This window comes from Cryptomeria japonica, chromosome 7 (assembly GCF_030272615.1).
Source record: "Cryptomeria japonica chromosome 7, Sugi_1.0, whole genome shotgun sequence".
Classification (NCBI taxonomy): domain Eukaryota; kingdom Viridiplantae; phylum Streptophyta; class Pinopsida; order Cupressales; family Cupressaceae; genus Cryptomeria; species Cryptomeria japonica.
Window position 1 is genome coordinate 58778512 of NC_081411.1, and position 72089 is coordinate 58850600.

Below are 72089 nucleotides of genomic sequence, written 5' to 3' on the forward strand. Positions count from 1 at the left end.
ATACTAAATGTGAGAAAACAATTTAGTAAAGGTTACCAAAGTTTGTAAGTGATATGAAATAACAAACTTGAACATGAGAACACTTTCAAACCTAAATAGACTCTTAGTTCTAAAAGGATTACAAGTGCAAACTTTTGGATTCCTTATACATTACAAAGTGAGAAAACAATGGTTGGGTGGTTCCTTCAAGGTTGCTAACCACTCAAACCTTATGATCTTTAAAGAAGCTTAGATATGGATATAAAATCAAAGTGAATTCTAAAAGTAATTTGGGTTTGAAGAGTGTGAGATTGAGACTAAGATGCATTTGGCAAATACATGCATATCTCCAACCTTAAACTATCTAAGGTATGTCCACAAACAAGAAATGCACGTCTCTTTTAGAAAGAAGGAGAAGGATTATCTAACTGTGACTGCAACGTTTTATTGCTCAACATTTCAAACAAAGATGTGCTCCAACTCATTACTAACTAAACTTTGTTAAATTTTAACATATTTGTATTTGTCTAAAATTCCTTGTTGATTTACATATGCACTCATTACAACTACTAATGAATTCCTATCAAATAATGAGAATGATCAATAATTATATATTCAAATTCACCATAAATATAAAAAATATGTATTTAAAACGAAGAAGGAAATATGACAACATCTATGAATTCCCATTGAATAGTGAGTGTGATTGGTAACTATATATTCAAGTTCACCATAAATATAAAATCATGTAGTCAAAGCTAAGAAGAAAATATGACATAACATGTAGCCTTTTTAACATAACTTGCACTCCAAATCTCTACCTTAATTCCACAATGATACCTTAATTCCACAATGATTTCATTTTCTTCAAAAATGGTAACTTTAACGATTGCATTTTCTTAAAAATAAAATAAAAATGTTTGTTCAAGATGTGACAATCCAACTTGTGTGCGGCGTATTCAAACGTTTTTAGTTGAGATGTTACGATACAATCGTGGGCGTTGAATTCAAACCTACTTATTTATTATAACTAAATATAACATATGCCCAGTGTATCAATCACAGGAGTGTCCTCTCCTCCTCTATTTATACTTGGCCTTCATTAACTACAAGATAATTCTGATCGGTTTCCTTTGGTAAGAGGCAAATTAGCATACATAAATGGCTTCTTCTGCAAACCATGCTGCTGAATCTTTCGCTAATCCAAACTGGGACAGTTTTGTTCATGTGGAGAGTGTGCAGGAGATTGCACGAAGGAAACCGCATTTCATTCCCCAGAGATACATCAGATCAGATGATGAGAGGCCATCTTCAACACCACTTCCTTCTCTCTTGACAGTTCCTGTAATCGACATGGAAAAGCTACTCTTGCCCTCTGACAACCATGAAAGACAGAAGGAGATGGGCATTCTTTCTAAGGCCTGCATAGAGTGGGGCTTCTTTCAGGTATCATAACATTCTTTGAGAATATAAAGTTAGATCCCACATAGATTTCTGGTATTTGGGTTTGCAGTTGTGCTGATGGTTCAGCGATTCTCAGGTTGTGAACCATGGAATTCCACATTCTTTGATAGATCGCATAAGAGGAGTGGCTAATGAATTCTTTAGTCTTTCGTTAGACGAGAAGCAAAAGTATGCTCCGCAAGCAGGAGAAGCTCAAGGCTATGGCAATATGTTTGTGGTTGATGAAGATCAGAAGTTGGACTGGGGCGACTTGATGGCTTTGATACTCATGCCTAAGAAACTTGTCAACTTAGCTCTGTGGCCAACCACACCATCGGATTACAGGTACTTTATACTTTTATAGAGCCATTTAAGTTTTAAAAAATCTTTTCTCTTTAGATTTACATTCTATTGTTAATATTTAATATCAATTACCAAATGAATTTTTAATATGGGATTGTAGGAATACATTGGAGAGGTACACTACTCATGTGGAAAGGGTGGCAATGATTATCTTGAGTCTATTTGCTGAAAATTTGCAATTAAAGAGTGATTATTTCAAAAACAAATTTGGAGAGGAGCCAATGATGACTATGAGAATGAATTTGTATCCACCTTGTCCTAGGCCTGACTTAGTGTTGGGGTTAAGCCCTCATTCCGATGGAGGTGCCATAACTCTTTTGCTTCAAGATGATCAAATAGAAGGCCTTCATGTCCGCAAGAATAATGAATGGGTTCCTATTCAACCTATTCCTTATGCACTTGTCGTAAACATTGGTGACCTAGTAGAGGTAAATGTTGTGTAGGTTTGGCCATTGATTAAGTTGTCTCCAATATAGCTAATTTATAAAATCTAATATGTCTCATTTCATTTGCATTATAGGTGATGACAAATGGAAAATACAAGAGTATAGAACATCGAGCAGTAACAAATAAGGAGAAGACAAGATTATCTATTGCTATGTTTTACCAACCAGGCTTAGATGAAGAAGTGACCCCTGCAAGTAGTCTTGTGGATGAAGAACACCCCACCCTATACAAGAAATTCAAACATCATGAATACATTCAATATTACATGAATAAACAACTCAATGGAAAAAAGTCACTAGCTGACTTTGCCAAAATACATGAATAGTAGTTAAATTTACTATACATGTAGTATGCATCATATAAGTAATAAGTCAATTTGTATGTTATGGTACCTGGACTAGATGGCCATTCCATTGATATACAAAATTTGTAAGAAAAAATGAGTCTTGATATGGTTATTTATAGTTTTTAAGACATAATGTTGGAGATATAATACAAAATGAAAGACTATATATGACAATCAATGTTATCATGAATTTGAGAAAAAAATAATGCTAGTGGAGTGCATACAATTTCTTTCTTTCTCTCATTTTAGATCTACAAATAATATGTTTCATAGTCCCCAGTTTACTAGATATTTTTAGCTACATTATAATAAAATAACGATCTTTCTAAAATATATTGGTTCTTTAGTGTTGTTGATTTAATATTATGTTATGGTGTCATGTTTATTGTTGATTAATGGGAATTTTTGTATTTTATTTATGTAATTTTTCTTCTCTAATTTATTAATGGAGAATGATTGTCACAAGTTGATTTGCATGATCAAGAGTGAAGAGATTGACACTTGTGAAATTAATGATCATTTGGCTTGCATTATCATTTCAAATTTATGAATACCTTTGATGCATTATATATTTGTGAATTCTTGTTGCTTGGTGTAATATTTTTTTGCTCCATGGTTATCTATGATTGCCATTTTTATTTAATTAAGATAGTAGTTGAGTTTATCTAACCTCTTGTATTATCTTGTGTTGGTTGTTCATCATTTTTAGTTCTTCTTACTTCTTAGATTTAAGTATGACATTGAGGATACCACACCTTTTTATTAATGATTGTGATAGAGGAATGTGGTAATAATATTGATTTCATCTTTTTTATTGACAATTTAAACTTTTTTATTATTAACTATGTTGTAAAAATAATGAATGGGTTCTTATTCAACCTATTCCTTATGTGCTTGTCGTAAACATTGGTGACCTACTAGAGGTAAATGTTTTGCAAGTTTGGTTATTGATTAATTTATCTCTAATATAGAAAAATCTAATATATGATATTTCATTTTCTTTATAAGTAACGACAAATGGGAGATATAAGAGTATAGAACATCGAACAATGACAAACACAATGCCTTGCGAATCAAGAACACCCCATGCTATATAAGAAATTGAAACATCAAGAATACATTCAATATTACATGAATGCACAACTCAGTAGAAAAATGTCACTACTTGAATTTGCCAAAATACATGAATACTATTTAAATTCACTAGTAAGTATTGTAATCATCATATGAGTAATGAGTTAATTTGTATGTTATGGTACCTAAACTAGATGGCCATTCTATTGGTATACAAAATTAGCAAGGAAAATGAGTGTTCAAATATTTATTTATAGTTTTTAAGACATATAATGTCGGAGATATGATAAAAAATGAATAACTAGATATGACAATTAATGTTATCATGAATTTGAGGAGAAAATAAATGCTAGTTGAGTGCATACAAGCTCTTTTCTTTTCTCTCTCATTTTATTTATTTATAAATAATATGGTTTGTGACCCACAATGATTGACATACTGTAACATTTTAGTATTTTTAACTACATTATAATAAAATAATGATCTTGCTAAAACATAGTGTTGCTTTAATGTTGCCAATTTGATATTGTGTGATGGTGTAATGTTTAGTATTGATTTATATGGTATTTTGCATGTAATTTATGTAGTTTTCCTCGCTAATATTGATGGAGAATTTTAAGTGGAAAGACTGCCACAAGTTGATTTGGAAGATCGAGAGAGAAGAGATTGTAATTTGAAAAGCCAATGACCATTTAGCTTGTATTATCATTTCAAATTTATAATTACAACAATGCATTGTATATTTCCTAATTATCAATTCTTGATGTTGTTATTCTTTTATGCTTCATGGTTATCTATGATTTTAATTTTAATTTAATTAATACCCTATTTATGTTCATCTAACCCTTTGGATTATCTTGTGTTGGTTGTTCATGTTTTGTCCCTAATGCTTCTTGAAATTATGCATGACATTGAGGAGACGACAAATTTTTTAATGATTGTGATAGAGAAATATGGTATTAATATCTATTACATCAATGAAATTATTAATTTAAAGTATTTTATTATTAAGTATGTTGTAAAAGTAAATAATTTTTTTTAAAAAAGAGGGGTAAATCCTTTGACCTAGAGCAATGAACTGGTGAGGTCACAAATGGGGGACTTGAGCATCCTCATTTAAACATTCAATAATAGTACCCCAATGGGATTTGAACCTCGATGGAAAGAACAACACCACAACTTAACCATCACAATATGCCAATACTGACAAAAGTAAACAATGATTTTATTAAAATGTGATTTTTGTAATTTATTTTACGGGAGACCATAATGACTAAAAATTGTGACACATAATAATTGTCATGCCATGTTGATTGACATCTGTAAATAAAACAAAATTTTAAGATATTTTTCAAAGTAAAGTTATGAATAATCCACACATGCATCATTTTAATGAGGTCAAGTAAATGATCAACTATTTTACACAAGTCCGTGTCTTATACAAAAATTTAAGAATCAAATTCTAATATTGTGTAAATAGTAACCATACATGCCAATAATATCTTTGAGATGATTTGAACAAAAGTAATAAGCATGTCAATGCCTAGTTATGTTTGGCATTTATGGAAACGTATTGTATAAGATGGCTTTTAATTGCATTTTAAGTGAGGGCACTAATAGAAACTGCATTATTATTTTTTAAAAATAAAAAATATTCATTTTATTTTGATGGGGTGTTTAAGCTGGGTTTAGTTATGTTTTCTTAAATGTATCTATATTACTTAAAATTAATTTAATTAAACTAAATATTGTGTTATAGTTTGACAAATATTTATCTTGATTAATAATGAGATAAAATTTAAAATATAATTTATAGTTCTAACGATCATCATTATTATTTTGTAGATATATGTGGCTTAAGGACTATATCCATATATTAACACCATAAAAATTATGTAGTTAAAGATACTTTCATGGAGGGTCGTGAAACTAAAGATTCAATGGGATGCTCATGAAAGCTATTGGCACTTCTATTTTCTCATCGTTGTATTAGTTCATGATGGATGAAAAAGTTGCATCAAAAGCATAATTGTAGATATTAAACTCTTTTGTAGAATTAAATTAAGACAATGTGGAACATCAATTATGACATATTTGATTTGATTAAAGTCTATCTTCCCTTCCTTTATCTATTGAAAAGTAGCATTAACTTTCATCATATTGATGATTGACTTCGTGATCTTTTAGAAATCAAGAAAAAATATTCTTAAACATTTGATTTGGCCAAAGAATGACCTAACACCTAGTTTACTATAAGGTGACGACAATTCTTTGATAGCCTTGACTCGTTCTAAGTCGATATATATTTCGTTTAGATATAGTATGTTCTAATAGCTTGCCTTCTGTTACTCCAAAGAAAAATTTATTTGAATTTAGTGAAATTCCTTGCTATATGCAATGTTACAAAATACACTCTAGGTGGTAGGCGTGTTCTTCTTGCTTTCTTTCGAAGAAATTCAAGTCATTTAGATACATGACAATGATTTTGTTTAAAAAAACTCCAAAAGGAAGATCCATTGCCCTTTGAAAAGTGGCACCCACACTTATCAACTTAATGGTATTCTAATGTAAGAAAACATGCCCCATGGAATGGTAAAGGTTTTCTTGTGCTGATCTTCTAGTACAACACTGATTTGATTATAGCCTGAACATAGACACCATTTCAGAACCTGAAACCATTTGCAGAATGTGATCCATAACCACAAATCTTGATTTCACGATTCTTGTTTCTAATAAAAACTATATTCGCAAGCCATGTAGAATGATGAATAAGATAGATAATTCTAGGTTTAATCATTTTATCCACTTCTACAATAATTGCGTCTAGTATCTTTGCATTAAACTCGCCTCTACTTTTTGCTGACTAGAGTGAACTCAGGGTTAAGAGAAATATGATGTTTGAAGTCACGATTCATAAAATATTTAAGATCATCATAGTAGCAAGAGAAGACGTCTTTGTAACTTTTAAGTAGATCCGTCAAGTTTTGTTTCTCTTTCAGAAACAAACTTTTTCCAATCAAAACAGTTTTGGGATTATCTTTTGATCCAACACTAACCCCTTTTAGATTCTGAAGAATTATATGGCCGTGGATCAACTTTGTTTTTCACATATCTCATTTTTATCAAATAGTTTCTCTAAAGAAACCAAACCACTAGGAATGGTATTCACTTTCAATTACAAAATTACAGTTTCTACTTCTATTTTCTCACCATCTTGTCGTTGATTTACAGATTGAGATCATTCAAAGAACACCTTAGAGAAAGATCCATTTCCCTCCAACAAGGATATAACATGCGTATCATCGTCAAAGACTTTCCAATGGTGCTTGTTATCAAGGATGATTGCTTGTAAATAAATTTGACAAGATATACATCTTTAATGAACGTAGGATGTGGAATATGAAGCAAGATTGAAAAAACAATGCAATCTACTTTAGAGTTTTGCTCCCTTAGGCCTAGTTGTATTAGAAAACATCAAAGTGTTCTATATCATCCTAAATTTTATTTCGATAATTCTGGAGTCTCTTATTTTCTTGATTCACTATCAATTCATAGTCGCTAGTAACTCAAAGCTTCTTAATTATGTCGAGAGGCATCTACAATGACATACAAATATCCGTAAACAAAAAAATGGTTTTGAATAAATTTGACGTTTAGATGACAAATAAATGCATGCATGTTTCAGTTTCTCTATAAGTATTATTTAATTACTTTGAATAAAATAGAATCATTGCCACTTGTCTTTAAGTATATGAAACTGTTACATCTTTAATGAGAGTGAAAGAGTGCAACATTATTCAGCTCCATGTCCTTCTTGACAACTAATAAACATGCAAGACAAATTATGTGATATCTCTCGGCATTATTTTACATATATATTTTTTAGAATATAAGTATACTATTTATTTTATCTTTCGCATATTGCAAACCAATAAGGAGGGGTTCATATTTGGTATTATTGTTGGTAGTTTCAAAAGCTAACTTGTAGGCTTTAGTGTAGGGGATATGAGAACTAGCTTGGCACCAAAACCTAAAGATGAAGACCTTTCACAAAACTACATTGCAAAGCTCTAAAAATATATTAGGAGCAAGTAATTCAAGCATATCCTTTTCTTTTGATATGAGCATATAGGTATTAGGATGAGTTTCTACATATCAAATTTTGAATCTTGGATCATTTGATTTCAACATATTATATTTGACCTAAGGATTAAGGTAAACTTTCTTGTCACCTAGGGTATCAATGCGTGTGACCAATCCAATTGAATTTTACTTTCCAAATGCTTACAAAAACTTCTACTCAACAACATGTGATAACTAGCCAAAATATTGTTCACTAAGATATTAAGCTTCATTTTCTTTGATGGATATGTGGCTAAGGAAACTTAAGGATCCTTAAGCTATCCAACAGGAAATAATTTCTTTGACTCCATAGAGAATTTTTTTTGAGAAGGTTCGTTCAAAGAAAGTTCAAGGGTATGAGTGACTTTGGAAGGCATGACATTATCTAAAGCTCCAAGATCAATTATGTAGTTACTTAACTTGCAATCAACTATATACAAAGATACTTAAAAAGGATTGGGCTTATTGGTAAAAGAAGTCACAACAAAGAAGATTTCATTTGGGAAGACTATTTTGGGTCATCATACTCCAAAGACTCATTTGACTCTTGCTGGACAATTGAAACGCATATTTTAGAATCCCCTTAATATGAATCCCATGGTACAAAAATGGCAAATTATTGTGTAGTGATAATTGACAAAGTATTTGACTACCTAGATAACTACCTTCTTACAAGAGTCTAAGAAAATGAAACAAACTTTATTCTGATTATGATGGGAATTATAACCAGAATCTAAGTCCTTTTTCTAACCTATTTAGATAAAGGTGACAAAAATCACATTACATAAAATCCAACTTAAGACATACGAAAGTAGTTGGATGCTTTGATTATTGAGGCATTCCTTCTCCTTTACTGTCGTCCATTCCAACTTTCCCTAAAGAAGTCCCTTGCACCATTATCTAATCCCGATGAAGAGTAGATCTTGTCTTATATGTCTTGAATAACTTGACAGCTAGGGCAATGAATTCATTCTTGGCAATAATGACATCGGTCATTCGTAGCCTCCACATAGCTTGACTCTTTTGAATGCCATCCAACACATGACGAATATCGAGAAGATGGCTGCCACATGTATCTAGAACCACAAAGATGCCACTCAAGTTCTTCATTGTCCCACTAATGAAGGTTTGCTTGCCAAACATTTCCCTATTAATCATGTTTTTGAAACTCTTTTGGATAGTGTAAATTTCATCTTTCAATGATGCATTTGGATTGACTAAAAGAATTTTTGGCCTTGATTTGTTCACAAGCGACCCTGAGCTTTTCCTCATCTAATTGACAATATACTCACCATGCCTAGAAGGAAGGATCCTACCATTGACAATATTAATTTCATGAAAATGGAGTATATCAGATAGTTTCAAGAATGTGGATGGTTTTCTGCATAATCTGTGATGGTTATATTACATGTGATTACATTTCTCTAAGAATTTCTATTACACTGTCTATATGTCTTGTGCAAAAAGTTAAAGAAACGATCTTTTATAATCCACAATATCAACAATCTATTTATAAATTTACAAATGACTTACAACAATATAAAGCTACCTCATACTCCTTCCCAAAAACACCTAACTATGTTACAAATAAAGCTTTTGTTATGTGTTTAGCATGCGATGATTGCATTCCATTGGGTGACCTCCCTTTGAAGAATATTGTCAAATCAATTCTTATGCTTTGTATATGCTTTAATGTTTTGCACACATGGCAAGCAAAACACTTGTAATTACAACATTTGCTGAAAATCTGCATTCCATTAGGCTTCGATGAATGTCCATTCGGGCTTTATTGCATTCCATGAGCTGATATATGACCTACTGGGATCAAGAAAATGATATTGGCTTTATACGCGCCAATTGCATTTGCTTCAAAGTTTCTAAGGCTTTTTGTTCCAAATCTATTTCATGCGCATTTGCAATCACGGCATTTCGTGATATCACGTCTCTTTGCTTCCACGTTTTTGTACACAACCATTTTTGTTTTGGCGATAAAATAGCGGCCATTAACTTGACTTCAAAAAATGGAGAGAGTTATGAAGTAAACCTGAAAAATCAATGCCAAGAAGAGTTGTTAAGCTCCACCAAGCGATCGATATGGCATGAATTGCTGATTCATGTTTTTGTTTGGCGTATAGGAAAAAATTATGAACATCTAAATTGGCGTTGGAGCGTGTGTTGTTAACGAAAGGTTACTTGCTGACGATCTCTTCTCTTCTCTCTTTCTTTCATAGATTATACATGGGTGCCAACTTCACATTGACACCAAGAAAGAGGTTATTAATTTGCCGTAGTACTTAAAGAGGAGTCCTCAATCCCTAAATTGTTGCCGATAAGATGTTGCTTACCCTTTGAATCTTTTCCACATATCTCCGTCAGAATTACAACATAATTATTAACCCATCAAGAAACCTCGACAACTCCTTATTCCTCTCATAATTGTCATTTGAAGCTGACCTGGCGATCTTTTTAAGTGCTTAATCGGGGTTTTAATAACCATTGTAACACGAGAGCTTATGCCGATCAATACTAACTTGTCTTTGTTTGACACTTGGAGAGGATTTTCCAACAAGGTAAAAATATTGATAGCATTTGATTTGCCTTTGGATGAGCTTTTAGTAGACATTTCACAGCTTGCAATTCCTAAACACTTGTCATTCGAGCCTGCAAATGTCATAGAAGAAAAAATCAGTGTAACTTTTCCTTGAATCAACGTTTCACAATTTTGAAGTGTACATGCCTCTATAATTTAGGATTGAGATCCCCTTTTGCAATTGCATTCATGTGAAAGTTACTAAATCTTTTAAAAATTTCCATTTTGTGCAACCTTGCAACATTACATTCCATGATATAAAATCCCTTTCAGGAATATTATTAAACTTCTCACATGCCTTGGGTATGCTATGCCATGCAAAGAGAAACAATCTATGCATGCTTACACATTTTGCAGCCAAAACCCTAAGAACTTCAATTCCTTTCACAAACAATTAGGGAGATTTGGTTCTTTTGAAAACGCAAAAGCAAGATTAGGATTTGGAAAACTTTTCTCATTTGGAAAGGTTTATTTTTAAGGTTATTACCATGATATAAAATGCTATATTTGAGATAAAAAATTTCCTTCCAAAAAGGTTAAAATTTGACTAAGATGTCCAAATGAAGATCCATTTCTAACCTTGAAGGTTGCAGTAGAAAAATAGGGATAAATTTGGATTAATTTAATCTTTTACCATGAACATTATCTAGGATGATAAGAATACCATTACAAGAAAAACTTAGAAAAATAATTACATTTTGAGTTAATAAAATTCTTAATTTAATAGTTTTTGAGATTTGGTTTATGAAAAATGAAACTGCAAAATCTCCAACTCAAGAAGTGGGTTAATGCAAAAACCAACTATTTTGTTTGGAATAACATTAGGAACATTCTCTCAAATTAGACTAATTTGAAATTAAATCATAGTTTTCAAGTTTTTATTTTTTTCACATTTCACACTTATATATATGGTCAATTTGGAACATAATTTCCAAATTGAAATAATGCATAGGATGATTTGCAAATATGGCACTTGAGATTGAACTCAACACCATCAAATTGCATTGTCCAATTAGACTTGGGTGTTCATGATGAATTAATGCCTTGTGAAGATGAAACACATGTCCACCAACTTACCACAAGACAAAAAAATTAAGGCCTTTGATTGAAACAACATGGTAACCAATTCTGAAAAATTCTTATGAAATGCATGCATTTGACTATCTAGGTAGTGGATTTAATACAAAATATTTAATTTTGGCTAATAGAAAATAGGGGCAACAAGACCACATTAGTATATGATGTATGGTGGGAAGAACACTGGTTGATTTGAATGATAGTGCTATAGGTTCTAGTAGAATTCATGAGTTGCAGTGTTGGTGATGGTGAGGGTTGTAGAGAGATATGAGTTTGTAGGAGGATGGAAAGGTATGATGATGTAGTAAAAGGAAAGATGGGAGGAGGAGGAAGAGGAAGAGAAACTTCCGTGAAGAGGAGGATATGGAGGTAGATGCTTGAGGATTTGGTGAAGGGGGGATGAAGAGTTGGAGGTATCGAGAGATGGGGGATGATAAGAGGACGAGGATATGAATGTTTAGCTAGGGACTGTCATGTCCAAATGATTAGAGTGTTAGCCCAAGTCAGATGAGGCATGTATAGTGCTCATAAATTGGACTATGGAGGGGGATAGATTTTTAGAAAGAGATGCCTAAGGTCTAAAAGTTATTAATGGCGATTATATTAGAGTGAGATACTCTATAGGTTAAAGTGGATGTGGGTGGAAGGGACAAAGGACATTTAGCCATGATTTTGTGTCTTCCTTAATTATTTCTTTATCCAAGATCCCCCAACTTTTGAAACTTTGGAATGGACATTTATTCCAAGTGCTCTTTTAGAAGGACTTTATTGGCTATGAGACTTAGGTGAAAGGGGTTTCCTTACATAGAAGGAATCATGTAGTTGTAACTCTCCACATATTGTGTTAGTGATTTGATCTTTGATCTTGAGAGTGGTATGTGAGGCAGATGGGAATTTGAGTGAAGATGGATCTAGAAAGGATTAGGTGTCTGCGTAATTTATTGGGTAATGATGTGAATGTTTGTAGCTTTACTCTAAGGATTCATAGTATTGGAAGGGTTATTAGTTATAAATAATGGCTATAATAGTAGCATTTATAGGAATTTAAAGCTTTGGTGGTACATGGAAGATGTAACTTGATGAACATATCATTAATATACTGAGAGGGGGGTGAATCAATATAATAATATTCTTTTTCCTTTTGAAAATTAATTAATTATTCTAAGATTTAATCAAATTTAAAACATATAAATCAAATAATGAGAAACACAATAACAAAGCAATTTACGTGGAAACCCTTGCAAGAGAAAACCACTGAAAAAGTATTGCTTTTATTAAACTTCTTATTATAAATCCTAGAGGCACCAACCATTCATTCAATTTGTGAGCAGAAATCCACTACAGGAATTAACCCATTATTCAATTTGTGAGCAGCAACTCACTAGAGGTACCAACCCGTCATTCAATATAGATTTCTCTTTAAAGAATTTTTCTATAACTCTATTTTTCCAATCTAATATAGTTCTCTTTTCTAATCTACTATAATCTCTTCTCCAATCTGTTATAGTTATAATCATAAATATTTCACAAAATTGATTTCAAATCTTGGCAAAAATCTAATTACAAATCTAACACAAACCTTCTCACATTCTCCTTCTATAATTTATAAATAATATTCTTAAAAATTTCTCTTCATTTGCTAGTGTATCAAATGCATTTATTTTTCTCCCATTCCTCAACATAAGACTTCTTCACAACTTCTCAAAATGATTTTATCTTTTCCAAGAGGGTTGATTCCCTAGGGACTTTTATTTTCATTAATAAACATATCTCTTCAATAATAAAAGATCATAAATTTTTTCTAATCACACCATTTTAGACATGTTTATTGTTGCAGTTGGAATGTATTAATTTTTAATATAAGGTTGCACCCTTTAATATTTTAATCATGTCTTTCTAGTCAAATACAATTGGTAGTAATATTTTATTGTTAGTGGAAACTTGGATCCTAGTGGTTCCCCACCTGGGAGAGAGAAAGGAAACCACTAGGATGATTTTCACTTGATGCAAAAATGCACTTTACATTCAAAAGAGGGGTTGAATCCACTAGATCCAAATCCAAGGGAAATTATAAGGATTTGAATGCTAAGTGGATTGCAAGTGTTGGAATGTAATTTTCCCTCTTTTGTAGACAAATATGTTCACTTGTTGACTATGTAGAAAAGGAAGACAAAATGGATGAAATAAGGAGCTACCAATTTGGGATCGCAATGTAAATTTAGATCTGAGATATTTAGACTGATACAGATCTACCCTACAAAATTGGAGAAAATTCGTCAGGACCATGCGTAAGTTATGCACGGTCCTTCGAAAAATCCACGAGTCAAAAAGGGTTTTTTTGTCTATGCAAATGAAGCCTAAATCTGCAATTACAGTTGCGCACCTGCAACTCGCACATAGAAAAGAAGGGAAGAAGGGTTGTGGATAGGGGTTTGCCTTAGTGAAACCCTAGTTGAGGAATCAACCTTGAAGGAAAGTAATTTCATATACTTAAATGTGAATAATGGAAATGCATGCCTTGTACATCTGCAATTTGTTGATGATGGTTTCTTTGCTTCTTGAATGTAATCACAATTGTTGCATGAAATGACATGCAACGTGACAAAACCCTAACACACATACATGCTTGCAAATGAATATTGTAATGTTGGTCCAATAGATGAGTGAAGAAGACACGTGAAGAAGAAAAAGACTTGAGTTCAATGCTTGAACACTTGAATGCTTGATGACGGTAATGGAGACCTTCTACTTGTTTACACAATTTTCACTTATGCAAATGAGAGGAATAGATCCCCTTTTATACTTGCCTAGGAGGGTTAATTTTCATATCACCAAAGGCCAACATAGGGGAAATTAAATCCTCAATAGAAAATTAGGTTCAAGGTTCGGATGGACCCATTTTAGGGCCACCCAAAGAGGGAGGACAAGGGTGCCACACCCCTATCCTAATTAGACAGGGCCGCTATGCCCTTGGCTTGTCCTATTTTGGGGCTTGGATAGGGTCACAAGATGACACAAGGGGTGAAACAGGAGGATATTTTGAAGAATGATGTAGAATGGGGTCCCAATTGAGTAGGGAGATGCAGTCACCAAGGTGAGGACCTAAAACATGATCAAAATTGCAAGTGTCTCAATTTTATGATGCTATATTTAGGTCCTACTTTAGCAGGATTATGGCTTACGCCAATACTGCCGGTAAAGTAGAAGAAAGAGAGAGATAAAGATGAGGGATGTAGAGAAACACCACAAGGAGTATAATACATCACTAATTTCGAGAAACAAAGCCCCCAATCTTAGGATCTTAATTCACTTTAAAATATGCAAGAGGACACAAAACAAAAAGAACAAGACAAAGAACAAAAGACATACGGCAAAGATAGAACACAAGACCACAAATCAAGTAGCCAAAGAGACCTCGATACTCAAATGTCTCAAATAGCTAATTGAAATACAAAAACAAATGCATTCACATAAACACCAATAATTACATAAAAGAGAAAAGTCGACATCATCCATGAACCATTAATAGTAAAACTATGAGTTCATGAGAAGAAGAAGAGAGAGAACATGAATACACACTTTGGTGATCCATGAGAAGAAAGGCGAACAAAAAGAACCATGGACATCTTGCCCCTAGAATTTGTCTAGTTGATCCAATAAGGGAGGAGAGTGAGAACACCATTAGTTCCACTCAACTTTGTGCGCGTGTGTGCGAGTGACGTTTGAAGCACCTCATAGGAGTCTATGCTCGAGTGTGCTATAACCTATATAAGATTTATAGTACAAATATCAAGAAAGGTGTGACATCTCGCTCTAAGAGACTATGCTCTAGTTCCAAGAATAATCACCCTACATAAGAGAAAAGTGGTGACATATCACTCTAAGAGGCTACCCTCTATTTCTGAGAATATCCCACTGTATAAGAGAAAAAGTGGCCACATCTCGCTCTAAGAGGCTATCCTCTGGTTCTGAGAATGACCCACTGTATAAGAGAAAAGTGGTGACATCTCTCTCTAAGAGGCTTCCCTTTGGTTCCAACAATGACCCACTATATAAGAAAAATGTGGCGAAATCTCGCTCTAAGAGGCTCCCCTTTGGTTCTAAGAATATCCCACTAGATAAGAGAAAAGTGGTGACATCTCGCTCTAAGAGGTTTCCCTTTGGTTTCAAGAATGACCAACTGTATAAGATAAAACATGGTGACATCTCTCTAAGAGGCTGCCCTCTGGTTCCGAGAATGACCCACTATATAAGAGAAAAGTGGTGACATCTTGCTCTAAGAAGCTACCCTCTGGTTCCAAGAATGACCCATTGTATAAGAGATACAATGCATGAGAGAAATATAATACAAAAGGAGCACTGTGGGTTCCCCGCCTTAAGATGTCAACATAGTTTAATGTTGATATCTTAAGTAAAGTAGAACAAAGATACCTACCTTCGACACCAAGAAGATATCCATCATGCAAAAATGTCATAAATCCAAGCAATAAAGGGAATACTCTTAAAACAAGGATAAGATAATTGAAAAGAGATATCTTGCTATAAGTGTAAAGGAGTTCCTTGGAGGAGAAGAGATCTTTTCTCAAAAGACATCTACCTCCAAGAGGAATTGTCTTAGACAAATATAACATCTTCTAGAACAAAACATAGAAGAGAACATGAATTCAATCCTTCCTCCCATTTCTAGGTGAAAGGGATTATTGATGAATGATGAGTCACTTTTATCCCAATGGGGATGGGTGAATTGATTATAGATGTACATTATCAAGTGCGAAAGAGGTTGTAGTCAAGGACTTACACCTCTTGTATAAGAGATAACCCTTGAGAAAACAACAACAATTTCACACAATGAATGAAATCAACTAGTAAAACTCACACCATCTGCAAAATAGGAAAGAGTGGATACTTAGAGAAAGAGAGAGAGATCATCTCCCCCCATGTGTAGGGACAACGAGAAGAGCTTACACAATATTCTAGAGAGAGATTAAACATAAGCAAATGCACAATGTACTTACATGAACACATGCAATAAAAACATTAGTATATGTAAAATATACATCTCAAGAAATGGTAATCTTATAAGAGAAGAGAGAAAAAGCATCACATATCCCACAAGAGGGATTAGTCATAAGAACAGACCATTGTAAGAAATGATAATCACATATGAAAAATGTAGCCCCTAAAAAAATAATGATAAATGAGATATAAAGAAAGAGAAAGGAGAGAAATATTTACCCCCCAAGTGATAATAACAAGGAGAAGCTTTACACATCTTCTAATGGTGATTATTTTCAAGTGATATGCCTTCATAATAGAACAAATCCTCTCAAGAAAGGGACATGTACTTCACGAGAGATCATTACATGCTAGGGGGCATATCATACTTGTGAATAACTGAAACCAAAGAAGAGGTAAGTTCTCCAAGAGAATGAATGCAAGAGAAGAAGTGGATTACTCATTAAAGATGCACCTCTTTAAGCAAAGAGGAAAACCAAATAACAGTTATATGCTCACATAAAAATAACTCTATGAAAGAAAGGAGATCTAATAATGAATAATGCAAAAACATAGAGATAAATCCATAGAAAGAAGAAGGAAAGTGAACTTCATGTTGCTACCCCATGGTATTTAAAATTGAAATAACACCACCACAAATGATAAAGATCCCCCAATTAAGTTGGATACTTATATCATCGGGTGAAGAGAAACATGAAGAGAAAAGAAGTGCCAAGGCACTATGTTTCTACCAAGAAATACAACTAGATCTATTGTAAGACAAATTCATGCAAGACCATATTGCTTTTGAACAAATTTCTTAAATGGATGAAATTTTCCAAGAGAATGTGAATATGAATCATGAAAAATGTAATATTCATCACCTTTCACTTGCTCAAGTTTGTTGTTCTTATTTTTAGGAGGAAAGGAATGTTCTTATCATATTTCAATCTCCAATAGATTCTTGTAGCTAGTCTTTCAGAATGATCAATATGTTTAAATTCATCTTCTTGACATGGAGGAGAAAAATTGTTAGAAGAGGAAGGATCATTATCCATGATTCTAATTGTTCCATTGTCTATGCCTTCTTGAATAGATTTTTTAAAATCAGGGTAATCATTGGCATTGTGATCGTGGGTTTGATGAAATGAGAAAAAGAAAGTTTTGAAGAAGAAGCATTCTTGCGGGATCTTATGATTGGTTGTTTTTGGAGATGATTTTGAAAGTTTTGGAGTCTAAGGAGTTTGTCCATAGGGAGAGGAGTCTCCTTTCCTAGGCGTTCTATAGTAGCTTGTGTGGGAGGGTTTATAGGGACACGAATTCCTTGTTCAAATTTACGAAGTCCTTGTCCTCAAAAACCTTGTTTTTTTATTATATGAAAGGCACGACTATAAGAATGTTGCAAATGACTAGGTGGGGAATATGATCATTAATTTCTTTGAAATCTGATGTGTAAGGGGGAATAAAATGATTTGTAGATGAAGAAGGATTATCACTTGAAGAGATATTCTCCTTTCTCTCATCATGCTTATCCTTTTTGGGGATTGGGAATGAACATTTGCATCATCTAAAGGCTCTTTTTTACTTGTTTCTATGCGAGGAGAAAGATCATGACTAAAATGCATAACATCATCCTCTCTACATATATTTTGATGTTGAAGATAAGTCCTAGGAGAATAAGGAAAATCTAAAGATGTAAGAATGTTAATATTTTGATTTTTCTCCCCTTGGTCAAGGGTATGTGTATGAGAAAAAAGATGGGCCCATATTGCTTTCCAATGTTTTCTCTATTTTAAAAAGATAATTGGTGGAAGCATTAGCTCTCATCTCATTTACACAAGTTACCTTAGGAGAGGTACAAGAATTAGGATCTCTAAGATTGGGATCTACAACAGCCTTCAGGTGATTAACATATGAAATGCATTTTGTTAATAACATCACCATAATACAACATAAATGATACATGAAAGCTTTGATATCAAATTGAAATGAAATGACTTTGAAATCCTAACAACACAATATGACCAAGTGTTATGAATGGAAAGAAGCAACATGAAATGAAAGAAGCCTTTATCCAACACATGATTGTAATAAATATATGTTAAAATAATGTAATCATATGTGAAATAGAAAATAAATCAATTCCATTGATTGCCATTGAAAGTCTCTTAATTAAAATCTCAATTTTTTGAAAAAGATGATCTAAAATGAGGACCTTTTTATGAAAATTAATTTAAAAGTTGAGAGTGTTGAAATTTGAATTTGTTTTGGACCTTAAGAGGTGTTAAAATTGATAATGTATGCCAATTTCCTGGATTTAAGCAGATAAATACAGTCAATTCTGACTCCCAAATTTTTTGGAAAAAAGATAGGAACTATTTGTAGGTTATACATAGTCTGACCAACTTTTTTCAAAAATTTTCAGGGATGATAAAAATTATGATTTTATTGCAGAATCCAAAAAAATAGCTGATTTGGAGATGTCTAGATAGGTCAAATTAGCAGTCAAAGATCAAAAATAGGTGATTCTTAAAAAATAGGGTTGTGTTGTTTAACCACTTAATTTTCAAAATGAAAAGACATATTTGAATAGAAATTAGATCTAAAACAAGCAAGTAAAATGCTATGCTTCACAAGCTTAATTTCCTCAAAATGAAAAATTAGGGTTTTTATGCAATTAACCTCTAAAATTTGCAAAAAGATCAAACTTGGAAATGAAATTTTAAAATTCAAATTGCAATTATTCAGATCAATTAGAAATTAGAATTAAGATGTAAGACGTCGGGTTCACCAAAATGTAAAGTGGAAAATTGGATCCTAGTGGTTCCCCACCTAAGGGAGAGAAAGGAAACCACTAGGATGATTTTCACTTGATGCAAAAATGAACTTTACATTCAAAAGAGGGGTTGAATCCACTAGATCCAAATCCAAGGGAATAAGGATGTGAATGCTAAGTGGATTGTAAGTGTTGGAATGTAATTTTCCCTATTTTGTAGATAGATATGTTGACTTGTTAACTATGTAGAAAAGGAAGACAAAATGGATGAAATAAGGAGCTACCAATTTGAGATCGCACTGTAATCGGATCTGAGATATTTAGATTGATATAGATCTACCTTTCAAATTTGCAGAAAAGTCATCGGGACCATGCATAAGTTATGCACAGTCCTCCGAAAAATCCACGAGTCGAAAGAGGTTTTTCGTCTCTACAAATGAAGTGTAAGTCTGCAATGACAAGCATGCACCTGCAGCCTGCATATAGAAAATAAGGGAAGAAGGGTTGTGGATAGGGGTTTGCCTTAGTCAAACCTTAGTTGAGGAATCAACCTTGAAAGAAAGTAATTGCAAATACTTACATGTGAATAATAGAAATGTATACCTTGTAGATCTGCAATTTGTTGATGATGGTTTCTTTTCTTCTTGAATGCAATCATAAGTGTTGCATGAAATGGCATGTAACATGACAAAACCCTAAGACACACATGCTTGCAAATAAATTTTGTAATGTTTCTCCAATGGATGAGTGAAGAAGACACATGAAGAAGAAGAAGACTCGATGAATGCTTGAACACTTGAATGCTTGATGACGATAATGGATAACTTCCGCTTGTTTACCCATTTTTTGCATATGCAAATAAGAGGACTAGATCTCCTTTTATACTTGCCTAAGAGGGTAGATTTTCATCTCACGAAAGGCCGACATAGGGGAAATTAAATCCCAAATAGAAAATTAGGTCCAAGGTCCGAATGGAACCATTTTAGGGCCACCCAAAGAGGGAGGACAGGGGTGCCACACCCTTATCGAAGGGGGACATGGGTGTTGGAATTCTACACTCAGATGAGAAAGGTTGATGTTGTCATTGATGACAACCAATTGGTAACAAGTTCTACAAGTTCACCGGCAACACAGACATCATCTATCGACACTAACAGGCACAACAAACTTCATTCACTGACATCCATTTTACACTGATAATGAAGCATACTCGACACCCAAACTGACATGAGACAAAATTTTGTTTATGCAAATTGTATTGTAATATAATTAATTATTTGTAAGCTCACATGATGTATTGTAAATAATCATATGTGTATGAGATCTTATAGGTCATTTTGATATAGATTATAGAAGATAGCGAGAAGAATTTGTAACAAGTGAATATAGGTTATGTGAGCGAATATCGGCAATGTTTTTCGTTAAGTTTTTTGACTGAGCTTAAACCGATACTGAATCAAGCAGTGCAGATGCTATTTTGAGTAGTACATTTTCTTGGATTTAATTATACATTTTGTAGTCAGTGAGACTCTTTCATTGAGCAGTGAGCTCTAGGCTGTTGGCCTTCCTGCATGTGCAGGACCTTATTGTAAGTAATATTTATTCATATTGGCTAGTGAGTAAATATTGTGGGTCACAAATCCCACTGACGTTTTCCATGTATTGAATTTCCTCACCAAAATATCTTGTGTTATGGTGTGCATTTATGTTGTCTCCGTTATTTCTCTTTACTGCATTATTACTTGTTTACCGATACATTAATTTGGGTTGCAAAGTTATAAATAAGTTCAAATATTCAACTCATCGGTTAGACATTGATTCACGCCCCCCCTCTCTCTGTGTCTTTAGGACTAACATTGCATCTAACAAGGGGCACCATGCCCCTATCCTACCCTATTTTGGGGCTTGGAGAAGGTCATAAGGTGACATAAGGGCTGAAACAGGAGGAGATTTGGAAGAATGATGTAGAAAGGGGTCCCAATTGAGTAGGGAGATGCAGTCGCTAAGGTGAGGACCTAAAACGTGGTCAAAATTGCAAGGGTTGCAATTTTATGATGCTACACTTAACACAAGTTTATTCTTTTACAAGCCCTACTTAAGAAATATCTCTTTCTATCTTTTTTTGCATACAAGAAAAATATTATCTTATTTAACTTTTGTCTTATTCAATTTTTTTTTTCTATATGCCATTCTATCTTGTTGTTTATCACTAACAATTTTGTCTTCTAATATGTCCAAATTGATGTTGTATACTGATTTCCATAAAGGTCTTTAATAAAATCGTTGACATTGTTATTATTTATCTTCTCATAAACGGATTGATCCTTGTTTTTTTCTTTGTGTCTTCAACATGATGTGTTTTTTTTAATATGGCAATCAAATTTGTTCATATATTTGTCTTGGGCATTGTCTTGTTCATCAATATGCATGCATGCAAATAGTTTTTGACATCAATGACAACTTTTCAACATAACTTGCATGGTGTGTATGCATGGTTAGTCAAGGAGAATGTTATAAAGGATATCAAGGTCTTAATTTGACATGTGATCTCCATCATAACGAGTTGAAATTGTATGGACAATTTTATAGTTCCTTTTGACTGAGAATAACCACACACTTTGATAATTATTATCTTTTTGGTAGCAATGATTCCTTTCAGATATCCCATTGTTTTATTAAATTGATAGTACATAAGTTTAGTCTTGATCCACCATCTATAAGGATGTAGTGATTTTATGTTTGTGGAAGAGGGATTCAATTTAAGGTGCCTTATTATGGGATGGGTCAAAAGAAGGTAGGTCTTTATCCATGAATATTAGGTGACGTGGAAAGGAAATGTGTCCCATTATGACTTAAAATTTATTAGTACTGAAATTTGATGTCATTTAGGATACATGATTCTTGTAAGGCCTCCTTGTCTAGTATTTATTTACGGACAAGTGAGATCCTTAGCAATTCTAGGATGGATATTTATGTGGGAATTTTTTATGAGGGGTTGAGGATATTATATTAAGTGGATAAGGATGAAGAAGATGGTGCCTCTTAAAAAATAACTTGATTGTGATGTGTAGTGATGTCATATTTGGATTTTTTTATAGTTACATTGGCTACTTAGGGTTGGCTTTATTTAATAAAACCCAATAAATAAGACATATAGGATATTGGAATTATTCATGTAGGTATAAGGGATGGCCTGGTTGGAAATAAAATATTTACCCTCATTTCATGTAGAGGAAACAGTTTCACATATAAACCCAATTGATCTTTGTATGATTTAGACGTTTGAACATCAATCTCAATCAAACCTGTATCAAGTATATATTGGATTTGTAAATTTTATACATTTAGAGGTGGCATATCATTTAACTCTATGGTATTAATAGTACTTTTCATCTTTGTAGCATGTCGGTTAAGAAATGTTCTCATTGAGTTATTTCCAGGTCATTGGAAATTTTATCAGGTTAACCTCAATGCCTTTATGAAACACAATCTCTATTGGATCTCCTAATGGTGCGTATTTTTTTTTAGGTCGGTTTTTTCCCGAACTTTTCCAATGTTATGATTATGGTATGTTGAATAGTTTTGAATTTTTATTTTTTATTCATTGAATGGTGTTTGTTGTTGCATTCTTTAGACATTTTTGGTATCCATTATACCATCATTAACAATATTTTTATTGTTTGACTAGAAACATGATGTTTTATTAGATTGGTTATTATTGGTCTCTTTGTGTACCATAGGCCTACAAAACAATTCTTACGAAACAAAGTGCATCATAGCCCTATTTAATATGCTTTAGATTATAATAGGATGTGGATTTCCCAAAAATGAAACCAACAAAATCTTGTTGTAATTGAAGCTTTTGAGAGAGAAATAATAACATGAACTTACTAGCAAAATAATTGATGAAAATAAAGGGAGAAGATTTCAATTTAGCAAAGAAAGGGATGGAGGGATAAGATATCACAAAAATATCAAGGGCTTAGATTGGGAAGTTATTTGAAAGAAAGACGAAATGAATAAGTGTCACGAGAAGGTAGATTTAGTGGTGGATATTGGATAAGAAAATGGAAGATTGTACTAGGATTTTCAAATAGGGCATGATTTAACTTTTTCCATCTTGAGGGAGGTGAAAATAAAAAAATAGGTTTTATTGAGAAGATGGAGGTGGTCTAATGCAAAGCCAAAGTAAAAGATGATATTCAAGCCCTTGATTGATTCATGGAGAGTGGGTGAATAATTATTGAAATATTGTGCAAGCTTTAACATGTAAAGAGAAATAACATATTGCAGATGATGACAAGTTTGAAATTTAGAGGAATTTAAAATTAGGAAAAAGGCTTAAAAGAATTAAAGAGATGGTTAATTAATTTTCTAATGAATGATTAAATAATTAATATATTTGTGAAAAATTGAGGAAAGGGGACTAAGGCAAAATCAATTAAATTAATTAACCTTTAGAACAAAAGAGAATGATATAATTGGTTAATTAACTATATTATTTAATTAATTAAGGGAATTTATGAAATAGTAGGTTATGTGAAAATAATTAATTAAATAATAAAATTAATTTAATTATATGGGAAGGTTCAATTTGGATGTATACACATACCATACATAATTAAGTTGAGCAAACAAATCAAGTTGAAAATTGTCTAGTTTCCATTTGGTTGACCTAAGATTTTCATTAATTTGATTTTAGAGGAGTCTCATATCAGAAAAAATATTTGCTTGATGCTCATATTTTTAATCAACCCCAAAACCTTAGGCAATATAGCTCAATGAATGATCTTGGGTTCATGGTATTTATACTCTCAAGTTTGATTATATGGTGGTAGTTAGGTGAGTAGATCTTTAACATGCAACATGGTGGTGACATATACTACAATTGAAGGGAATCAAGAGTATATGGTGAGATCTACAAAGTCTTATTGGTCCTTCAAACCAATTTGTGAGTTCCTCTAATGCATGGAAGAAAATACAATATAATTTGACTAAATGATTTTGGGTTTACTAGTCTATGATTTTAGGAAATTTTAACCTCTCAAATGCAAAAAAAAATATTAAATTTATCTAAGATTCTTTTGGTTCTATCCAACAGACTCTCTAGACCTACAAGTTTTCCAATTCTAAACGAGAGAAAGTAACTTAATAAAGATTGCCAATGCTTATGAGAGAAATAGGAAACATTGAACTTGAAAATGAGAACAAATTATAACCTAAGTAAACTTTTAGTAATGAAAGTGTTGTAAATGCAAAGATTTAAATTCTTCAAAGATGACAAAGTGAACAAATGCTAATTGGGTGGTTCCTTCAAGGTTGCTAAAAAACCTCATCATATTTAAACAAGCTCAAATATGGATACAAAATTAAAATAAACTACAAAAGTAATTTGGTTTTGAAGAGTGTGGATTTGAGAATAAGATACATTTGGAAAATCTGTGCATCTCTCCAACCTTTAGCTACCCAAGGTATGCGTATATGAAAGACACCACCCATATCTCCTTTAAAAAAATGGAGGAAAGTTGTCTAAACACAACCACGATCTTTTGTTGTTCAACATTTTAAACACAAATATGTTTCAATATACTGAATGAAAAAAAATACAATATAATTGACAGAATGAGTTTGAGTTTACTATGGTCTATGATTTCAAGAAATTTTAACCTCTCAAATGCAAAAAAATATAAAATTTATCTAAGATGCTTTTGGATCTATCCAATAGTCTCTGTAGACCTACAAGTTTGCCAATGCTAAATGAGAGAAAGTAACTTCATAAAGATTACCAATGCTAATGAGAGAAATAGGAAACATTGAACTTGAAAATGAGAACAAATCATAACCTAAGTAAATTTTTAGTAATGGAAGGGTTGGAAATGCAAAGATTTAAAATTTTTTAAGATGACAAAGTGAACAAAGGCTAATTGGGTGGTTCCTTCAAGGTTGCTAAAAAACCTTATCATATTTAAACAAGCTCAAATATGGATACATGATTAAAATAAACTTCAAAAGTAATTTGAGTTTGAAGAATGTGGATTTGAGATTAAGATAGATTTGAAAAATTTATGAATCTCTCCAACCTTTAGCTACCCAAGACATGCGCATATGAAACACCACACATATCACCTTTGAAAAAAGGGAAGAAGATTGTCTAAACATGACCGCAACCTTTTGTTGTTCAACATTTTAAACAAAAATATGTTCCAACTCATTCTTGACTAGACTTCATTGAATTTCCTTTATATATATATTTTCCCAGATTCATGTTGAATTACATAATGCACTCATTATAAATACCTAGAAACATGCCCATGAAATAGTGAGTGTGAATTGCTAGTTGTTTATTTTGACTCACCCGACATATGGAAACATATAGTCAAGTCAAGATGACAATATGACGTGACATGTATTCCTGCATCTTAACTTGCACTCCAAATCTCTACCTTAATTTGATAACGATTTCATTTTCCAAAAATATTGTGGTGAGTTTAACGATTAAATTTTCTAATATTTTCTACAAATAGTTTGTTCAAGATATGACAATCTAACTCGTGTGCGCCGTATTCAAACCTTTTTCGTTGAGATGTGACAACGCAGTCGTGGTCTGGTAGTCCCATTCAAACCTATTTATACTATGACTAAATTAAACATATGCCTACTATACCAATCAAGGAGTGTTTCTCATCGCCTGCAATCTAATTCTGATAGGTTTCCTTTGGTGGTGGGCAAATTAGCACAGAAAAATGGCTTCCTCTGTAACCAATGCCGGTGAATCCTTCAGTAGTCCAAACTGGGGTACCCATTTTGTTGCTGTGGAGAGTGTGCAAGAACTTGCACAAAAGAAACCCAATGACATTCCAGAGAGATACATCAGATCAGAAGATGAGAGGCCATCTTCAACACCACTTCCTTCTCTCTTGACAGTTCCTGTAATCGACATGGAAAAGCTTCTCTTGGCCTCTGACAACCATGAAAGACAGAAGGAGATGGACATTCTTTCAAAGGCCTGCATAGAGTGGGGCTTCTTTCAGGTATCATAAAATTCTGTAAGAATATATAGTTAGAACCCACAAGGATTTTTGCTATTTGGGTTTGTATTTGTGCTGATGTTGCAGTGATCATCAGGTTGTGAACCATGGAATTCCACATTCTTTGATAGATCGCATGAGAGGAGTGGCTAATGAGTTCTTTGGTCTTTCCTTCGAAGAGAAGCAAAAGTATGCTCCGCAACCGGGAGATGCTCAAGGCTATGGTAATATGTTTGTGGTTGATGAAAAACAGAAGTTGGACTGGGGCGACTTGATGGCTTTGGCACTTATGCCTAAGAAACTTGTCAACCTAGCTCTGTGGCCAACCACGCCATCGGACTACAGGTACTTTATATTACTTTTATAGAGCCATTTAAGTTTTACAAAATCATTTTTCTTTATATTTGCATTCTATTGTTAATTTTTTTTATCACTGCCAAATGAAGTTTTAATATGGAATTGTAGAAATACATTGGAGAGGTACAGTACTCATGTGGAAAAGGTAGCTCAGATTATCTTGAGTTTATTTGCTGAAAATTTGCAATTAAGGAGTGATTATTTCAAAGGCAAGTTTGGAGAAGATTCAATGATGACTATGAGAATGAATTTGTATCCGCCTTGTCCTAGACCTGATCTAGTGTTGGGGTTAAGCCCTCATTCAGATGGAAGTGCCATAACACTTTTGCTTCAAGATGACCAAGTAGAAGGCCTTCATGTTCGCAAGAATAATGAATGGATTCCTATTCAGCCTACTCCTTATGCTCTTGTCATAAACATTGGTGACCTAATAGAGGTAAATGTTGTGTAAATTTGGCTATTGATTAATTTGTCTCTAATATAACTAATTTATTAAATCTAATATATGATGTCCAATTGCATATTAGGTAATGACAAATGGGAGGTACAAGAGCATAGAACATCGAGCAATGACAAACAAGGAGAAAACAAGATTATCTATTGCTACGTTTTACCACCCTAGCTTAGATGAAGAAGTGGCCCCTGCAAATAACCTTGTGGATGAAAAAAACCCCTCCCTATACAAGAAATTCAAACATCAAGAATATATTCACTATTACATGAGTAAACAACTCAATGGGAAAAAGTCACTCGCTGACTTTGCCAAAATATGTGAATAGTATTCAAGTTCACCAATTAGTATAGTATGCATCATATGAGTAATAAGTCGATTTGTATGCCGCCCTACTTGGACTAGCTGTCATTCCATCGATATATGCTATAACTAAGAAAAAAACGAGTCTTGAGATAGTTCCTTTATAGTTTACTAAACATAATGTTGGAGGTAAGTTGTAGAATTGATGACTTTATATGACAATAAATTTTATCATGAATGAGGAGAAAATGAATGTTGATTGAGTGTGTAAAAGTTCTTTCTTTCTATCAACCCAATTATCTACATATTGTAATTTTTTAGCATTTTTAATTATATTACAATAAAATAATTATATTAGAATAATATAGTGTTTCTTTAATATTTCTAATTTAGTATTATATGACGGTGTAATGTTTATTACTAATTTATGTGTTCTTTTACACATTGTCAATGTATTTTGTTACCTCTCATATTAATGGTGAATATCAAATAAAGAGTCTCACAAATTGATGTGGGGGACCAAGAGAGAATATTTTCACACTTGCAAAATCAATGACCATTTGACTTGCATTCTCATCTTAAATTTATGAATTTCACTAATGCAGTATAAATTTATTCATTCTCCTTGTTCAGGGTCATCAATTTTTGGTGCTCCATGGTTTGCTTGTGATTTTTATTTTTCTTTAATTAAGGCTCTATATGACTTCATCTAACCCTTTGAATTATTTTGTGCCAATCCTCAATCCTTATTGCTTCTTAGAACTAAGTATGCCATTTAGAAGATCACATCTTATGTTAGTGGTTGTGATAGAGTAATGCGGTAATTATCTATATGACATCAATGAAATCACTAATTTAAAGTCTTTGATACTAAACATGTTGTACATATAAATAATGATTGGATTAAAATGTCATTTTTGAGATATTAATTATAAATTCTATGGTTTAAGATCCTTGACTTGAATTTTTTTATAGTATATTGCTTTAGATGCTTGAGTAGGCTAGTATTATAAGGTTTTAATATCTCCTTGCATGATCTCATGAATAATTCTAATTAAGATATCCATAACATGTTTGTGGATGAGGTATACACATGGAGGAAATAGTATTGTGCATTCATTAGACCGATCATCTATTTTATTGATGTATAAGCTTGTTAAAAACCAAATAATAGCTTAATTATTTTCACCATTATTTAAGTATTGATAGTGTATTTAGTAAGGGTGGCTTTATTTATCTTTCAACGTGGATTTTCTAAAATATCCCCAAAAGTATTTGTGTATTTTATCATATATATGAACTTTGAAATAATTTATGCACTCCTTCCTTAAGTTGGGTTGGTTTTAGTATCTATTTTCTCAATCCTCTTTTATTTATGGTTTGATTCTAAAACTATTCAAATTGATAAATTTAAATTGATTAGTTTTGTATTATAGTTGGTGATGCTTGTTCTTTATGATAGTTATTAAGGTTGATTATGCAAGTTTGAAATTTGCATACTTTGAACATTTAAAGTTGAGAAATTTTCACTCATTTTTTCTAGAGGATGCTTCAACACCTTTCATTTGCATTCTTTACATGCCAATTAAAACTATTTATTGAAAGGAAACTTGCGGTCAACTTTTTGACAATGTCCACGTAACCCAATTTAGATCTTAATCAAATAAACACATAGAATCCACATGCAAAGAATAGACACCATACCCATGAAAATGGGACACAAGATATATCTTGAGAAAGACCTCACAAGGGAAAAACCCAGCCTCCAAAAGCATCTTTCCACCATGTATTATCAACATTTAGTCTATTACAATACAAATATGAAAAGCTTTTGAAACACAGCCATAACAAGCCATCAACAAGCACTGCATGTGACCAAGCATGAATCCACACATCCCATGCCATGCTTCTTTTACAAATAATAACTTGTCTAACTGACCAACTCAAACAACTACCCTTTTGGTTGATTTTATAAACACAAGCTCCCAAAAAACTACCAAGTGGTATTACATCAAAACCATGTGTCCAAAACCATGTGACAATAAAAGAAAATATTTTTCTTACCTACCCTTGACCCACATTTAATATTGGGTACTTCATCACAATTACAATCCTCATTATTAAATAAATACAATATAATAATACCAATGTGTCAATACAACTCATCAAGTGATTACAAGAATATTCCAAGGGAATCTCTACATGTTGCATGTCCATCTAGGCGCTCCTAGGTGCAACAATACAATATGATATTACAATATAATTCCATGTCCACCTCACAAAATATAAAAATAATACATAAATAAAACATTATTATTATTTTTTTTGGCAAGGTGGCAATGCCACTTGATATATTTTATTAATAATAAATAATTTTTACAATATATTTAAAAACTGGTTCAAACTGAGCACCCAGAGAAAAGAACCAGCAAGAAAAACTCTGGTCATTGCTCATCAACATGATTATAGAAGAGAAGTAGTGAACAATCCTCTAACCGAAGGTAGTTACAAAATAGAGATCAACAAAGGAGCATGCAGTCTCTTTTACACATAGGAGCATGCAAGCTTGTTTTATAGAATAGGAGCATGCAAGCTTATTTACAAAACAAGTTCCTAGGATATCTTGAATGCCCTGCAACAAAGAACTCCTGCAATCAAAATTGACATGCCCCTGCACCAAAAAACAACTGCAACCAAAAAATATATATACTACAAAATGCAGAGAATTTACAAGAAATGCAAGGTTCCAAAACATGATTGACACCAACGACATGAGATCTGCGGTTCGCCATTATAGACAAATGCCAAAGGAGAAGAGGTGAATGTGGAAATGCTAGAGAGAAATGAAGCCCAAAATTTTTATGTCGTAAATAAAAAGAAAGAGGAGATATATCATACAAAACTGACAAACCAAAAGAAACGACGTACAAAGATAATCATGAAAACAACGCTACGTCAAACTTTAAATGACATATGAAGGACGGATTCCCAATGTAAAAATAAATATCTCCATATTTTGCACCAGAAGAGAGTACCAAACACACGAACAACATCAATAACAACCAACTCATCATTAATGAATGCCAAGTGATGATCAAGTAAATCAAAGTACCCCAAATCAAAACCAAACAGAATTATGAAAAGAAATACCTCACCAAGAGAAGAGAATATTAGCTCGTATAAATAAGAAATCATATAATAAGAAAGATTAAATCCTCAACTCTCTATGAGCTATAATTAATAGGTTTGGGAAGCTCATCAAATCAACCCCCAATCGAGAGGAATCAATAACAGTTTTGTCACAACCCATATTAGCGAGGCAATCAGCCAATGCATTACCTTCACGATAAACATGCGAGATGATGAGGTGCTCAAACTTATCAAGAAGAGTCCATATTTGTTCAAGAATATACTAGAAATGCCAATTATCAGCTTTTCTTGCCTTGTAAGCATTAATGACAATAGCTGAATCACCTTCAATATGAAGGTATTTGAAATTCAAGTCCTTAGCCATAGAAAGACCTTCTAAAAGAGCACAAGCCTCAGCCATATTATTTGTGCCAGGAGAAATTGGCATAGATTTTAATGCTAATAAAGAACCCAAATGATCACGAAAAACTATCCCTATTCCTGAATCACCACGGTTTCCACAGGAGGATCCATCAAAATTCAATTTACAAAAAGGGGCATTAGGAGGATGCCATTTTATGGAATTTCTATCTATAGGTGTTTTCCGAATTCTTGGAAAGGCGAGTGATATAGGAATAATGATACTTTTCCAAGAAGAGAACTCTGAATTCATGTTAAAATATTTCTGGACATGAGCATTAACTTGCTCAATAATACTTCTTTCCAAAATCCCAAGAACAATCGATAAATCCGATGAGTCACATCTAAAAATGTGCTTGTTGCTTTCCCACCAAATGGCCCATATGACTGAAGAGGGAATTATAAACCACAAACAAGCAAATAGAGAAGATGAATACAAAACTGGCCAAGACTGAAACATGTCCCATAAAGATAAAGGTAAAGGGAATGAAAGAGATAACTTTTGTAGGACAAAATGCTAACAACTACTCGCAAACTCACAATGAAGAAAAAGATGATTGACATCTTCAAGAGCTTTACCACATAAGACATAAGAAAAGGAGGCTGCAATATTAAATTTGACTAAACGATCACTAGTCAAAATTCTATTTTGCAGTGCGAACCAGGAAAAAACACCAGCTTTAGGTAATACTGAGTTATTCCAACAGAACAAAAAGGCACGATGAGGAGCATTTTGATTGGCCATTTGTTGAACAGCAAAACATCCTTCTTTAATAGAGTAGTTTCCCGATTTAGAAGGGCACCAAATAAGTTGATCTTTGATGTTAGAAAGGAAAGCCACTTGATCTTGCAAAACAGATTTAAAATTTTGAATTTCCTACAAGGACAATGGCAGAGTAGAGGGATCCTTCCATGAGACCTCATGAGAAAACAGATCAACACTATCTATATAATCAACCAATTTAACTCCCCATGATTGAGAAAGAACAACTGAAACAGAAGCAAGAGAATCATGTTGCGAAAGAGGGGGAAAGCCATACCAGGAGTCTTTCCAAAAAAGAATATTCTCCCCCGAATGGACATGCCAGGAGAGAAAATTAGAGACCACTTCCCTACATGAGATCATAAAGTTCCAAATAGCAGACCCCTGTGGAGGATTAGAAATTGTGAAGATCCTAGCAGGGTTCTGCAAATCCAAATACTTTGCCTGCATAATTTGGCACCACAAGGATTGGGGCTTAGTATACATAGACCAAACTAGTTTGCCCCCAAAAGCCCTATTTCTTTTAGATAAGTCATGAATCCGAGCAGCACCAACTTGCTTGGAAAGAGATATCTTGGTCAAAGAAATCAGTGGAATTTTTTTATCTTCTGTCATGTTGTTTTTCCAAAGAAAAGATCGAATAATCTTTTCAATTTGGGAGATGACTGATCTGGGAGCTTGAAGAACTGAGATATAGTAATTGGGAATGACAGATAGGACTTTTTTAATGAGAAGTATCCTACCTGAAAGAGACAACCACCTAGCCTTCCAAGCAGAAATACGAGATTTAAGTCTATCAATAACCGAATTCCAAATAGAAGACTTAGCAGATCCCATAAAGAAAGGAATCCCCAAATAGGTAGAAGGAAGAGAGTCTACTGGGAAACCTAAGATATTCACAAGTCTATCAGCCACCAACTGAGGAGTATTAAAAATGAAGATCTTGGATTTATGGGGGCTAATTTGTTGGCCAGATCCAGTAGTATAAGTATCCAAAAGAAATTTAATATGAGTAGCCTCTTGGATAGAAGAAGACCCCAATAAAAGTGTATCATCGGCAAAAAGGTTATGAGTGATTGACATATCAGAGTTAGGAATTAATACCCCTTTCCAAAATCCCAGATCCCTTTGCTTGATAACCAATCGACTAAAAGCTTCTGCCATAATGATAAATAAGAAAGGAGATAAAGGATCTCCTTGTCTAACACCCTGGGTTGAAGAAAAGTATCGAGAGGGAGCTCCATTAATGATAACAGAAAATGAAGCAGTAGAAATACAACTCTTGATCCATTTACACCAGCTTTCAGAGAAACCAAATTTTCTCAAAACTTTGAGCAAAAAAGCCCAGCAAACTTTATCATAAGCCTTCATCATATCAAGTTTGACCACAAAAGTTGGGATATTAGACGCATTTATGGAATGTAAAGTTTCATGAGCAACAATTGCTCCCTCATGAGTTTCCCGACCTGGAACAAAACCTTCTTGTTGAGGAGAGATGATATGAGGAAGGAGAATTTTAAGTCTTAAATAAATAGCCTTGGTGAAGATTTTGTAAATAGAGTTGCACAAAGAAATGGGTCTAAATTCAGCAAAAGTTTGGGGATTCTTAGATTTCGGGATAAGGGCAATATAAGTGATGTTAAAATTTTTTAGGATATACCCACCCCTCCCAGATTCTTCCAAAGCCATTAATAAGTCAAAACCAATGAAATCCCAACATTTCTGAAAGAACAAGATTATTATTAATGGCTTTGGAAGAATCTAGGAGGGGTGGGTATATCCTAATAAATAAAACATTATTATGCAAGGTGTACAACACCATTTTCCCAACATTTATATTATAACCATAGTTCATAAATTGATCAAGATACTTTGATTAACTGACCAATCATATATTTTATAATTAGTGTCACTAAAAAAACTCAACAAAAAATGAATATATTAATAATCCACAATAAATGGCATAGTCACATGATTATGCATCATTAGTGATGAAACGACACATGGAAACATAAATAAAATACCATGGTAATGAGTAAGATGATATTTTTTACTTGAAGAAAACCTTAAAAAAAAGAAATTTTAATTGAGGGTGGAAATAAAACCTCATCTATTATGTAATCAACCATATAGAGCCAACACAATATTAAAAAGTTTGAACTTGACCTATGGTGGTCAACATAAAGTTATAAGAACTTCCAAGTATGTCAATTTGTTGAAATCTACTATAATAAAATTCACTCGTGGTGTACTCTAATTCATAACCCATGAATTCAAAATCACGATGAACCAAGCAACACCCTTATATGGAAATTAAAATTATAAAAAACCATATTCTTGAGGAACTTCACATAAAAAAATATATCTACTATGTACACATTCTTAGAAAATGATAGTGATAAAAGTTTTAATATATTATGGCTTTATTTTTATTTGTTTCAGTAAATAAAAATTAATTCAGTGAATGTTAGATATTTCAATAAAGAACTATTAAAATTTAATAATGTATGTAATGTACTTATCATTATCCAACTTACTTTTGTGATTAGTTGATTTCATGATCATTCCATGCTTTTATTTCTTTTCTCATGTTATACATGCATCCCAATCTCCTCACTTTTGTATTTACCTTTATTTCATTTTTTTTTACCTTTAGACTTATTTTTATTTTCAATTTTATATATTAGATTTCTTTTATAGTGCACATGATGCTATGACTAAAATTTATTAGTTCATTAGTAAATTGATTCTTTGTTTATGCAATAACAAGTTCAAGATAATTTTCCAGAACCATTCTCCCATACACACTTGCTTTTCACACATTATAACCTTATCCCTTATGTTGTATATCATTATGATTGTTTGCACTCATATATGCACCATCTCTTTTCACAATAATTTGATTAGTTTTTCTATATGGGCATATGATAATTGATCCCTTCATGCATCCACCTTACATTTGCATGCCAAATGCCAACTTACTTAGCCTTTTAACAATATTATTATTATTATCAAGATTAAAATAAATTCCATATATGTTCTTTCCCTATATATATAACCTATATCAAAATCTTATTGTGACTATCATAACCTTATGAGTATTTATATTCAATCCCATTTCCTGATCCAAGCATCAATACTATTTAGCATGTTGATGCTCATCTTTATGTGTAGATGATTCATCTTAAGGTAGAAAAGATGGCATATAAAATCAAGACTAATGCCCATAACTACCTAATCTAATTCTCAATGATGAGCCATTGAATATTAATAGTTCTATGAGGTTGGATCGTGGGTGTGATAGAAAAAGAAATTAGAAATTATATTCAAATGACATACTAACCTAAGAGAAAAAATTGAAAGGAAAATCAAATAAAAAAGTACAATGCCAATTCAAGATGCCCCACTTTTTCTCTATACATTCCTATTTGATCTACCTCATGAGTTATTATAAGATGACCATTCAACTATGATAACTTCTTTTAATTTTATTCTAGTATTTGTGGCTATAATACAAGAAAATACCCTAGCCTATCCATTCTACAGTTTCCATCCATCAAGCCTTACCTAAACTCATGGATACTTTCCTTCCACACACTCTACTCCACTAGACCATTTTCAATGTTCGCTTGCTATGTATTAGAGATGGAAATAATTAGGTTTCTAATTTTCCTTTCTACATAATTCCAGGACTAGATTATTAGAACCTATTAATTTAGTCACCATCCTAATTATGTATTTGAGGAATTTCCACTTTTCTTATTTTCCTTATCAACTTTACCTTTTAAGTTTCCATTTTTAATTTTAATTTTATTTTCCTATTTCAATCCTTCACCTATTTTAAATTCTCCAATCTCATTTTTTTTCCTAACATTATCCTTTCTTTTATTTTTCCTATCTTGATTATATATATATATATATATCACTACTTCTCATTATGTTTTTCTTTTTCACATTTTTTCTTTTGGTTTTGTAACTCATACTAATATATTTGCGGAGAGGATGGAAATCCATGTTTAGTTGTGGGTAAGTGCACAAAGATGGTGGTCAGAAAAGTAGACACACCAAAAAAAAAACATGAAAAACAACAAAACAGGCACGGGGTATTTCAAATTTAAAGAACCCCGTATGCGTTTAGGCTCGTTTTGTCGAGCCTAACCAAAGCTAAACCATGTATGCGGTTTAAAGCATACTAATCGTGTACGCTATTTGACACATACTAACCGTATATGCGGTTTAAAAACTAAAACTGCGTACGCGGTTTAGAAACTAAAAACCTCATACGTGGTTTTAGTTTGTAAACCACGTATGCATTTTTCTGTCAACAAAATGCAATTCATTTATAATTCCATTAGGTTTTTTGGTAGGATATATACATAAAATATAATATTTAAGTATAAGAAAGATAAAAGACAAAGAGAAATGTCAAATGGAAATGCCACTTATACTTTAAGTTATATTTTATGTATATATTGTCAAGATGTTTGAGAGTGGTTCCAGATCTCTAAGAGTTATAATGGATATTCTAGTTTTTTGAGTATTCTTATAAATTTCAGATAGTCAAATTTCAATAATCAGCATGCTCATATCAGCATTATCTCTCTCATCTCTTCCCTACATTCCCCCTCTCTCTTCCTTAACCCTTACCTTTTTGTCTCTTAGGCATCTCCCTCTGTACTTTCTTCCCTCTCTTTCTCATCTCCCTCACCCTCTTTCTCTCTTTCATCTATCCCTCTCTTTCTCTCCCTCTCTCAAATATCTCTATCTCTCACTCTCTCCCCCTCTCTTAAGTGTCTCTCTTTCTCATTCTCTCCCTCTCCCTCCCCCTCCCTTTCTCTTCCTTTGTCAAGTATTTCTTTCCCTCTAAGTCTCTTTCTCTCTCCCCCTCTCGCTCCATTTCTCTTTCTCTCAAGTCTGTCTCCTTCTCTCTATCACATCTCTGGCTATCAACCTCTCTCTCTCTCTCTCTCTCTCAAGTCTCTCCCCTCCTCTGCCTCTATCTCTTTATCTCACTCTCCTCCTCTGTCAAGTGTATCTCTTTCCCAGTCTCTCCCTACCTCCCCCCCCCCCCCCGTTTCTATTTTTCACTTAAGTCTCTCTCTCTCTGTCTGTCTTGGGTGATCATACGAATATGTGTTGCACTTTAGGCTAAAAATGCCTATTCCGGCCGGAAGCCTTGCAGTCGGACCGATTTGGCACCATTCAGTAGCCACGTTGCACTGTCGTGGCAAGGGGTTTCTAGTCGGAACGGTTCCGGCCAGAAAGCCCTTGCCCTATATAGGTGTCGAAATCCACCCAAGCCGCTCATTTTGCATTGAGCGGCTTGGAGTTAAGCAGAAGGGCGCAAAAAGTCTCAGAGATCCAGCCAGAAGGGTTTCGGTGGTAAGCAATTTTTTTTTTTAAATGTATTTATTTTAACATATTAATTTATGTTGTTTTTTTTAATCATTTTTAATAGAAAATAATTTTTTTTAATCTTTTAAAAAATATATATTTTATTTGTATATATTCTATCATATTAGTTTAGAATATTAGAAAATAAATACACACATACATATGTAAATACATACACAAACATACACATACATACATACAAACCTACATACATATGTACACATACATACATACACCTACATACACATACATACAAACCTACATACAAACATACACAAACATACATACCTACCTACATAGATGTACATACATAGATATAAAATAATTATATGTACACCTTAAGACATACACATACATAAAAATACATACACATACATACCTATGTCTACATACATACATACACACATACATCCTAAGGAGTATATAATTATTTTATATGACCCCTTAGGACCACTAAAGGCCCCTTGCTACACATGTGCACCCCTTAGGACCTGTTATGACCACATAAGAACAAATGGTGTCACAAGGGGCCATATGTGGTCCTAAGGGGTCATGCATGTGTTCTAACACATGCATGACCCCTTAGGACCACTTAAGGCCCCTTGCAACACATGTGCACCCCTTAGGACCTATTAGGACCACATAGGACCAAATGGTGTCGCAAGGGGTCATGCATGTGTTCTAACACATGCGTGACCCCTTAGGACCACTTAAGGCCCCTTGCAACACATGTCCACCCCTTAGGACCTATTAGGACCACAAAAGACCAATGTTATCACAAGGGGTCATATGTGGTCCTAGTGGGTCACACATTTTAGAACACATGCGTGACCCCTTAGGACCACTTAAGGCCCCTTGCGATACATGTCCATCCCTTAGGACCTATTAGGAAAACAAAGGACCAAATGTTGTCACAAGGAGTCATATGTGGTCTTAAGGGGTCACACATGTGTGACCCATTAGAACCACTTAAGGCCCCTTGCGACACATGTGCACCCCTTAGGACCTATTAGGACCACAAAAGACCAAATGTTGTCGCAAGGGGTCATATGTGGTCCTAAGGGGTCACACATGTGTTCTAACACATGTGTGACCCCTTAGGACCACTTAAGGCCCCTTGTAACACATGTCCACCCCTTAGGACCTATTAGGACCACATAGGACCAAATGATGTTGCAAGGGGTCATATGTGGGCCTAAGGGGTCACACGTGTGACCCCTTAGGACCACTTAAGGCCCCTTGGAACACATGTCCACCCCTTAGGACCTATTAGGACCACATAGGACCAAATGATGTTGCAAGGGGTCATATGTGGGCCTAAGGGGTCACACATGTGTTCTAACACATGCGTGACCCCTTAGGACCACTTAAGGCTCCTTGCGACACATGTGCACCCCTTAGGACCTATTAGGACCACATAGGACCAAATATTGTCACAAGGGGCCTTAAGTGGTCCTAAGGGGTCACGCATGTGTAAGGCCCCTTGCTACACATGTGCACCCCTTAGGACCTATTATGACCACATAAGACCAAATGGTGTCGCAAGGGGCCATATGTGGTCCTAACGGGTCACGCATGTGTTCTAACACATGCATGACCCCTTAGGACCACTTAAGGCCCCTTGCGACACATGTGCACCCCTTAGGACCTATTAGGACCACATAGGACCAAATGTTGTCACAAGGGGCCTTAAGTGGTCCTAAGGGGTCACATATGTGTTAGAACACATGCATAACCCCTTAGGACCACTAAAGGCCCCTTGCTACACATGTGCACCCCTTAGGACCTATTATGACCACATAAGACCAAATGGTGTCGCAAGGGGCCATATGTGGTCCAACACATGCGTGACCCCTTAGAACCACTTAAAGCCCCTTGCGACACATGTGCACCCCTTAGGACCTATTAGGACCACATAGGACCAAATGTTGTCACAAGGGGCCTTAAGTGGTCCTAAGGGGTCACACATGTGTTCTAACACATGTGTAACCCCTTAGGACCACTTAAGGCCCCTTACGACACATGTGCACCCCTTAGGACCTATTAGGACCACATAGGACCAAATGTTGTCGCAAGGGTCCTTAAGTGGTCCTAAGGGGTCACACATGTGTTAGAACACATGTGTGACCCCTTAGGACCACTAAAGGCCCCTTGCTGCACATGTGCACCCCTTAGGACTCTATTGCAGGTGCATGGATCGGGACATGCTTCAGGATAGGGCACTGAGTGACCCATTCTTTATATATATGTGTGTGTGTGTGTGTGTGTGTGTGTGTGCATGTGCACACATTTTATAGACATCTCATATATATTTGTACAAGTGTACTAGACATTTCATACATGTGTATTGTACACATTTCATATGCGTATGTGTACTAGATATTTATTTTCCATATTTCATGTGTGTGTGTGTATGTGTTAGATAGATGTACACTTCATAGACATATATGTGTATGTGTTAGATAGATCTACATTTCATACTACTTTGTACATTTATATATAGATAGATTACGTTTTTGAAAGTTAAGTGTTTAAATGATAGAATCTCTAAGTCATTTGAATTTAGTTAAGTGTTCTAGTTAATTGTACATGTGTATGTGAAAGTTAAGTGTTTATGTCTATTTTAACTTTGTTCATTGTTAAACAAATTTAGTTGTTAAAATTTAATTTAGTTGTTCATTTTAGTTAGGTGTTTATGTACATGTTTAATGAACTTACTTCAAAATTTTAATATCCCCTTAAATATCCCCTTAAGACCACTTAGAACACCTTAGGACAACATAATTAGATGAATCCAAACAACATAATTAAATGAAACAATATATGTGTTTAAATATAAATGAAAGGAATGTAAATAGATGAATAAAATGAATCCATGCATGTGTAAAAATATAAAAGAATTAATCCCCTTAAATATCTGCTTAAATCCCCTTAAGACCACTTCGAACACCTTAGGACAACATAATTAGATGAATCCAAACAACATAATTAAAAGAAACAATATATGTGTTTAAATATAAATGAAAGGAATGTACATAGATGCATAAAATGAATCCATGCATGTGTAAAATATAAAAGAATCAATCCCCTTAAATCCCCTTAAGACCACTTAGAACACCTTAGGACAACATAATTAGATGAATCCAAATAACATAATTAAATGAAACAATATATGTGTAAATATAAAAGAAATGAATGAACATAGATTAATAAAACAAATCCATGCATGTGTAAAAATATAAAAGAAGATCAATGACACAAATATCCCCTTAAATGCCCTTAAGACCACTTAAAACACCTTAGGTCAACATAATTAGATGAATCCAAACAACCTAATTAAATGAAAAAATATGTGTAAATATAAATGAAATGAATACATAGATGAATAGAACATGTAAAATCAACGTATAAAACCTAAAATAAATGCATCAACAAAACTAAATTTCCACAAGTTATCCAAATTGCTACACATGTCTAGATATATCTAAATATATATGAGTTTATCAAAATACTTGACCTATCTAATATATTTTACTTGTTCAAACATGACAAGTGAACTTAAAGCTCGTGGTACACATAATCTGGATCCTCCCTATCTTTTATAATTTCTAAAAAAATTTCATGATCTTCAATAGGCAACCTCCACTTTTGGTTGCCACGTCCTCTTTTTGGCAATGTTTCCAACTGCAATCTTGTCACTATTACTAAGTGACTGTAGTGTAGAACTTTTTGGCCAGGCATATAATCAATGAATGTTACACCATTTGTATCTATCCTTATTTGTTGATAATAGGTGCCTTCAACAACAATTGAACCAGTGGGATATTGTTGCCCATCATCATCATTGACTGATTCCAATAACTTGCATTTTGGTTGTGTGCATCTCAGTAGATAATAATCTACACTTTCAGTATTGTCAAGATTAGCAATCACTACAAAAATATCACCTGTGAAAATAGACTGTGCATGTATATATATTACAAGCAATATTAGTTCATTACACATTTTTAAATTAATAAAGAATTTAAAAATTTGTACATGTACATATATGTAATTTACAAACTATGCATGCACGCACTTGTAACAACTAAATCAGAATATAGAGGATCATGAATATCAATAATGTCATTATCTTCGTAAGGAGGCATTGCGATGAAATATTTCATATCCCATTGCAAAACATATCCATTAGCAATATTTTTACAATGAGTATCTCTGTTGTTCGCAATGCAATCAACACAATTTTCCTCTTGCAAGAATAACATGAGGCTTGCTAAATCCCGTAGTCATGACTTGATGAAAACTTCTAATAACATTAATTGATTGACAATTATAAGGATTTGATCGATCAATATCTGATAATACATACAAAAATTATTTAGTCAATTTTAGTTCATTTCACACACACATATATATATACACTTGAATTTTAAAAATAATTCAAGAACACCAAGAATGTTTAAGAAATCATATATATATATATATATATATATATATATATATATATCTATATATATATATATATATATATATATATATATATATATATATATATATATATATATATATATATATATATATATATATATATATATATATACCTTTAACTTCCCAAAAATAGTGCTTGTTGTAAGTTGTATCATGACCAACAAAATTATTTTTGCACCATTCAATAATATCATTAGAATTACGTATGGTGTTACCTATACAAAAGCTCTTTCTTTAGAAAATTGGACAACCCACATGTATACACACACACACACACACACACACACACACACATATATATTAATCTATGAAAATAACTTACTAGCAAGTTCATGTTGGCGAAGTGCATGCTTCACACATGCTCTTGCTCCATCATGCTCTCCTTTTCCATGTCCACTCTCAAAGAAGCTCCACAAAAACTTTATGCTACGTCGAGCATGTTGTAGGGATAACCAGTTCAAAGATTTTGCAGACCTAAATTGCCCTAACATGAATAACATATATATTAAATATATATATTTAAACTTTTGACCTGTTATATACAATCAAATCATATATATATATATATAAACTAACTTAAATAATCAATTTCAAATCTAATGTACTTATCGGCACATCCATCTAACCAAATCCAACGTTGTGTAGATTCTATCCCACGATCTTTAATATCTTCAAAAAACATTCCAAAACAATATGCTACATACTTCCTAGCATGACATGCATCATCACTGATATAGAAATGGACCTCCTTGATGATAATGCGTTCATTTTCAGTACTCTCTATACCATCCACATGAAATTGTGCATGTCTATAGAAAACTTGTACAAATATTACAACTTGATCAGAATGATAATATTGTTGAATTTCTGTGTGAGGACTAAATGTATAGTTCTCAGAGAAATCTACAATTGAAAGAATACAACCTGGTGGAAAACAATTCTTTGAATCACGAAACTTTTTAGCCAGTCATCTTGCACCATGACAATGTTGGATATGTGGATATATCATATTACGAAATCTATCTATAAACTGAATGTAGGGCAATTCACTCTCTTTCAACATTATTTTTTTGGATTCAGTTCCTGACTTACTTTGGTATGTCTCATATTCAAATCTCTTCCATATAAATAGTGCATGAATATCAATATTCTCAGTTTGCAATACAAACTTACTAAAAAATCCACAATCATTGCATCCACCTTTTATACATTGTATTTTGAACTCATCAGAATCTTCTAATTTATCACATAAAATAGACTTCATAAATTGTGTTGTAATTGTAGGAATGACTAGATTTGGATTAATTGTTGCCATGAACTTCTTATATGATTGCAAGTGTAGATGAAATTCAACATGATTTCGACAACAACAAGTTTCACGTACCTTATTTATGTGTACAAAGAAAGGACAAAATCTCTCAAACATCCTTTGGCAAATATTTACATCTGAAATTTCTTGCTTGAATGCTTCAAACAATTCACTTTGTGTTGTATCTAAGAAATGTTTTGGATGTGTAGTCTTTTTACCATCTTCATCTATCATCTGTATAGTATCCCTTTTATTGGAAGAAACATGAGATTGGTTGGTCCAATAATCAATGACCTGTCTATTTACATCTTTAGAAATTCTGTCTTTTCTAGGAACCCTATAGATATTTACCCAATTCTTTTCGATGTTTACATCCAACATATTTCTCTTCCTAATGTATCTTTGAATAGTTCTTCTAGATAAATTTATTAATTGATAAATTGCATTAACATATTTTTTATGAGTCAATTCCTTACTAGTAATCATAGTTATCAATGCTCTATGTGCAACACTTAAATCAACACCTTGACTTGTGCTCTCAATACAATTCAATGCTTCTTGTAAATTTTCAATTATAGTTTCTTTTACTAATGTATCACTAGAACTTTTCTTATTACCAACACCCAACAAGTCCAAAACAGGTTTCATTTCCCTTTTCCTAAATAACTTGGCAAATAATTGTGCTCTTCCAACTATTGACTTATTTTTAAAATAATCATCCCACAAATTATTACAATGCAATTTTAATGTGCTTTCAGGTATCATATCTTTAGATGGAATATCATTGAAAAGACTATCTTCATCCATTTTCATCAAATTTTTCATACCAGAAAAAAAAATTCATCTCCTACCTAGTATATGTTTCTTGAACATCATCAGGTTGATCTTGAACAACAACAGATTGTTGTTGACTACGTTTTGTATGACCTTTCATCTTATCGTCCCTTTTACGGTCATACAACCTTGATCTAGTCCTCTTATTCCCCATTGCAAGAAATATTTAGATCTTCAGAATTTTATGCTTTGAACCTAAAAACAACACATGCAAATATGCATATCTTCAAAATTTAGTGCTTTGAACTAAAAAGGTTATATATCTAATAGCTTTTCGTCGGTTCTTAACAAAAAAAATGTAATTACTGAAATGTATAAATAATTTTGCATTCTTAAGCTTAACATGTGTAAGTTTCATCCATTTAGATCATTTGACTTGAAGTCCAATTTTTATAATTTAGAAAATGAAAAAATAAGGCTCAAGAAATTTAGGAGCATTGATAAAAAGTAAGAAATTTAAAGTATATACTTCAATTAGATACATTTGACTATATGCAATGTACATATGAATGTTTTTTAATAACATTAATTGCTTGAAATCACTTAGCTAATATATATAGAGATTTTGAGTCAACTATTAAGAAATAAAATATAATATAATTTTTAGTACTAAATAGTGTTGGATATATGGCCAAAAAAATGGTTATCGTCGTATCGCAGTGACTAAAGAATATGGTTAATCTAAAAAAAATTTAATTTCCAAAAAAACATCTAATATTGTAAATTAAGCATGATTGAAAAAATAATTTCAAATAACCTACTTGGAAAGGGTAGACGCCTTCCGAGAAAAAATCAAAATCTTTGCCCCTTTACAAAATTAGAAATATTTGCCCCTTTATAATCTTCCTACTCGCTCCAAAATGCCACTTTATTTGAAAAAAAAAGGATTGTTTGCACAAATAACTCTTATTATTTTCGCACTTGATTGATTTGGTTTTTTTAATGCAAAAAATAATTCTTTTTTATATGTGGTTCAAGCGACCGGTCGCTTGTACGACCGGTCGCGTTGGCCCTCACAGTTTCAGCTGGAAGGGTTCCGACCGGAACTATTTTTGAATTGTTCTGGCCGGAACGTTTCCGACCAAAAACACTTATGTGGAATGCCAAGTGGCAGCCACATCAACAAAAATGATGATTTTCTCAAACTTGTCACTTCAACAACAAAATTCAATGGGTAAATTAAACTTATTAAAAAAATTTAAAATACCCTTTTTTAGACATCGAAGTCACGATTCTACTCATATAATTTTTTTAATGTTTTGATTATATTTAATATATAAAAAATTAAAAATACTACAACTAGGTATTCTTTTGTTCGATATGAGTCTGCTTTGAAAAACAAAAAAAATTGAAAAAAAATATAGTTCACTAGAAGAGAGATTCTTGTCCAAAACGGTATTTTTAGTTTTTGGATTATCATAAATTGAATAGACAAATTGTGGTGGGAGACAAAAACTGTCAAATTATGGTGTATTCGACTTCCAAATGCTATTACAAAGAAAATATACATCAATTTTTTTAAATTTTTTTTCATATACTATATAAATATGTGATCTATAACTGATATCAAAATGAGAAAAAAAAGTTGATTTACATTTACTTTTGAGGTGGAAACCAAACCTCTTATTTTTCAGCAATAAAAAAAGGAATTTAAAGCTAAAAAAAACATATAAATTATTAACAAAAAATTTTCAAAAAATAGTAGACTTAAACTTCAACAAATTTTACACATTTCATCATTTTACATCATCTTCAAATTCAAAATGCAAATGACACTTTTATGGTGACGAAATTGAATAGATATTGTTGTGTTAGCCTTTTCCTTTGTAAAAGTGTGACACAAGTTTGTACTTTTACCCTCTCCCATCCTCTTTCTCTCTATCTCACTCTCTCCTTCTCTTAGGTGTATCTCTCTCTCATTCTCTCCCTCTCCCCTCCCACTCCCTCTCTCCCTTTCTCATTACCTCTCTTTCTCACTCACTCCCTCTTTCCCTCTCTCCCTCTCTTCGCACCTCTCTATCTAGTCTCTTGTAATATCCTTCCATCCCTTCCTCCCTCTCTCTCTCTCTCTCTCTCACACACACACACACACACACACACACACCTTTCCTCCCTTCACCTCTTAGGTCTCTCTTTCTCTCCCAATCCCTCTATCCACCTCTTAGATCTCTCTACACCTCCCTCTCTCTCTCTATGAGTCCCCTTCTTTGTGTCTATCTCTCTCTCTCTCTCTCTCTCTCTCTCTCTCACATTCTCTCTCTCATTTATCTCTTGTCTCTCCCTCTCAGTCTCTATCTCTCTATCTCACTCTCCTCCTATCTTAGATGTATCTCTCTCCCATTCCCTCCCTCTCCTCCCCCTCTCTCCCTCTCTAGGGTCAAATGGTATTCTTAGGGGTCATATGGTATCCTAGGGATCCATGCATGTGTCCTACGGGGTCATAGGACACCATATGACTCCTTAGGACACCATATGAAGCATAACAACACATAAGAGGTCATATGGAGTCTTAAGGGGTCATAGGACACCATATGACCTCTTAGCACACCATACGACCCATAATGACACCAAATGGTATCCTAAGGGGTTATAGAACACTATATGGCCTCTTAAGACATCATACGGCCCATAACGATACCATATGGAGTTCTAAGGGGTCAAATGGTGTCCTAAGGGGTTGTAGGAGAACCTGAACTTGGAGGACACCATTTTGTGTTTTTTCATGTCATATGGCATTCTTAGGGGTCATATGGTATTCTTAGGGGTCATATGGTATCCTAAGGATCCATGCATGTGTCCTAAGGGGTCATAGGACACCATATGACTCCTTAGGACACCATATGACCCATAACGACATGTAAGAGGTCATATGGAGTCCTAAGGGGTCATAAGACACCATATGACCCCTTAGCACACCATACAACCCATAATGACACCAAATGGTGTCCTAAGAGGTCATAAAACTCTATATTACCTTTTAGGACATCATACATCCCATAACGACACCATATGGAGCCCTAAGGGGTCAAATAGTGTCCTAAGAGGTCGTAGGAGACCACATGACCCCTTAGGACACCATATGACCCCTAATGACACCATATGGTGTCCTAATAGGTCATAGGACACCATATGACCCTCATAACACAATACGACCCCTAACAACATCTAAGGGGTCATAGGACACTATATGATCCCTTAGCACACCATAGGGCCTATAATGGTGCCAAATAGTGTCGTTATGGATCGTTATGGGTCGTATGGTGTTTTAAGGGGTCATATGGTGTCCTAAGGGGTCATAGGACACCATATGACCTCTTAGGAAACAATATGACCTCTAATGACACCTAAGGGATCATATGATGTCCTAAGGGGTCATAGAATACCATATGACCCTTTAGGACACCATACAACCCATAGAAACACAATATATAGTCCTAAGGGGTCATATGGTGTCCTAAGGGATCATAGAACACCATATGACCCCTTAAGACACCATATGACCCATAACGACACCTAAGGGGTCATAATACACCATATGACCCCTTAGTACACCATAGGACCCATAAATATTATCCAACCAATACATCCACACGATCCAAATAAACCAATATGTTCATTTTCTTCAAACGTTCTACTTTATATCCTACCTTCTTTAAAAAAAGGAAAACCGACCACCTTGTCAATCTTCTTATCACCTTATATATGCAAACAAAAATAAGATATATTGGAGGGAGAGGAAGAGAGAGGGGAGGGAGGGAGAGGAAGAGAGAGAGAGAGAGAGAGAGAGAGAGAGGGGGGGGGGTATGGAGGAAGGGAGAAGGGGAAAGAGGGAGAGGGAGGGAGGGAGAGAGAGAGAGGGAGAGGAAGAGAGAGGGGGAAAGAGGGAGACAATACACATACATACACACATATGTGTGTGTATATATACTTAATATATTATATATTATTATATATATAAATAATATATATAGCATATTTTTTATATTATATATAAATTATATATTATATATACACATATTATATATACAATGTCATATTATACACAGTCCCAAAATTTAAACAAACTTAGAGCGTACGTACTATTTATAGTAAAAATAGCGCGTACGCGCTATTTATAGTAAAAATAGCGCGTACGCGCTTTTTATAGTAAAAATAGCGCGTACGCGCTTTTTATAGTAAAAATAGCGCGTACGCGCTTTTTATAGTAAAAATAGCGCGTACGCGCTTTTTATAGTAAAAATAGCGCGTACGCGCTTTTTATAGTAAAAATAGCGCGTACACGCTTTTTATAGTTAAGATAGAGCATATGTGCTTCTTACACCATAAGTACCCCATATGCGCTTTTTATACCATAGGTACCTCGTACATGCTTTTGACTGTTTATGCTTGGAAATAGGCCTGGATGACAAAGCTATGGTTTGGAAGTTTGATTTCCCTCCATTTCCCTCCTTTTTGGCGTGTTTTATTTTATCAACTTGGTTTCTCGACTTTGTCATCATCACGTTTAGACTTCATCAAGTGGGTATTTCTAAAATTTCCACCATATTTTCACCCATCTTCTGAGCTTTATAACCATATAATTTTTTTAAAAATTTGAACAACAATAACATATTATTATTGAATTTCTTTTACCAGTGTCTCCATAGTTCTCACAGACATACGTGCACCAATTTTTTAATAACTTTTGATATACTTATCCAAATTTAAAAAACTTTATATATTATTGTAGTGAACTTGATTCTTTACAATTTCAATTTTTTTATTTTGCATTTTTTGATTTTTTAAGTGCAACTTATGCTTCACACATGAACAGGTACCTAATTTTCAGGATGTGCTCGATTGGAAAAATCATTAAAAAAAAACTAAACAAAAAATTACAAAAAAATACACATCTTCTACTGCTCACTCTTAACTATCTTTTTGCTAAAGGATTTGCCAAAATACTAAATCTAACTATGACTTTTTTGATGTGCACGTCAAACACTATGTTGTGTTTTTCTGAAAAAATTAGGGTTTGTTTTTCGTGCGCGAAGGATTTGACCCCGTTAATCTTATCCAATTTTAAAAACGTTTAGTAGTTTGGAAACTAGATTCAGAGTACTACAATATTTGTTGTTTGATTATCTTCATATCTTGAGTGGATGAGTTTCAAATTTTGCCTCCAAGTTCAGGTTGACCTGATTTCAGAAGAAAAAAAAGTGTCCACTTATACCCCCCTTTTTTACCACCATCTTTGTTCACTTACCCTTGGCACATATTACTATTAAGGTTGACTCCATTTGTATAACTTTATATGATCTTAATTGTGTCATTGATTATATTTTTTATTAACCATTTCATAGGACTTACTCTATCCCTTGCAACAAATAATTGATCTCCAAGTATAATAAAATTTGGTATAAAACCTCTCCAAAAAAAAAACATAGCTTAAATCTAATGGTTTTTATTCTTTCTAAATTTATCAATATTCATCTAGGTTTTATTTTGACATTTCTAATCTATTTTTACTATATTATTATATTTGTATGAATGCATATTTTGTCATGTAAACATGCACCATAGTTAGGACCTATATGTTCCATTACACCAACATGAAAGACTCTTTCAATGCCAAAAAAAAAAATCCCTAGGATTTATCATGCAATGTGGGTCAAAACTTAAGCTTTCTCTCTCTTGGAATGAGGATTTGGTGAAAAAAAAAAGTTTTATCTTTTTCTCTTTTGAATTTGCATTTCTCTTTTCTTTTGATTATTGAAGGTCCATTTTTTAAATGATTTTTTCTATACATAACATAAGAACCCCATTTTGTTGTTGTGGATTTTTAATGTATTCATCGGGTTTCTCCCTACACCTTTCATGTATTCCTATCACTCCATTATTGAAAACAAGGTCACTCTCATTTTCTTCTTCATATACTAGCACACTATAAAAATTATTTTTATTAACCTACCATCCCATGCTTGTGTGTGGTATTGATATTGCAATGTTGTCATTAATGTCAAAATGAGAATAGTTTCATAAGGAGACAATTGAATAGATGTTTTAAGTAGTGTTTCTATCACGCTACTTACTCTTGATGGGTAAAAGTATAAACCCGTGTCACACTTTTACAAAGGAAAAGCCTAACGCAACAATAACTGTTCAATTTCATCGCCACAAAAGTGTCATTTACATTTTGAATTTGAAGATGATGTAAATTGATTAAATATATAAAATTTGTTGAAGTTTAAGTCTACTATTTTTTGAAATTTTTTTGTCAATAATTTGTTTTTTTAGATTTAAAATTCATTTGTTTATTGCTAAAAACCATTGAAAATAAAGGGGTTTAGTTCCCACCACAAAAGAAAATGTAAATCAACTTCTTTTTGTTTTTCCGATTTTTATATTTGTTATAGATGACATATTTATATAGTGCATGCAAAAAATAATTAATTTTTGATGTATATTTTCTTTGTTATAGCATTTGGAAGTCGAATACACCAAAATTTGAGAGTTTTTGTCTCCCACCACAATTTGTCTATTCAATTTATGATAATCAAAACACTAAAAAATACCCTTTTGGAGAGGACTCTCTTCTAGTGAACCATATTTTTTTCAAATTTTTTTGAAGTGATTCAATACTTTTTTTTTGTTTTTCAAAGTCGTTTGTTATCGAACAAAAGAATACCTAGTTGTAGCATTTTTAATTTTTAATATATTAAATGTAATCAAAACATTATAAAAATTATATGAGTAGAATCTTGACTTCGATATCTACAAAAGGGTATTTTTAGTTTTTTTAATAAATTAATTTACCTTTTGAATTTTGTTGCAAAAGTGATAAGTTTCAGAAAATCATCATTTTGTTGATGTGGCTACCACTTGGCATTCCACATAGACTGTTCCAGCCAGAAACGTTCCGGCCAAAAGGGTTCTGACTGGTCAAAAATACTTCCGGTCGGAACCACTTTCAGCCGAAACTGTGAGGGCCGACAGCGAGTGGTCGCTTGAACTACATATAAAAAATACATTTTTTTCCCATTAAAGAATCCAAAACAATCAAGTATGAAAATAATAAGAGTTATTTTTTCAAAAAAAAAAATTTCTCAAATAAAGTGGCATTTTGGAGCAAGTAGGAATATTATAGAGGGGTGAATATTTCTAATTTTATAAAGGGACAAAGATTTTGATTTTTTTTCCAAAGCCGTCTACCCTTTCCAAGTATGTTGTTTTAAATTTATTTTTCAACCATGCTTAATTTACAATATGAGATTTTTTTTTGGAAATTAAATATTTTTTAGATTAAATTTAAAACTTTATTTTATTATTCGTTAATTAAGCTTCAATCATTTATTTTCAATTATGTTATCTTAAATTATTTTTTCAATTATGTTCAAATATACAAATATTTGAAAGTTTTATGAAATTTATTTATATTATTCAAATTTAATTAAATTTTATTTTATTAATCATTAATTGTGGATTCAATCATTTATTTTCAAGTATATTATATTACACTTTATTTTTTTCAAATTTTAATAATAAATGTTAATTGAGGATTCAATCATGTGTATCTTATCTTGAATATTTTATTTACGTGTACATGGATTCCATATGTTTTTATTTATATATGTATGCAAATCCATTTTTATTTGTGTATGAATTCATTTATACATGTTCATATATATGGGTAAATTCATTCTTATTTACATATTTAAAATCTAACTAAATAGTGAATTTGTAAAATATATATTAAACACTAATGAAATTGAGTATATTCAACACTATTTAGTACTTAATTATATTTTTTTTTGAAATTAATTCTTGATTCAAATTCTCTATATATTAGCTACTAGATTTCAAGAAATCAATGTTATTAAACATGTTCATATGTACATTGCATAGTCAAATGTAGAATCCAAGTAAACTTATTTTCTTACTCTTTAGATCAATGCTCTTATTTTTTGAATGTTGTTTTTTCATTTTCTAAATTTAAAAATTGGAGTTTAAGACAAATGATCTAAATGGATGAAGTTTACACATGTTTCATTTATTCAATTTAAAAAGTTTAAGAAAACAAAATTATTTATACATTTCATTAATCACATTTTGTTTGTTGAGAACAAGGAAAAGTAACTAGATATAACTTATTTACTATATTAGTAGATTAATTCTTATAAATTTACATACTTAAAATCTAACTAAATAGTGAAATTGTAAAATATATTCAAACACTTTAATGAAATTGAGTATATATTCAACACTATTTAGTATTGAATTATATTATATTTTATTTTTCAATACTTGACTCAAATTCTCTATATATTAGCTAAGTGATTTCAAGCAATTAATGTTATTAAATCACGTTCATATGTAAATTTCATATAGTCAAATGTATCTAATTGAAGTAAACTTAACTTCTTACTCTTTATCAATGCTCTTTAATTTCTTGGATCTTATTTTTTCATTTTCTAAATTTTAAAAATTGGACTTCAAGTCAAATGATCTGAATAGATGAAATTTACACATGTTTGATTTATTCAACGTAGAAAGTTTAAGAATGCAAAATTATTTATACATTTTACTAATTACATTGTTTTTATTAATAACTGAGGAAAAATAACTATATATAACCTTTTTAGTTCAAAGCACTAAATTTTGAAGATCTGCATATTTGCATGTTTTTGCTTTTAGGTTCAAAGCACAAAATTTTGAAGATCTGAATATTTTTTGCAATGGGGAATAAGAGGAATAGATCAAGGTTGTATGATCATAAAAGGGATGATAAGATGAAAGGTCATATAAAATGTAGTCAACAACAATCTGTTGATGTTAAAGATCAACATGATAGTGTTCAAGAAACAACTACTCAAGTACGAGATGAATTTTTTCTTTTGGTATGGAAAATTTGATGGAAATGGATGAAGATAGTCTTTTCAATAAAATTCCATTTGAAGATATGATACCTAAAAGTACATTAAAATTGCATTGTAAGAAATTGTGGGATGATTATTTTAAAAATAAGTCTATTATTGGAAGAGCACAATTATTTGCTAAGTTATTTAGGAAAAGGGAAACGAAACCTATTTTGGAGTTGTTGGCTATTGGTAATAAGAAAAGTTCCCCCGATACATTATTAAAAGAAACTATAATTTAAAATTTACAACAAGCATTGAATTGTATTGACAACACAAGTCGAGGTGTTGATTAAGTGTTGCGCATAGAGCATTGATGACTATGATTACTAGTATGAAATTGACTCGTAGAAATCAAGTTAATGAAATTTCTCAATTAATGCATGTATCTAGAAGATCTGTTCAAAGATACATTAGGAAGAGAAATATGTTGGATGGAAACATTGAAAAGAATTGGGTAAATATCTGTAGGGTTCCTAGAAAAGACATAATTTCTAAAGACATAAAAAGACAGGTCATTGATTATTGGACCAACCAATCTCGCGTTTCTTCCAATAGAAGGGACACTATACAAATGATAGATGAAGATGGTAAAAAGATTATAAATCCAAAACATTTCTTGGATATAACACAAAGTGAATTGCTTGAAGCATTCAAGCAAGAATTTTCAGATGTAAAGATTTGCCAAAGGATGTTTGAGAGATTACGTCCTTGCTTTGTACACATAAATAAGGTACGTGAAACTTATTGTTGTCGAAATCATGTTGAATTTCATCTAAATTTGCAATCATATAAGAAGTTCATGTCATGGCAACAATTAATCCAAATCTAGTCATTCCTACAAGTACAACACAATTTGTGAAGTCTATTTTATGTGATAAATTAGAAGATTCAGATGAGCTCAAAATACAATGTATAAAAGGTGAATGCAATGATTGTGGAGTTTTGAGTAAGTTTGTGTTGCAAACTAATAATATTTATATTAATGCACTAGTTATATGGAAGGGATTTGAATATGAGACATACCAAAGTAAGTCAGGAACTGAATCCAAAAAAATTATGTTAAAAGAGAGTGAATTACTCTACATTCAGTTTATAGATAGATTTCGTAATATGGTATATCCACATATATCCAACATTGTCATGGTGCAAGATGGCAAGCTAAATAGTTTCATGATTCAAAGAATTGTTTTCCACCAAGTTGTATTCTTTCAAATGTAGATTTCTTCGAGAACTATACATTTAGTCTTCACACAGAAATTCAAAGTCAATACTATCATTCCGATCAAGTTGCAATATTTGTACAAGTTTTCTATAGACATGCACAATTTCATGTGGATGGTATAGAGAATATTGAAAATGAATGCATTATCATAAAGGAGGTTCATTTCTATATCAGTGATGATACGTGTCATGATAGGAGCTATGTAGCACATTGTTTTGGAATATTTTTTGAAGATATTAAAGATCATGGGATAGAATGTACACAACATTGGATCTGGTCAGATGGATGTGCCGGTAAGTACATTAGATTTAAAATTGATTATAAGTTGATTTGTTTCTCATATATGATTTGATTTTATATAATAGGTCAAAATTTTAAATATATGTGTGTGTGTGTGTGTTATTCATGTCAGGGCAATTTAAGTCTACAAAAATAACTAGTTATCCCTACAACATGCTCAACATAGCATAAAGTTTTTGTGGAACTTCTTTGAGAGTGGACATGGAAAAGGAGAGCATGATGGAGCAGGAGCATGTGTGAAGCGCACACTTCACCAACATGAATTTGCAGGTAAATTCTCTTCATATTTGTGTACCATTTTAATATATAGATATAAGTTCATTAAATTTTTGAAGTAAGTTCATTAAACATACATAAACAATTAACTAAAATGAACAACTAAATTAAATTTTAATGACTAAATTTGTATGCTTAAGGGGATTTAACTAAAATGAACAACTAAATTAAATTTCAATCTAATTATGTTGTCTTAAGGTGTTTTAAGTGGTCTTAAGGGGATTTAACTAAAATGAACAAATAAATTAAATTTCAATCTAATTATGTTGTCTTAAGGTATTTTAAGTGGCCTTAAGGGGATTTAAGGGGATATTTGCGTCATGGATTCTTTTATAATTTTACACATGCATGGATTCATTTTTTCATCTATGTATTCATTTAACTTATATTTACACATATATTGGTTCATTTAATTATGTTGTTTGGATTCATCTAATTATGTTGTCCTTAAGTGTTTTAAGGGGTTTTAAGGGGATATTTGCGTCATGGATATAAACTCATTAAATTTAAATATATAGATATAAGTTCATTAAATTTTTGAAGTTCATTAAACATACATAAACACTTAACTAAAATGAACAAGTAAAATAAATTTTAACGACTAAATTTGTATGCTTAAGGAGATTTAAATAAAATGAACAACTAAATTAAATTTCAATCTAATTATATTGTCTTAAGGTGTTTTAAGTGGTCTTAAGGGGATATAAGGGGATATTTGTGTCATGGATTCTTTTATATTTTTACACATGCATGGATTCATTTTATTCATCTATGTATTCATTTAATTTATATATACAAATATATTGTTTCATTTAATTATGTTGTTTGGATTCATCTAATTATGTTGTCCTAAGGTGTTTTAAGTGGTCTCAAGGGGGTTTAAGGGGATATTTGCATCATGGATATAAGTTCATTAAATTTAAATATATAGATATAAGTTCATTAAACATACACAAACACTTAACTAAAATGAACAACTAAATTAAATTTTAACGACTAAATTTGTTTAAAAATGAACAACTTAAATATACATAAACACTTAACTTTCAAAAACGTAATATATATATATATATATATAAACGTGCAAAGTAGTATGAAATGTATATATATCTAACAAATATATATATATATATATATATATATATATATATATATATATATATATATATATATATATATATATATATATATATATATATATATATATATATATATATATATATATATATATATATATATATATATATATATATATATATATATCTATTGCATGTACACATACATATTAAATGTCTAGTACACATACACATGAAATATGAAAAATAAATATCTAGTACACATACGCATATGAAATGCATAGTACACATATGTGAAATATCAAGTAAACATGTACAAATATGAAATGTCTAGAAAATGTGTGCACATGCACATATATAAAAATAATGGGTCACTCGGGGCCCTGTCCTGAACCATGTCCCGATCCATGCGCCTACAATAGAGTATGCACGTATAAACTCATGTACCTTAAACATTTAATTCATGTACTAGACTAATTTTTTTTAAGTAACATAGATTAAGAGAATTTGCACGTAGACAAACATACCTCTAAAGAGTCTCTAACATCACCACCATGTGCATGCAGGATTCTAGGACGTCTATGTGATGAGGAGCTCAACCTGTGTGATAGTGGTGCATCCTGCAATGTTGAATTTTTTTTACATATACATACACATGTATTTATATCTTGGAACCTAACCCTTTAAATATAGAACTTAAATATTTAAAAGAAACAATTAATTTAAAGTTATAATGTATACCCATGTCTACTAATGAACAGGGTCGGTGGCAATGTGCAAATCCTCAAACATCGCCCCATGCACCTGCAATAGAGTATGCATGCATAAACTCATACATTAAACATTTAATTCATACTAGAGTAAATTTTTTTAAGTAACATATATTAAGAGAATATGTGTAGAAAAACATACCTCTGAAGGGTCTCTAACATCACCAACATGTGCATGTAGGATTCTAGGATGTCTATGTGATGAGGAGCTCAACTTGCATGATAGTGGTGCGTCCTGTAATGTTGAAATTTTGTTAGATATATATACACATATATTTATAACTTGGAACGTAACCCTTTAAATATAGAACTTAAATATTTAAGAAACAATTAATTTAAAGTTATAATGTATATCTGTGTCTCCTAATGAACAAGGTCGGTGGCAATGTGAAAATCCTCAAATATCGCCCCCTACACCTGCAATATAAATTACACATGAACTCACATGTACATATTTAAAAATTCATTACTAATTTATATATATATATATATATATAATTTATTTTAAAGATCAAATCGAACCTACTTGAACATGTACATGTACGTGGTTGTAGATAAACGTACCTCGGGGTTTCTAACACCTCCATCTCACGCATGCTGGACTCTAGAATATTTGTGGGATGAATGGCTCATCCTGTGCAATGCTCACTCATCCTAGACAATGCACACATTTTGTTCGATATATATAATTTAAATAACTTGAAATCATTTAATCAACACCTAGATATCCCTTTAAATAGAACTTAAAAAGAAAAAAATAATAATTTAAACTTTATATATACCCGTGTCTCCTGATGAACAAATGGGTCAGTGGCAGCATCTGAATCTCCATACATTGACCCTAACATGATACCCTATATAGTTCAAAAAACACAATCCAATATATAATTAATTTAATCTATGCAGTTCATGTGTACAATCAAGTAGCTATATAAAATTTCTAAATTAAAATTATTATATATTATGATTCATACCTCTCCTACATCATGTAAGGCTCATCTAATCCTATTGATGTCAGAATCATGGAAGGAACCCACTACAACATGATCCCCTTCAATATCCTCCTCCATAAGCATGATAGTGAAAATCCTAAAAAATCCAGTACTAGGTACTGTGGCTCGATCAATAGATGTATAAACAAGACGAGGAGGTGTATCCTGAACAACTGTTGTATGCTGGGGCAGAGAAGTAGGATATACAACAACAGTAGGATGAGAATCTATATGCTCACAACCACGGCTAGAAGCACCCGCTCTACCAAGTACATTCCTAACAAATGATAGGGCCTCCTCTAGTGGGATCCCATACTCCATAGCAGTGACCTGATATGAATCTAAGAGATCACTGGATAAGCATGCACTCATCTGCTATAAAGGATCTGTCATGCATGCATGCATGCATCATCCATCAGCGATGGTATGTCTACTCAAACATATGGATCATCACTCATTGTCACATCATGAGATCCATGAATGCTAGTACGAGAGCGCAACAAATATCTACCCACTCGATCTTATGTCATCTCATCCATATGTGTGGCTATAGTAGCAATACTAGAAAAGATGGACTATGGAGTGTCATCTGGTACACTATCTACAACATGTGCTAGGTTTGCACTCTTGGGAAGAACCACAAGGTTTAGACAGATCAATGGCCGCTTATTAACGGGTGGGGGTGCACCTAGTCATCTAAACTTATATGAAAATATGCACTTCCCTTGCCCAACGTGTTTCAGAAAATCGGTGTAGTCAACATCATCCAACAAATGAAACTTTGCAAACAATTGTTTGTAGTAATAAAGGGGCAAGTCATCCTTTTGGGGCCACCTATGATGAGTGACTAACCATCTAGGATAGATAAAAGGTGCTACTAGTGCATTTGTGCACCTGGTAGGCATATAACCCTTCACCCTACAAAAGGCTTGATAATGAGGAAATATGGTTTTCACATTAGCTATGGAAACCCTATCATTCACTATGTCCCATTTCACCATACCATGTACACTACATGAAAGGGATCTATAGAACTCCTCTGCGTTGACCTCATCATATGGATTATAATTGTCAACAAGGTCAATCATATGAAGTAGCTCATGTTTAATTATCTCTCCCCTTTGCTTATTTGTTGGATCACGCATGTTTCCCAATGTGATATTTAAATGATCTAGAGCATGTTGGAGTGCCTATGATGTTTGATTGTAGAGCTTTTGTCACTCCCATGGAGTTGTGGCGGACCTATGTGACGTCTTCTCACTCCCAGGAGGATGAACACTAGGCACAAAACTACTAGTGTTATAGGATCCAAGCTCATCAGACATAAGACCCCTTTTGACACCATTTGGTATTATATGGTTGTAATAGGTCCTAAGGGGTGTAGATGTATCATGCGGGGCCTTGTGTGATCCTAAGGGGTCACACATGTGTCAGAACACATGTGTGAGCCCTTAGGACCACATAAGACCCCTTTTGACACCATTTGGTCTTATCTGGTCCTAATAGGTCCTAAGGGGTGAAAATGTGTCGTAAGGAGCCTTGTGTGGTCTTAAGGGTCACCCATGTGTTTGAACACATGTGTGACCCCTTAGGACTACATAAGACCCCTTTTGACACCATTTGGTCTTATGTGGTTGTAATAGGTCCTAAAGGATGTAGATGTGTCATAAGGGGCCTTGTGTGGTCCTAAGAGGTCACCCATGTGTTAGAACACATGTGTGTCCCCTTAGGACCAAAAAAGACCCCTTTCGACATCATTTGGTCATATTGGTCGCAATAGATCCTAAGGGATGTAAATGTGTCATAAGGGGTCTTGTGTGGTCCTAAGGGGTCACCCATGTGTTAGAAAACATGCTTGACCACTTAGGACCACATAAGATCCCTTTCGACACCATTTGGTCTTATGTGGTCCTAATAAATCCTAAGGGGTGCACATGTGTCATAATGGGCCTTGTGTGGTCCTAAGGGGTCACTCTTGTGTTAGAACACATGCATGACCCCTTAGGACCACACAAGACCCCTTACGAGATAATTTTTTCTTATGTGGTCCTAATAGGTCCTAAGGGGTGCAGATGTGTCGTGAGGGGCATTGTGTGGTCCTAAGGGGTCCTAAGTTGTATTAATTTATAATTGGATATACAATTTAATTAATTTCAACATATGTGTTATATGGTCGTAATAGGTCCTAAGGGGTGCAGATGTGTCGTAAGGGGACTTGTGTGGTCCTAAGGAGTCACCCATGTGTTAGAACACATGCATAACCCCTTAGGACTACATAAGACCCTTGCAAAACCATTTGGTCTTATATGGTATTAATAGGTCCTAAGGGGTGCATATGCGTTGTAAGGGGCCTTGTGTGGTCTTAAGGGGTCATGCATGTGTTAGAACACATACGTGACCCCTTACGACCACATAAGACCCCTTTCGACACCATTTGGTCTTATGTAGTCGTAATAGGTCCTAAGGGATGCAAATGTGTTGTAAGGGGCATTGTGTGGTTCTAAGGGGTCATCCATGTGTTAGAACACATGTGTGAGCCCTTAGGACCACATAAGACCCCTTGCGACACCTTTTTGTCTTATGTGGACGTTATAGGTCCAAAGGGGTGCACATGTGTCATAAGGGGCCTTGTGTGGTCCTTAGGGGTCACCCATGTGTTAGAAGACATGCATGACCCCTTAGGACCACATAAGACCCCTTTCGACACCATTTGGTCTTATATGGTCCTAATAGGTCCTAAGGGGTGCACATTTGTCTTAAGGGACCTTGTGTGGTCCTAAGGGGTCGCCCATGTGTTAGAACACATGTGTGACCCCTTTGGACCATATAAGACCCCTTGTGAGACAATTTGGTCTTATGTGGTCCTAAGGGGCACAAAGAACACATGTGTGACCCCTTAGGACCATATAAGACCCCTTGTGAGACAATTTGGTCTTATGTGGTCCTAAGGGGCACAAATGTGTCATAAGGGGCCTTGTGTGGTACCAAGGGGTCCTAAGTTGTATTAATTTATAATTGGATATACAATTAATTAATTTCAACATATGTCTTATATGGTTGTAATAGGTCCTAATGGGTGGAGATGTGTCATAAGGGTCCTTGTGTGGTCCTAAGGGGTCACCCATGTGCTATAACACATGTGTGACCCCTTAGGACTACATAAGACCCCTTAAGACACCATTTGCTCGTATATGGTCATAGTAGTTCCTAAGGGGTGCATATGTGTCGTAAGGGGCCTTGTGTGGTCCTAAGAGGTCACCCATGTGTTAGAACACATGTGTGACTCCTTAGGACCACATAAGACCCCTTTCGACACCATTTGGTCTTATGTGGTCGTAATAAGTCCTAAGGGATGCAGATGTGTAGTAAGGTGCCTTGTGTGGTGCTAAGGGGTCACCCATGTGTTAGAATACTTGCAACCCCTTAGGCCCACATAAGACCCCTTGAGACACCATTTGGTCTTATGTGGTCATAATAGGTCCTAAGGGGTACACATGTGTCGTAAGGGGCCTTTTGTGGTCCTAAGGGGTCACCCATGTGGTAGAACACATGTGTGACCCCTTAGGACCACATAAGACCCCTTTCGACACCATTTGGTCTTATGTGGTACTAATAGGTCCCAAGGGGTGCACATTTGTTGTAAGGGGCCTTCTGTGGTCCTAAGGTTTCACCCATGTGTTAGAACACATCCATGAACCCTTAGGACCACATAAGACCCCTTGCGATACCATTTTTCTATGGTTGTAATAGGTCCTAAGAGATGAAGATGTGTCGTAAGGGGCCTTGTGTGGTCCTAAGGGGTCACCCATTTGTTAGAACACATGTGTGACCCCTTAGGACCACATAAGACCCCTTTCGACACCATTTGGTCTTATGTGGTCCTAATATATCCTAAGAGGTGCACATGTGTTGTAAGGGGCCTTGTGTGGTCCTCAGGGGTCACCTATGTGTTAGAACACATGTTTGATCCCTTAGGACCACATAAGACCCCCTTGTGACACCATTTGGTCTTATGTGATCCTAATAGGTCCTAAGGGGTGCACATGTTCCATAAGGGGCTTTGTGTGGTCCTAAGGGGTGTATATGTGTTGTAATGGGCCTTGTGTGGTCCTAAGGGGTCACCCATGTGTTAGAAAACATGTGTAACCCCTTAGGACCACATAAGATCCCTTTTGACACCATTTGGTCTTATGTGGTCCTAATAGGTCCTAAGGGGTGTAGATGGGTTGTAAGGAGCCTTGTGTGGTCCTAAGGGGTCACCCATGTGTTAGAACACATGCATGGCCCCTAAGGACCACATAAGACCCCTTTGGACACCATTTGGTCTTATGTGGTCCTAATAGGTCCTAAGGGGTGCACTTGTGTCATAAGGGGTCTTGTTTGGTCCTAAGGGGTCACCCATGTGTTAGAACACATGTTTGACCCCTTAGGACCACATAAGACCCCTTTTGACACCATTTGGTCTTATGTGGTCCTAATAAGTCCTAAGGGGTGCAGATGTGTCGTAAGGTGTCATATAAAATAATTATATACACTTTAAGATGTATACATACATATACATACATATACATACATATACCCCAGGACATGCTATCAGGTTCCGTGTGTGGTTGTGAGGGGTCACACACGTATTAGAACATGCGTGTGAGCCCTTAGGACCACACGGGCTCCCTAATAGCATGTCCTAAGTTCTCCCTAATAGCATGTCCTAAGTTGTATGTTTTTCCTAAGGTGTATATAATTATTTTATGTGTATTTATGTATGTATGTGTATGTATTTATGTATGTGTATGTACATGTATGTGTGTGTATGTATGTATGTAGACCTATGTATGTATGTCTATGTATGTATGTGTATGAATTTTTATGTATGTGTATTTGTACATCCTAAGGTGTACATATAATTATTTTATATGTATGTATGTATGTAGGTAGGTATGCATGTGTATGTATGTATGTAGGTTTGTATGTATGTGTATGTATGTATGTATGTATGTATGTGTATGTATGTTTGTGTATGTATTTGTATGTATGTGTGTATTTATATACATGTATGTATTTATTTCTAATATTCTAAACTAATATGATACAATAAATACAAAACAATAATATATTTTTTAAAAACTATTTTAAAAAACTTAAAAAAAACTAGTTTGCTATCAAAAAGCTAATTTTCTATTAAAAACTATTTAAAAAAAAAACATAAATTAATATGATACAATAAATACATTTTTAAAAAAAATTTAAAAAGGGACTTACTGCCGAAACGCTTCCGACTGGATCTCTGGAAATCTTTTCGTCCTCCTGCTCAACTCAAAGTCGCTCAATGCAAAATGTGGGGCTTGGACAGATTTTTGAGTTTATATAGTGCAAGGGGTTTCCGAGCGGAACCCTTTTGGCTGGAATGTTTCCGACTAGAAACCCCTTGCCACATGAGCACTGCATGGCTACCAAATCAGTCTGGTTGGAACCCTTCCGAACGGAACATGCATTGTTAGCCTAAAGTACAACACAAATCCGTACGATCACCTGATGTATTTAGATAGTTGAAGCTAGAACAATTATTATAGTGGAAGTCTTATGCCATCCCATTGATTGATATGACTACAAACTTTTTTAGGAAATGTTTGTATATCATCACAATGAATCTTTTCATATTGAAGTCTATTTTGAAAATTTGGTTGTAGCTACCTAATAAATCTACTTGTTTGGTAAGTTGCAAATATCTAGATTTTATAATACTTAAGAGTTACAACCTTCAATTTAAATGTAGATTAATGCTTACTCAATTTTTATTAGTATCAAGACTTTCCTAAATTTTGGCATAGAAAAAGAAAGTCATTGTTTCACTAGTTTGTTATTATGTTGCTAATAGACCTAGTTTGTGTTCCATAATGGTGGAATATAGTTTTTCTTTAAACACATTATTTTGAAAAACAAGGATAGATGTCATGATCAATTTGATCCTTAGTAGGATTTGCATGATGAGGTTCCCTGTGATGTCAAATTATAGTCACAAGTGCACCTCTGTATCTTCTAGTCTTTCATTTACATGGTGTCGAGTTTCTATCTATATATGAGCTTGTTACACCAATTTTAATTTACGTTTACATTGTACCTAGGTCTTAGTTTGACATCCTCTTAAATTCACACACTTTCCAAAGTAGAAAAGGAATAGAAGCCCTAAGGTACAATTTGACTCTATTTGACAAGAGTTAGTCAAATTCAATTAGATCTTTGTGGCTTTATATTTGAATATTAATGTGAAAGTTCATCTTTTCCCTAATCCTACCTTGCTCCATTTTCATATCAAATAACTCCCTAAATTCAAACTAGGAAAATTTAGAAATAAGAAATAGGAGTTGACAACTAGGTTATGTAGGTATTCTTCTACAATAATGACCTCAAAAATAAGTAAAGAGGGAATGCATGGGAAAAAGTCCCTGAAAAAAGGATGAAGAGATAAATTCTATATTAATTTCATATAAAAGTGAGAATGAGAAATATGTGGGTGGAAAATCTCCCTATTTGAATAAAAAGAAAAAGAGAGACCATGGAGCCTTCACTCAATGTCTAATTGCATACCCCAATGGTAGGCTCTTGATATTGAATGCCTAAGATGGTCCATGTGTTAGGATTAATGACATTACCTAAGATACTAAGAGGTGGGGAGGGGGGGGAGGGTGAATCAGTATCTAACCGGTTAGCAAAATATTTAAACTTATTAAGAACTTTGAATCTCAAAACAATGTACCGATAAATAAGAATTAATGCAGTAAATGGGAACAATAAAGACAACATAGAAAACACACCATAACACAAGATGTTTAATGAGGAAATCCGGTGTGGGAAAACCTCAATGGGATTTGTGACCCACAATATTCACTCACTGGCCAATGAATAAATATTACTTACAATGAGGGGCCTGCACATGCAGGAAGGCCAACTGCCTAGAGCTCACTGCTCAATAAGAGTCACGTTGACTACAAAAGTGGATTATGAATTCCAATACAATGTACTGCTTCAAATCAGCATCAACTATGCCAGGTTCAGTACCGGTTTAAGCTCATTCTATAACCAAAACCTTCACTGTCAACTATATCTCCTTATACAAATATATTATCCATATATTCTCTCCATGCATACTACCTTACTACTCAAAAAGACTTATAAGATCTCATACATATATATGAGTCTTATACAATATGCCATGTGGGCTTTTACAAAAGATAATTACAATTAAATACAATAAACAATAGTTTATTCCCTATCAGCTGGGGTGTCAGTATGCATTGTTGTTGCTGCCGGTGAAGTGCCTGCCAGTGTATCTATGTCTATTGTTGGTGATGGTAACTATCAGTGGCTTACCATATGAGTTCCAAAAGGTTGCCAGATGGTTGCCATCAATGACAACATCAACTATTCTCATAAGAGTGTAGAATGCCAACAATCTCCCCCTTTGACATTGATGGCAACACTCATGAGAAAAATCCAAAAATTGTTCCAAAACAGAAGTCCAAAAAAGTTTCCAAAAAGTGCTCCCCTTGAGCAGGTTATCTCCTCTGAATAATTATTTTTCTCTTTCCACTACTCCCCCTTTGACATCAATGACAAAGGTTGTCAAAAATTATCAAACGAGTGCAAAAATTTCACCTCAAAGTTTGTAACCGGTTGGTTACAATCTGAAATATGTCTACCAAAACCAAATTAAGACTTTGCATGAATTTGTTGTTGTCATTTAAGGTTGCCTCAGTTTGTTGGATCGTATCGGTGAGATGATGCATGTGCTCTTTTGGTGATCTTTCTCCTTGAAGTAATGCCTTAGAGATTTCATTTCTCAAAGAGATAAGATTGTCCAACTTAGGACCAAGTTTATACTTAAGTTCTCTAGCATTAGACTTAATCCTTGCCTTCTCTTTCTCAAATTTCTTGAATTTCTCCTCAAAACCTGCTATTTCCTGCTCAATAACTGATATAGGTTCGGATGAACCAATTATGTTGTCAGCTATGTCATCTATTTCTTTATGTACTTTGCTTATCTCCTTTTCTATGTCCTGTGTCAAAAGATGTGGTTTGCATGTTTCTCTGTACAGCTCTTTGTATTCCAAAATTGTAGTGTTCAGTGCCGGTAATAGTGTATTCATGTGTTCTATACACTTCTTTATTGTGTCCTCAAAGAATTTTTCCTTCTCCTTTTCGACTTTCTCTTTGAAGGTGTCCTCATTCACCTTATCAACCATTATTACATTGTCAGCAATAAATTTGGACAATGTATCCAATTTACCTAGAGAATCCTTTACATGATCTATGTTACATTTCTGTGCAATCAATTTAAGAATTGGTATGGTGTCATCAATTTCTTTGTAAGCCAATGCATTACAATCTGTTATCTTCTTGATTGAGTCCAGGAGTACCTTTGTTACATTAGTAGGTCTAAATTCACTTGATGAAGTGCCAGATGTCTGACCAACTACCTTAATTACCTCTATGCTTCCAACATTTGTAACCATTTTGCTTGTGTTAACCTCCAATGGATCAGTCTGAGTTTGCATTTCAACCAGTAAAGGTTTTTCTGATTGTTTAGGTATCTCAGTGATTATCGGTTTCTCTGCTTCAGTATGTACCTCTGCTTCTGTAGGTTTCTCTATGTGCTCAACTGTCGGTGTCTCAGTCTCAGTAGGTTTCTTTGTGCTAGCATCTATACTTTCAGTATTCTTCCCAATATCCAATGGTTGCTCTGTTTGTAATGGTTTCTCTATTTGTAATGTTTTCTCAGTTTGTAATGATTTCTCTATTGTGATCTCAACCTGAACAGTCTCTACCGGTTTCTCAGCAATGTTGCCACTGTCAACATTATCATCCTTAACCTCTTTACTGTTCTTATCCACAACAATATTCACTACTTGAGTATCCACATTCATGGTCAATAGTATTTCAGATTCAGGATTAGTGTTATCATGTGTGACACCTTCAATGTCAGTAACCAGTGGATCATCAATATGTACCGGTGCAGTATCCAAAGGTGGTGGCAAATTGTCAGTTATCTTGATGTTTGGTATTCCACCAACTTTACCTTTTCCTTTGTCTTTATCCTTCTGATATACTTTAAATGTTTTCTTTGGTTGGTTCAATTCCTCTTGTTTTTCCTTTTCCACAAAAAAGATATCCCATTTATCAACAGTTTCCTCTGCAATCTCATTTACTCTACCTACCATCAAACTTACTTGTCGGTGACCACTAGCAAAAATGACTTTGTTAGCCTCACAAATCAGATAATCAATTTCCTCTTTTGAGTTAACCAGATGTACAACTAGAATTTTTTCAACTTTTAGTTTCTTGTCCAATTCCATCACTGCAATCCTCTTTGCATCCAACCTTCTATATAGTTCATTAGGCAAGTCATCCACAACCTCAATTAAGACTTTCTTGTATATATCCAGATGTAAAATTATACTATTCTCAATGCTTTCCTTGTCTGAATCCTTGAAAGAATTATACAATTTACTCACATTAGCCAAATTACCATCATCAGTTATTTCATTTAACAAATCATCTAATGAAGGTATAACCGGTTTCTATTTCTTCTTGGGAGTTAGTTTCTTAGTTAGTTTCCTTACTGCCTGGTGTTTCTTCCTTAAGGTCCTTGTTCTTTTGGGTGGAGGGGAGGGTACCGGTGAAGGTTTTCTCTTCCTTTCAACTCTTTTGAATTCAGCTAGTATCTCACTGTCAGAAGATGTGCCAACCAGTGAAATGTGTGCCTCAGGTTGTAGTCCTTCCAACTCACTAGCCATTATACCAGTAATGTTCATAACATTTTCTTTGATTTCCTTTACCTTCTTTGATGCATCCCTAATATATTTTTCTCTTTTCTTCCTTTGCTTCATTGTTTTCACATCACTTTCAATTGTTTCAAAACTACCAAAAACTTGTTCTGTTGGTTCTCTTGGTGCATCTAACAAAGCTTTTTCATATGTCTCAATAATGTTGAGAGCTACCTCATAACCCATTTCAGTTACCCATATAGTCCTAGGAAGTATAGCTTCCATCCATGTCTCATCTTTCTTGATTACAAAATAAATGTCTTTGTCATATTTGTCCACTACACTCTGTGGTAGTCTTTCTCTGATTTTCATTTTAGCTTGAAAAGCTTTAAAATATTCAGTTATGTTACTGTCCTTTGCAGTTCCCATGCTGGTAAAAGCTTCCTATAATTGTTTTCCTACCGGTATGTCATATCCAAAGTCTTTCTGTACTATACCGGGGATTTCCTTAGTGAAATACAACATTAAGCATACTAAAAGATTACAAAAGCGAAATGTCCCTTTCTTATCTCCTTTAATCTTTTTCAAATTATCAATGAGTTTATCTTTCAGCCATTCACACACATCTATCATTGCATTGTTGTTGACCATTTCATAAGCACTATTAATGCAATGACTAGAAACTGAATTAATTATGTTTGCATGAGTAGTCTTGTAACCTAAAACCATACTTATGAATCTCACATTGATGTCTTTGATGACATTCACTCTTAGTGATCTACTATCTGATGTTGCTCCAATTAGGGTCATTACTTTGTTGTTAGGAACTTTCTTTGTTTTGTCTGGTCTACTGTCAGTTGAGGGTAAACCAATTACTACCTAATTGCTTGCTGGGTAAATTTGTAGACAGAATCCAACCATAGAAATTCTCCACATGCCCTACTTAGGACAATTCTCACTACTTGAAGAAATTTAGGGATATTCAATATTTCAACAAAACCTAAAGTCTCCATAATCTTGTGTTCAGGTTTGACAGTGCCATTTTCATCACAAATTACCGTTCTAAATATTTTTAACAATTCCTCAAAACCTAATTCTTCAATGTTGCAATGAATATAAATCCTAGGGTCTTCAGCATAAGCTACACCTTTACGAATCTTTGAAAATGCCCCTATGAAATCATCTTGCTTAGCTACTTCAGGAATTATTTTAAACACGGGCCTAGGGCGTTTTATGTTTTCCACAATAGTAGGGTTCACAATAAATTCACGAGTAGAAGAAGAAGCCATTGAAAAATACCTTTAGCTGCTTGATAATATCTGAATGCTTGAAAGAAATTGCTTCACACCTTCGCCTTGAATGCTTTTGCTCAATTTTTGTGCTCTCTGCTAATTTGAATGCTCGGTGAATAAAAAATGAGGGGAATCTGATGATTTATAATGACTTTTCTCTCAACAACCACATTAAATGCTCTTCGGTTAAGTGAAAAATTAACACATCTGCCAGTAAAGAAGAAATCTATCTTCTCACCATCAACCGAGGGTAATCTGCATGATATTCAATTTGCTGCAATACCCCCAAAGGGTTACTTCTTAGTTGGATGAAGAATCTCTTGCTGGTGGAGTAATACTCTGTTCTACCGGTGCAGAGACAGTTTCATCAACATTCTGATCTCTCTTTCTAATCCATTGTTTTGAAAATTCTTGCTTTACCTCATCTACCTTTTCTTTGCCTTTCAAACTAGATCCTTTATTATTTGTTGGTGAAGTCTTGCTTCTACAGAATTTTTTAATATGCCCAATCTTGTTACAAGCATAACAAGTCACATTATTCTTCTGAATAACCTTTCCATATCCTATGTCGGTTTGTGTTTTGCATTGATTAGATAAGTTCTCAAATCTTTGACAAAAATAGCATCTCACATTGATTCTGTAGTTTTCTGAATTATGACCAACTTTGTTGCATTTGGAAAATTGATCGGTGGGTGCATTAATGTTCTAATTGTTTTTGAATCTACACTAATTTTCTCTATGACCATACTTGTTATAGTTAAAGCATTTTCCATTAAATTTATAAGCATTAGGTTGTCTTACCAGTTTACTGTGATCATGATTGTTTGCAATACCAGAACTTTCTCCAACTTCAAATCCAAGTCCATTAGTATCTCCATTTGGTTTCTAACTTTTCAACATATCATCAAGTTCCTCTGAACTTTTCTTGAATTTCTCTTTGTGTTGATTTGCAGTAGCCAACTCATTTTCTAGAATTCCTTTTTGTCTCATAAGCTTAGTTTTATCATGTTGCATGTGAATCAGATCTATCTTCAACATATCATTTTCATGACTAAGTCTTAGATTTTCATTTCGAGCATCATTGAGTCTCCTAGTCAAGTCATCTTCATTTTTCTTCCTGTCTCTAATATCTTTACAAAGCCTCATAGTCATATCTTGCATTTCATTCTTCATAGTACTGTTTTCTTGTCTCCACTTGTTCACAAGTTCATTAAGAGTTTTCTTTTCATCATTATCATTCTGCATCTTCTCATGAAGTTCTTTTATTTTGTTTCGAGCTATAGTAAGATTTTCCTGAAGTCCTTGAATGAATTCCTGTGTAGTCCCCAGATCATTTTCAAGTTTGATATTCTTTAATTTCTCTGCATCATAGTCTACAAGAGCTCCTTCCAATTGTTTTCTTAAGTTCTCCATCTGTACCAGTGTCAGAATCTTCCTCAAGCTATTAGGCTTTTGAAAATAGAGGACCATTCTCTGATACCAATCGTTAGGATTAATGACAGACCCAAAGATACTGAGAGGGGGGGGGATGAATCAGTATCTAACCAGTTAGCATAATATTTAAACTTATTAAGAACTTTGCATCCCAAAACAGTGTACCGGTAAATAAGAATTAATGCAGTAAACAGGAACAATAAAGACAACATAGAAAAAACATCATAACATAAGATGTTTAACAAGGAAACCCGGTGTGGGAAAAACCTCGGTGGGATTTGTGACCCACAATATTCACTCACTAGCCAATGAATAAATATTACTTACAATGAGGGGCCTACACATGCAGGAAGGCCAACTACCTAGAGCTAACTGCTCAATAAGGGTCACACTGACTACAAAAGTGGATTATGAAATCCAATACAATGTACTGCTTCAAATCAACATCAACTATGCTAGGTTTAGTACCGGTTTAAGCTCATTCAATAACCAAAACCTTCAGTGTCAACTATATCTCCTTATACAAAAATATTATCCATATATTCTCTCCATGCATGCTACCTTACTACTCTAAAAGACTTATAAGATCTCATACATATATATGAGTCTTTTACAATATGCCATGTTGGCTTTTACAAAATATAATTACAATTAAATACAATAAACAAAAGTTTATTCCTTGTCGGCTGGGGTGTCGGTATGCATTGTTGCCGTTGCTGGTGTATGTAGATGTCTATTGCCAGTGCCGGTAACTGCCGGTGGAATACCAGATGAGTACCGGAAGGTTGCTAGATGGTTGCCATCAATGACCAACACCAACTATTCTCATAAGAGTGTAGAATGCCAACACCATGTTTATCAAACAATTATCCATTTGAAAAAAATAAATCTAATGATGTATACTATATGATAGAGTAATAGGTTAATTACATAATTAATTAATTAGGAATTACATGAGAGAATTTTTTCTTTTAATTAGATTAAGCCAAATATAACACGTCTCATTTCATAGGATAAGGAAATTTGTGACAGGATAATTTAATCATCACCTAGCATTTAGATCTAGGGTTCCTTTATCCTTTCTATAAGGATTCATCATATCATGTAATGTACATAGGATTATTTGATTAATTAATATAGCTATAGAAATAATTCTCTCTTTGATAAATATCTCTCTCAAAGTAGTATAGCATGAAATCAATGGATTTTTATCTTCACATGTGATTGGTTTCTTGGTTGTAGGTGATTTTCAGCAGAACCTTTTGGGGTTAACTATTGAATCCAACATTGCATCAAAGCAATATATTTGTGAGTTCCTATTTAAATTTATATAAACCTAGCCTTGACAAATTTTTTTGTATAATTCTAGCCCAAAAAAACTATGGTATCACATATAAAGTGTAGAAAACCTAAGAATCAACTATCATTTCACAAAAAAATGGTACTTTGATATTTTGAGCAATTATTTTAGAGTTATCTTTAAAGGTACAAAAATACATACATCTAAAAATATTTGTACAATTATACAAAACTATATGTGATACCTACATGTTAGCCTAAGGAGAAACTTGCATACAAAAAAGATGATAGGGTCACACAAAAATCTAACTTTTTGTGGTATGGTAAATTGTACCCTTTTAATTATGAGTCCCATTTTACAATCTACTTAACACTTATTTTAATTTTTGTGTGGGGGAAAAAGAGAGACTAGGTTAACATGCCCTAATCCTACCTTTTGACACACATTACGGAATATGAAAGAGCCTAGAGATATCACACAATTGGCTACTTCTTTTTGTGAAAGAGAGAGCCACGAGATATCTATTAGGATTTCTATTCCCTTGTTGAAATTGGAAGATCAAATGATGCAAATTCAAACCCTAATCCCAAAATGCAAGTATGAACTAATAACAAGATTGCAGAATTGAGATTAAACAATGAACGTCTGTAAATACAAGGATGAAATAAGAATGCAGATGTGTACTCGGAGTCAAAATCGGACTGAAAATGTTCGGGATGGGGGTGCGGGCGCCATTGTCCTGATTCTGTCCTGAAAACTGCACCGGAAACTGCTGTTTTGCACTCTGGAACACTGTCGGAAACTGTCGGAAATGCTGTCTGTCCAGAGGACCAGGGCGCCCAGCGCCTCTGTCCCAGGGACCAGGGCGCCCAACACCCCTGTCCCAGTCTTTTGCTCTGCAATTTGATGCAGAGTGCTATCTCGACCTGTTCTCTCTGGATCTATATCTTGCGGCGTCGTCCGAGTCCCGAAACCTGCACTGATATCTAAAAAAGGGTGTATGGGCAGCTATATAGGGTTTTGCCTTAGTCAAACCCCTGCTTCGGTGATTTCCACCTCCACGAATAGCCAAGTTGTTTTG

At 33.6% G+C, this 72089-nt stretch overlaps 2 protein-coding genes across 2 annotated transcripts; both read left to right on the plus strand.

Annotated features, from left to right (window-relative positions):
* The first annotated feature begins 1093 nt into the window (after window positions 1-1093).
* LOC131044779 (protein SRG1) lies at window positions 1094-2801 on the plus strand. The gene is made up of 4 exons (XM_057978213.2): window positions 1094-1425; window positions 1520-1767; window positions 1886-2213; window positions 2306-2801. Exons 1-4 carry the CDS (start codon window positions 1141-1143, stop codon window positions 2555-2557), a joined length of 1113 nt encoding a protein of 370 aa, XP_057834196.2. The 5' UTR covers window positions 1094-1140; the 3' UTR covers window positions 2558-2801.
* A 23093-nt stretch (window positions 2802-25894) lies between these two features.
* On the plus strand, window positions 25895-27568 carry LOC131044778 (protein SRG1-like). Its single transcript, XM_057978212.2, has 4 exons — window positions 25895-26243; window positions 26338-26585; window positions 26706-27033; window positions 27125-27568. The coding sequence occupies exons 1-4, from the start codon at window positions 25956-25958 to the stop codon at window positions 27374-27376; spliced, it is 1116 nt and encodes a 371-aa protein (XP_057834195.2). The 5' UTR covers window positions 25895-25955; the 3' UTR covers window positions 27377-27568.
* Window positions 27569-72089: the final 44521 nt, after the last annotated feature.

What these genes read in the sequence shown, in the direction of transcription:
- LOC131044779 (XM_057978213.2), top strand. Translation starts at nt 1,141, where the DNA reads ATGGCTTCTTCTGCAAACCATGCTGCTGAATCTTTCGCTAATCCAAAC. An exon ending in TAGAGTGGGGCTTCTTTCAG is followed by an intron (nt 1,426 to 1,519) that starts GTATCATAACAT and finishes AGCGATTCTCAG; the next exon opens with GTTGTGAACCATGGAATTCC. An exon ending in ACATTGGTGACCTAGTAGAG is followed by an intron (nt 2,214 to 2,305) that starts GTAAATGTTGTG and finishes TTTGCATTATAG; the next exon opens with GTGATGACAAATGGAAAATA.
- LOC131044778 (XM_057978212.2), top strand. Translation starts at nt 25,956, where the DNA reads ATGGCTTCCTCTGTAACCAATGCCGGTGAATCCTTCAGTAGTCCAAAC. An exon ending in ACCACGCCATCGGACTACAG is followed by an intron (nt 26,586 to 26,705) that starts GTACTTTATATT and finishes ATGGAATTGTAG; the next exon opens with AAATACATTGGAGAGGTACA. An exon ending in ACATTGGTGACCTAATAGAG is followed by an intron (nt 27,034 to 27,124) that starts GTAAATGTTGTG and finishes ATTGCATATTAG; the next exon opens with GTAATGACAAATGGGAGGTA.